Below are 55,673 nucleotides of genomic sequence, written 5' to 3'. Positions count from 1 at the left end.
ATAATGGCATACAATGTAACAATTACGAAAACATGATTCTAATTTCTAAATATCCAAGAATAAAAACACTTAAACACCATTACAAAAAAGCTCTATTTTGAAATGAACAAACAAAGACCAAAGGATAACAACAAACACAAGAAAGTAACTTAGAGAAACTTCAATGAATTCATCCAAATTCCAAAAGCATTGAATTTCAACCTCCTTCTTAACTGTTGAATACTTTGTTCAAGTCCATCTATTTGAACCAAATCAAATAAAACATGAGAAATGATAATAAATAAAAAAATAAAAAAGCTAAGCTACTTTAAAATCTGAAGTCTTAACAACATGACAAAAAAAATCATAACATAATAGAATGTATGCTACTAGATTTCAAATGTACACTATTAGATTTCAGCATTTATTTATTGTTCTCCTTCTTCCCTGGGTCTTTATCAAAGATGTCTTAGTCATGCCTCTCTTTGATTAAGGTTTCCATTTTTCATTTATTGCTTTGTTATTTACATAGCCAAATACTGATCTGATCATTGATAACAGAAAGTTAAAAATCTCTAGTTTCACTCCAACAATAATAAATACTGTGTAAAAAACATTAAATCTTATTTACTAAAATTAAAAAGGTAAAATCGATATATACATGCTCATCCCATCCCCACTCACACACGGGCACAAGCACAAGCACAAGCACAAGCACGCGGACAGGTTTTTCCCCTCAAGCACTAGTGCAAAACAACCAACGACCTCTTGTTTTTTGGGTGGAAACTGGAAAGCAATAAGTGAAGGTTACCAAAAAACAGAAAAAGAAATAAAAGGGAAAGCAATAACTGAACATTTACGTGAACCATTATTGCACTTTGTGATTCGTGTATCACTTTATAAATACATTCTCAAGCTTCCATGAAACATCATCATTCGAGATCCTTTCCCCCCAAAAAGACAAGCCAAAGCAGTAGACTTTCCACCTCGATGGTCTCTCTTGCCTGCTCTCTCGACCTTCGCTTTAAGCTTTTCACAAGAAAGCCAGGAAACACTGATCCAAATTAAGCTGTCCCCCACAATTATAATTCAAAAATAGATCGCAGCTTTGCTTGCCAAGACAAGAAGCGAAGAACCTTCTTCTGCGAAATCTTCTCATGGATTCAAAAATCACAGTTTATGACTGATTATGCCATAAACTGTAACAATACCCATCACCAGGGAGTGATCTACATGAGGTTCTACAACCAAAGTTAATACATCATTTCCCAATGAGACACCCTTGGACGATTGCTTCTGCTTTACCTGAAACTTACCCCAAAAACAAAGCACAAAAATTAACTTCCATATTTATACAATAAAACTAATATTAGTAATTAAACATCATCTGATGATTACCATAGAAACTAACCTCTGCAACAGGCTCTCCTGATTCACTCAATATCCTGTATTCTGATTTGCCTGTAATAAATCCTTCTATCAAGAACTGCATCGGTTGATGATCAGCTTGATCACCATATACAGTTATTTTATAAGGTGACTTCCTCTTTAGAACATTATACAGTTTCTTAACCTGAAACCATGGCTTCTCATTGTTTCTATAACCCTCCCAGCATCCTAAGAGCCGCAGTTTCTGAATTAGATATCAACAGAAAAAGCAAACCCAGATCAGTATATTTTCAGATCAATCTATTGAACTTGGGTCAGAGTGATTCCTTAGAATAAGTCCATTACAATTAAACTTTAATTACCTTTTGACGTATGGTGAGGATGACATTGCCTCTGAAATCCATGAGATCAACTTCATCTCTGCACTTCTCGTTGTAGTTGTCAATCCTGTAAACAATCTCACCACTTGAGTTATAAACCGTGCATCCATTACTGTGCATAACAAGAGATTTCATCCATATTGTGAAACTTTCTCTCTTTGTGGTCAGATAGGAAGAAGAAGAAGAAGAAGAAGCCGGAGAAACAGACCCAGATAACCAAGAAGAAGAAGAAAGGGATCGTTGAGGGTAAACCTTTGCCATGAGACGATAAGGACCAGAACTAAAATTGGATTAAGATGAAAGGCTAGCTAGCTCTGTTCTTTCTCTTGGTTGTTATATAATTATCATGGTGGCTGTCGTACAAATCATAATGCATATACAACCATTATCACGATTAAAGCATGGGGAAATGAAGTTTCATTTGGCCCCCTTTGCGTGTAACGATAATATATAGTTTATTAGTTTTGGAAAATGGAACAGTGAAACCTTATGAAGCCTTTAAGTTGGAGCCTAGTACTTGAAAACTTACTTAATCTTCTTCTCTCTCTCTCTTTTGGCTTTTAGTAATGGCTTTAAAGCATAAACAAGTGTATTCGGGGAACCAAAAGCAGTTTATGGTTCCAAGACATCATCAAACTTGGTTTTAGTTGAAACCAAAGAAATATTTATATGATGTAGATTGCACTGTTTAAGCTTCTTTAATTTTATATCTCTTCAAGCCTTATCCTTCAAATCGTTCCACATCACTGTTTGGTCTCAATGTTTATCTTCAAATGGAAAATCAAAACTGGATAGCAAACCCAAATTAACATACAGGGCGACTGAGATCTCTTGAGGTATTTGAATTATGCCCAACTTATCTTCTAATATAAGCCATCAAATTGGGTATAATCCAATAGTGTAATGGCTTTTTGGGATAATCCAATTAACCGTAAAAATTGTATAGTATTATCTATAAATACAAACTCGAGGTGATTGTCTGAATATTTCGAACTAGATACTCAAGATGTAAAGGTGTAGGCAACTTATGCTTAAACCCTAACCTTTAACAAGATTAAATTTTGTACTGAAAGAACAACCCAAGCTCACCCCTCTAACCCAGCCCATTAAACCTTTCAATTTTGGTTTATAATTGGTTAGAGGTATGTTCAAGAACCTCTTGAAGCTTTAATGTTATAGGTTATTTCTCTTCTAAAACTTCTTTGTAGCTGATTTTGTTTGATTGCTTTTTTTTTTTTTTAATCTTTTGAAGGGGGAGGGGGAGAAATGTATAGTATTGATTAAATTATATATTGGTTTAAGGTTTTGATATAAATATATTACTCTTCTTTCTCTTTATCTGATTTTTGAGAATTGAAATTAATTAATTATTGACAATTGGTTTTCTTCCTTTCTGTGGGTTTCTCATGCAAAATTCTTATTGTGTGTCAGTGTTTAGTTTTTTCATCTTTTATTCCATTGTGTGATTTTTCTAGAATTTCATCATATAAAATGGTAGAACAAGTCCTCGTCAATATTCAAGCATTGGCATGAGAGCACGATGTAACCTTCTACAACTTCTTCGTCTACTCATCTTCACGAAAATCAAATGAATTATATTCCAAATTATTTGGTGACAATTTCAAAAGAGACAACTAAAATAATTTCTTGGAAATTGTTTTTAAAAAACATTAAAATGTGGCAAGAAAAATGTGATAGATAATAAGATGGCAGCCCGATTTGGTATAGATTAGAGGCATAAAATAATTAGATGAAGATTAAAGAAAACAAAAGAGTCTCAACTGCTAATTAATTATACATTAGAAAACAACATTCAAACTGAATTAATGTACGTTCTAGTACTGGAAACCCAACTTGTCTTCCTCTTGATCAGATAAATATATTTATAAATAATTCATGTCTACCTTGAGACCTGATACTTTGATTATTTTAGAAAGAGAATTGATTGACCACTATTTCCAAGTTTATCAATTCGTTCTTAGTTTTAAATTGAAATATGAACCTAGTCTTATGCATGGTTGATGTACCTTTGTGAATGTTTATGAATAATCAACTTTAATTTAGAATTTTGACTACACAAGGTAAAATATTTTATTTCAATCTATTTTTCTTTCACGTAGAGAAAATAGTTTTAAATATATAGCACTAGGAGAAAACTTATGTTTACCTCTCTTTTACACTTTGTGCAAAAATATGAATTTATCTTTTCCATCATAATCCTGCAATTAATTCACATCCCCTAATCCCTCCCAGGTCCCTCAAGAAAATGAATTTTTGCAAGATAACTCGGGTATTTGGAATGGATGACACGTCAAACCGTTTTCTATCGATTTTTGACAACATTAGTTCATGTATGATTTTTCCTAATGTTTTATACATGGCAGTCAATTTTTAAAACTCTTATGCTACGAATCTCAATTCTTTCAATCCATGTAGAAGTGAGGATCTCATTATTTATACAATCAAGACTATAACAAGCCACCATTGTGCTAAAAACATATCTACAAATAATTGCAGATTAAAACTAATACATTAGCATATCTATTTAGCAAGGTTTGCTTTTTAAATGAGATAAACATATGATGATATATATGATGTTTCTGCTTAGCATAGCTACAGTGATTTGTTCTCTTTATCCATAAGATAAGAATGTGATATGCATTATCTAAATGTTGGGATCTAATAACCATGAAACGATCTCAACTAAAACTTCCCTAATCACTATCTACTAACTAATTAAGTCTGAATTAATCAAAATGAATGGTTAAGCTTAACACATTTAATTATAAGTTGACTTCTGCATCTCTTCTTTGATGATTCAATCTTTCATCGAAAAACCGTCACTATGACATATCTTATAAGGAACAAATTGAGGAGGTTTAAAAAGGAAAATTAGGTAAAGCCAAGCGCTAATCGAATCAATTAAAAAAAAGAAAAAAGTAATTTGTCTATATTGGAAGATGACACAAACCATGTCTGAACCACATACGGAATGGAATTAATAATAAACACAAAACAGATCAAAAGTGTAATTAAAAGTATATTATATATTTGCTTCTTTTATTGACTATTTTTTTTTCACAAAGTAATTTTTGTCAATGTAAGATATTTATCAGATTCACATAAAGCTAGATCTCAAACAAACTATTCATTCACAAGTAGAAGTATAGTTATTTTATAGAATTCAACAAAATAAATTATACTTTGATTATATCATATAAAGATAATGTTGCATGCATAACTCAATTGAAGGTAGGATAAATCAGAGGAGATAGAACGAAATATATTTTACCGAAATTTTTTTTTCACTCATGATTTTTAATAAAATGGTGAAATCGATGTTCATTGTCGTTGAAGTGATAATTTGACAGATTTATTTACTGAGACATGATTACTTCAAATTTCAAGAAACTAGTATATAAGATTGGAATGTGCATACTCAAAGATATTTAATGACGTTATCATCAAGGGGAAGAAAATATTTGCTATACTCTTTTTCCTTCAAAAGGATTTTATCTCACTTGATTTTCCTAGTAATGTTTTAATGAGGTAGCTAGTAAGACGTATTATTTAGATATGTATACTCTTTTTCATTTACTAAGATTTTTTTTCCAAGAGTTTTTTCTTAGTAAGGTTTTAACGATGTACATTATACATTGATGAATATCCAATGAGGAGTTTTATAAATAATATTGATTATAGATTATGCCCAAAAGATGTTTCCAAATGAATATCTCAGCCACCTCAATGTGAAATATTGGAGATTCATATTCTCATATTAACTGAAGATTACAATAATACATCATTTCATATCCAGATCATTTTATTATGTGCAAGAATCATATATTGTATTTTCTTATAGACTGATATTTTCATATCAAAGAAAATGTTACTTTTAGAGATAATTATTAATGACCCTTATACTTTGGTTTTATTACTAATCAAACCTCATTCTTTCTGAAATTACTATTGTCCCCTTCACTTCTAACGATGTTAAGTGGCTGTTAACATCAAATATGAAATGTCTATTTTGTTATTCATTAAATTGTTTTTTTAAAAAAAATATGGCATTATCTTCTTTTATTGAAATTATATTGAATGTCAATTATATCTTTAAAGTCTTATATTTTAGAATTAGTTTTGAATTTGACGGGACCATATACTTATGGTTATTGAAATTCTTACATTCTACTTAAATTTTTCATAATCACAATGATAGAAATGTTACAAACAAATTAGCATATAAGATGTTAATTGATAGGAAATTTGGTAACATACATAATGGTCAATATTTATTAGGTAATTTTCAATTTCCAGCTTTGAATTAAATTTGAATTTTTTTAAAATTCTTTTAGTTGGTGATTTTTTTTTTAAAAAGAAAAATTACATCATTCATTTATTTGGTGGTTTCTTTTTAAAAAGAAAAGTAAGATAAGCTGAACTGGAAATCAACATCTAAATCCTGCTCCACGTTAAGGGAGAGCATATATAAGCTCTTCAACTGGGTCGCCTTGTTGGATTTTGATATAAAAGAGCGACCCGTTTATGAGGAATCAATTTTTTTTAATGGGTTATGGATTATAAACAACAATCGTTTGTTTTGATGATAAAAATTGAGTTGATTAACATCATTAACGAACAGGATATAAAACATTTTTTGATATATAAAACATTATAATATAATGAATTTATATAAAATGGATAATGTAACATTATAATATTTCCCTGTTTCGTTCATTTCTAATTTTGCTTTCTACCTAGTGCAATCCAACTTGGAATTTAAGTCGCACGCACCAACCCTTTGCTACTTCTTAGAAGTGGAAGTGTCCCATTTGATGCATGGAAGGTAATAGATGATGTATACCATCAAATAGAAATGCTTAATATTTGACCAATGGGGGTTGGTCCAAGTGGTAAGCAGCTTGGTCCGCTTAAGCAAGGTTCTGGTATTGAAACCTTGTGGATGCAAAAAATCCATGTTGGGAGACTCACCCACCACAGTCAGGTGTGCGACCTGGGTCGAACACTGAATTAGTCAGGGTAAAGCCTTGGAAACCGGGATTGACTTAATGTTTGTACTTTGTACTTTGCTACTTGTTGATTTGGTACTTTATATTATAGTCTTTTTTTTAATAGAATTTTTTCATGTCTCCTTACCCTCAGTTAAAATGACTATTATACCCCTTATTTTGCTCCCTTTCTCGAATCCCTTCATCTAGCTGAAAACCCCACCACCGCCCCTCCCCCTCTCTCTCTCTCTCTCTCTCTCTCTCTCTCTCTCTCTCTCTCGTTTTTAAAATATAAAGTACCAAATCAAGAAAGAAATAGAACAAAAGAAGATGTGGAGGAACAATCATTTTTGATTTCATCACCGCCAAATGTGGCCGGCCAGAAGCTTATGACACAGGACCTATGGTCCGACTTCGACACGTTCTCCGATCTCCTGGGTTTTTTATTTTCGTGAGAAAGACAACTCTGATGAATCTGCAGATAAAAAACCAAACAAAGGTAATTAATTGATTCATTAGGGTTTTCAGTTAGAATCTCTAACATTTTAATCTTTGGGTTGTTGTTGGAATCTTGGCAGCTACAATTATTAAGAAACCCAAAAAGACCAAGTCAGATGCAAGAACTGGGAACAACAAGAGCAAGAAAGGAGGAGTTGCAAGAAAGAATATGTACAGTGGCATCAAGCAAAGGCCATAGGGCAAATGGGCAACCAAGATAAGAGACCCAAGAAAAGGAGTCCATGTTTTGTTGGGCACTTACAACGCTACAAAAGAAGTTGCCAAAGCATATGATGAAGCAACCAAGAAAATCTGAGGCAACAAGGCTAAGCTTAACTTCCCAAAATGGCCCCATTGACACCTATTAATCCCAAACCTGCGAAAATGCCTTGATCCAGAGAGAGACAAGGGGGAGGGAGGGGGTGCGGTGGTCGCCAGTAGGGGAGGTGTTGCCGTTGCCGGCAAGGGAGGGGTAGTGATTGGGTTTCTAGCGAGATGGAGGAAGATGATGGTTGATCTAGGGAGCATAAAAAGAGAGTACAATAGTCATTTTAACTGAGGGGTAATTTGAACCTCACACATAAATGGGTAGAAAGGACATTTTGCACCCCTAGCTTAATGGTCAACAAGCTTGATCGTTAAGGGGGATAACTTGAAATATTTCAACTTGACTGGTGGAGGAATCGTGTAATAAAAGGCACTTAAGGAGGCAGGCCACATTTTGCCATGAAAAAAAACTCTTTTTTCTATATCTAGGGTGTCCATATACTTCGTATATACAATGTGGCAAAGACGCCCAAGTCTATATCATGTACAACTATTTGACTATGTTTTCTATCCCTGGCTATTAGGTATTTGAGTTTAGAGCACCTCCCTATCAGGGGAGAACAATGTAGTCTCATAAAGGTTTTCAACCATATAATAGGATGTGGGCTCATGCAGAATTCACTGAGTTTTAGTTATTATTTTTTAATATTTTATAAAGTCCTGTCACTGTTATGTTTTAAGAATAAGGAGTGAGACCACATTATTATTTCTTATAAGGAGGTGATCTAGACTTTGGTTGGTTTGAGCAATACCTCTCAGTGAAGAGGTTGTGGGGTTCAATTCTACCGATGGTGGCACCCTCATCCCTAATGTATAAAAATCCCTTGTTTCAAAAATATATAGAGTTTTTTTCATATTGTCCACTTAAGTTGGACCCAAATTCTAGATTGCTCACTTACATGGCCCATATTATTTGTTGTCCACACTAAAACTAACGTTGAATTTTTTGTAATATTTCAAATTATTTGTGTGAATAACATGTAATATTCACCACATAAATGAGCAACTTAGAATTTGGGTCACTTAAAAAATTTAAAAAAAAAGGAAAAGAGAGAGAAAGGGGAGAAAGGAAATAAAGAAAGAAAGGGGTAAATAACATAAAAATATAGAAGAGAAAGAAAGAAAAGGTTAAATAATATTTTAGAGCAAAACAACCAACAATCTTTTTATGGTGGAAAGCAGTAAGTGAACATTCACATGAATCATTATTACACTTTGTGATTCGTGTGTCACTTTATAAATACATTCTAAAGCTTTCATGAAGCATCATCATTCGAATCATTACACACGGTTAGCCCCATCTTTCCCCCAAAAAAAGATAAGCCAAATCAGTAAACTTCTGCCTCTCATGCCTGTTTTCTCTCTCTCTCTCGAGAGCTTTGCTTTTCACAAGAAAGCCAGGAAACACTGATTACGTACAAAGCTGTCCCCCACAATTATAGTTCAAAAATGGATCATAGCTTTGCTTGCCAAGCACAATATGTGAAGAACCTTCTTCTGTGATATCTTCTCATGGATTCAAAAATCAAAGTTTATGACTGATTATGCCACAAACAGTAACAATACCCATTATCAGGGAGTGATCTATATGAGGTTCTACCACCAAAGTTAGTACATCATTTCCCAATGAGACACCTTTGCATGATTGCTTCTGCTTTACCTGAAACCCAAAACAAAAACACACAAATTAACTTCCAGATTAATTCATACTAGCGTTTCTAAACATATATAATTTGATGATCACAATAGAAACTAACCTCTGCAATAGGCTCCCCTGATTCGCTCAATATCCTGTATTCTGATTTGCTTGTGATGGATCCTTCTATTAACAACTGCATCGGTTGATCAGCTTGATCACCATGTACAGTAATTTTATAAGGTGACTTCCTCTTTGGAAAATTATACAGTTTCTTAACCTGAAACCATGGCTTCTCATTTTCACTGGAAGCATTGTTTCTATAAGCCTCCCAGCATCCCGAGAGTCGCAGTTTCTGAATCAGATTTCAACAGAAAAAGAAAACCCAGATCAGTAAATTTTCAGATCAATCTATTAGAACTTGGGTAAGACTGATTCCTTAGAATAAGTCCATTACAATTGAACTTTAATTACCTTTTGACGTATGGTGAGGATGACATTGCCTCTGAAATCCATGAGATCAACTTCATCTCTGCACTTCTCGTTGTAGTTGTCAATCCTGTAAACAATCTCACCACTTGAGTTATAAACCGTGCATCCATTACTGTGCATAACAAGAGATTTCATCCATATTGTGAAACTTTCTCTCTTTGTAGTCAGATAGGAAGAAGAAGGAGAAACAGACTCAGATAACCCAGAAGAAGAAGAAGAAAGAGATCGTTGAGGGTAAACCTTTGCCATGAGACGATAAAGATCAGAACTAAAATTGGATATATGAAGTTGAAAGGCTAGCTAGCTCTGTTGTTTGTTATATAATTAACATGGTGAATGTTCTACAAATCATAATGCATATACAACCATTATCACGATTAAAGCATGGGAAAATGAAGTATGATTTGGCCCCCTTTGCGCATAACGATAATAGATAGTTTATTAGTTTAACAAAGTGGAACACTGAAACCTTATGAAGCCTTAAGTTGGAGCCTAGTACTTGAAAACTTAATTAAGCTTCTTCTCTCTCTTTTGGCTTTTAGTAATTGCTTTAAAGCATAAACAAGTGTATTTGGGGAACCAAAAAGAAGTTTATGGTTCCAAGACATCATCAAACTTGGTTTTAGTTGAAACCAAAGAAATATTTATATGATGTAGATTGTACTGTTTAAGCTTCTTTCATTTTATATCTCATCAAACCTTATCCTTCAAATCGTTCCACATCACCGTTTGATCTGAATGTTTATCTTGAAAGTCAAATTGGATAGAAAAGCCAAGCACATAGGGCGGCTGAGATATCAAGGTATTTGAGTTATATTCAAGTTATTTTCTAATATATGCCATCAGATTAGGTACGATCTAGCAGTGTAATAGGCCTTTTGAGAGAATCCAATTAACCGTATAACCTAGTGTTATTTATAAATACAGACTAGAAGCAATGGTCTGAATATTTACGAACTAGTTATTCAAGGTGTAATATTTTACACAATTAACCTTATGCATAAGCCGTAACCTCAAACAAGATTGAACAAAAAAAAAAAAAAAACAAGATTGAACTTAGTACTAAAAGAACAACACAAGCTCACCCCTCTAGTTCAACCCACTAAGCCTTTGAATTTTGGTTTATAATTGGTTAGGGTTTCGTTCAAGAACCTCTTGAAGGTTTAATGTTATATGGTTTCTGTTTTGTAACTTCTTTGTACAATAGTTGTTACCTATGTTTGGCTAATTTTTGTGATTGTGTTGGGGGGGGGGGGGGGGGGGTGAAGTATTGATTAAATTATATATCGGTTTAAGGTTTTGATGTAAATATGTAACTTTCTTTCTCAGTAACTGATTTTTGACAATTGAAATTAATTAATTACTGACCATTGGTTTTCTTCCTTATGAGGGTTTCTTGTGTCAAATTCGTACTGTGTGTATGTGTTTAGTTGTTTTCATATTTTCTTCTATTGTGTGATTTTCTTAGAATTTTATTATACAAAACTGTAGAACAAGTCATTGCCGAAGTTTAAGCATTGGCATGAGAGCACGATGTAATCTTTTACGACTTTTTCGTTTACTCGTTTTCATGAAAATCAAATAAATTATGTTCAAAATTATTTGGTGATATTTTCAAAAGAGACAACTAAAATAATTTCTTAGAAATTGTTCTTTAAAGAACATTAAAAATGTGGCAAGAAATGTGTAATGAAAAATAAGATGGCAGACTGATCAGGTATAGAATAGAGGCATAAAAAATTAGATGAACATTAAAGAAACAAAAGAGTCTCTACTGCTAATTAATTATACATTAGAAAACAATATTCAAATTGAATTAATGTACGTTCTATGGAAACCCAACTTATAGAATTCATGATTTTGTCTACCTTTGACCAGATAAACATATTTATAAATAATTCGTGTCTACCTTGAGACTTGAGACCTAATACCTTTATTATTTTAGAAAGAGAATTGATTAACCACTATTTCCAAGTTTATCATTTCGTTCTTAGTTTTAAATTGAAATATGAACCTAATCTTATGTGATGTACTTTTGTGAATGTTTATAAATAATCTACTTTGGAGTTTTGAAAAAATAAGGGTAAAAGATTTTATTTCAATATTATTTTTTTTGCGTAGAGGAAACAATCTTAATTATATAGCACTAAGAGAAAACTTGTGTCTACCTCTCTTTTATGCTTTGTGCGAAAATATGAATTTGTCTTTTACATTATAATCCTGCAATTAATCCACATCCCCTAATCCCTCTCGGGTCCTCCCAAAAAAATGAATTTTGGCGAGATAACTTGGGTATTTGGAATGGATGACACGTCAAACCGTATTTCATCAATTTATTAGACAAACTATAGATTTTCGACAGTGTTAGTTCATGTATGATTTTTTTCTAGTTTTTTATACATGGTAGTCAATTTTTAAGACCCTTATGCTACGCATCTTAATTCTTTCAATCCATATGGAAGTGTATAATCAAGACTATAACAAGCCACCACTGTGCTAGAAACATATCTACAAATAATTGTAGATTAAAACTAATACAATAACATATCTATTTGGCAAGGTTTGCTTCTTAAATGAGATAAACATATGATGTTTCTGCTTAGCAGAGCTACAGTGATTTTTCCTCTTTATCCATAAGATAAAGAATGTGATATGCATTATCTAAATGTTGGGATCTAATAACCATGAAACGATCTCAACTAAAACTTGCCTAATCACTATCTACTAACTAATTAAGTCTGAATTAATCAAAATGAATGGTTAAGCATAACACATTTAATTATAAGTTGACTTCTGCAACTCTTCTTTTATGATTCAATCTTTCATCCAAAAAAGGTCACTATGATGTATCTTATAGGAAATTAAAGTTAAATAAAATGCTACGAGAAAAAGAGCTCATGTTTTATGAAAATATTTGTTAATTACTGAAAGTGAAAGTGAAGCAGAAAAATCATTAAAACTAGTCATCTCAGTGGCCACTCATTTCATGGTGTAAGGAAAAACAATGTCTATAGTTTGCTTTTCAAGCTTAATTATATTTAATTTATCAATTACAATTCCTTCGTAAATTAAACGAAAAGCTAAAAACTTAATATCATATATCTTCTTGGCACTTGTGAGTTCTGGTGGTACTTTGATCCAAAGAGAAAAGTTTCGAGAAGGTTTTAGTATTATGTTTAGATCATGATCAGTCTTTGTCATTAAAAAGGAATAAATTCATGTACTCCACTCACACAATTACCTCTTTGGCTATTATAATTATGTAAGTCTAACACCTTGCATTCACCTTGAGGCAATGAATAAAATTTATTGTGCCCAACAAAAGACAAGAAAAGAGAAAAAAACAAGAAAAAAAAAAACTCTTTGCACTTATTTAGGGCCTTTTATATCTATTTTACAGACGGGTCCTATATGATATTGACCGATACCTTTTAAAAATCACGTCGCCGATATGATACTCGATACATCATGATATATTTCTTAAAATCGTCTGACCGATATGATACTCTTTTAACCTCCTTCATAAGGATATATAATGAAAGGGGATACGAGTGTTGATATGAATCGTTGATGAAAACTATTGAGTTTGTGATGAAAATCACTTTCATTGTTTGGGTTCAAATTTGAAACTTGGTGGGTCCCACTTAGCTTTAAACATGGGTTAGGTGTTTGGTGTCATTAAGAGGGCCGTGGGAGAGATAAATGGAGTGAGAAAAAAAAATTCTAGTGAGTTCCAAGAGGGGTTTTGAGAAAAAATGAAATTGAGCTTTTGGGGGTCTTGCTCTTCGGCTCTTTTTGGTATCAATTCTCATTCTCTATTATGCCTATTTAAAATAAATAAGTACAAGAATTCATTTTTGGTCAAGAATGAAAAATGGTTTGGTGAATTTTATCGAAAATAAATTATGAAATGGAAAATAAGTTTGGTGTCAAGATAAAAAATTGTTAAAAATGATAGTAAACAAGTGAGAAAAGAAGGAAAAAGTATGGTTGTTATAAAAGAATGTGTATTGACTATTTTACCCTCATCTTACTTATAGAAGTTTAAGTAAACTTACACAAATGAAGATAATGAAATTCTCATCATAATCCATAATGGACAAAAAGTTCATTATGGATTTTGGAGGTTTTTCTATTATTTTAAATAAAAATAAAATTCAGAATAGATGCCAAACAATTTAAAATAATGAAAATTTCTCATAATTGACAATGATAATTGATACCAAAAAGAGCCTTCGTGTGGTTTTGCAAGAAATGATTTTTTTATCTCTTGTTTTCTTCTTCATTGTTACTCTATTGAAGCTTGAGCTTGGATTGATTGATTTTTTTTCAAGAGCTTCAAGATAGAAAGGTGTTTTCAAAGAGGTTTGAAAGGTGGTGTGACCAGTTGAAGTAACACTGTATTATTCTTAAATCTTGTAATATTTTGGAGATTAAAAAGATGGGTGAAGAGATTTTCCTTCACCCATCTGGGGGATTGAGTAAAAAGTAAATGAGAGGGGCATTTTAGTTATTCACATAAATGAGGAGTATTCTTATCCATTAAAAATTAAAATGGTGAGGGCATTTGGGTCTTAAAATATTTTAATTTTTGAAAATTTAACAGTCAAAATATCAAAAACTAACGTTGAGTTATATTCAAAGTTCACTTAGTGTTGGCGACAACCCACAATCTTCTTCTACATGAATCATTATATATTACACTTTGTGATTCGTGTGTCACTCTATAAATACATTCTAAAGCTTCCATGAAACATCATCATTCGAATCATTTCACACGGTTAGCCCCACCTTTCCCCAAAAAAAGACAAACCAAAACAATAAACTTCTGCCTCCCTTGCCTGTTCTCTCTCTCTCTCTCGCTTTGCTTTTCACAAGAAAGCCAGGAAACACTGGTCCAAAGCTTCCAAAGCTGTCCCCCACAGTTATAATTCAAAAATGGATCACAGCTTTGCTTGCCAAGCCAAGAAGCAAAGAACCTTTTTCTGTGAGATCTTCACATGGATTCAAAAATCACAGTTTATGACTGATCATGCCACAAACAGTAACAATACCCATTACCAGGGAGTGATCTACATGAGGTTCTACCATCAAAGTTAGTACATCATTTCCCAATGAGACACCCTTGCATGATTGCTTCTGCTTTACCTGAAACCCAAAACAAAAACACACAAATTAACTTTCGGGTTAATTTATACTAACGTTTCTAAACATATATAGTTTGATGATCGATCACAATATAAACTAACCTCTGCAACAGGCTCCCCTGATTCACTCAATATCCTGTATTCTGATTTGCTTGTGATGGATCCTTCTATTAACAACTGCATCGGTTGATCAGCTTGATCACCATGTACAGTAATTTTATAAGGTGACTTCCTCTTTGGAAAATTATACAGTTTCTTAACCTGAAACCATGGCTTCTCATTGTTTCTATAACCCTCCCAGCATCCTGAGAGTCGCAGTTTCTGAATCAGATTTCAACAGAAAAAGAAAACCCAGATCAGTATATTTTCAGATCAATCTATTAGAACTTGGGTAGGAGTGATTCCTTAGAATAAGTCCATTACAAACTTATCATTACCTTTTGACGTATGGTGAGGATGACATTGCCTCTGAAATCCATAAGATCAACTTCATCTCTGCACTTCTCGTCGTAGTTGTCAATCCTGTAAACAATCTCACCACTTGAGTTATAAACCGTGCATCCATTACTGTGCATAACAAGAGATTTCATCCATATTGTGAAACTTTCTCTCTTTTTGGTCAGATAGGAAGAAGAAGAAGAAGAAGGAGAAACAGACTCAGATAACCCAGAAGAAGAAGAAGAAAGGGATCGTTGAGGGTAAACCTTTGCCATGAGACGATAAAGATCAGAGCTAAAATTGGATGAAGTTGAAAGGCTAGCTAGCTCTGGTGTTTGTTATATAATTAACATGGCGGCTGTTCTACAAATCATAATGCATATACAACCATTATCACGATTAAAGCATGGAAAAATGAAGTTTGAATTGATTTGCCCCCCCCCCCCCTTTGCGTGTAACGATAATATATATTTTATTAGTTTAACAAAGTGGAACACTGGAACCATATGAAACCTTTTAAGTGGAAGCCTAGTACTTGAAAACTAAATTAATCTTTTTCTCACTGTTTTGGCTTTTAGTAACGATTTAGAGCTTAAACAAGTGTATTTGGGGAACCAAAAAGCAGTTTATGGTTCAAAGACTTCATCAAACTTGGCTTTAGTTGAAACCAAAGAAATATTTATATCGCGAGATTGCATTGTTTTAGCTTCTTAATTTCATTTTATATCTCATCAAACCTTATCCTTCAAATCGTTCCACATCACTGTTTGATCTCAATGTTTATTTTCAAATGAAAAATCAAAACTGAATAGAAAACCCAAGCAGGGCGGCTGACATCTGTTGAGGCTTTTGAGTTATACTTAACTTGTATTTTAATATAGGTCATTGGATTGGGTATGATCCAGCAGGATAATGGGCATTATGGGAAAATCTAATCAACCGTAGAAGTTAAAACCTAGTGTTATCTATAAATACAAACTAGAAGCAACGGTATGAGTATTTCAAACTAGATACTTAGGATGTAATGCTTCAAATAACATTATGCGTAAACCCTAACCCCTAAAAGGATCGAGCTTGGTACTGAAAGGACAACCTGAGCTCACCCCTTTGGTTCAACCCACTAAGCCTTTCAATTTTGGTTTATAATTGTTTAGGGTTCCGTTCAAGAGCCTCCTGAAGGTTTAATGTTGTAGGGTTTCACTTTTCTAACTTATTTATACAATAATTGTAATGTATGTGAGCTTGATTTTACGTGATTACCGGGGAGGGGATAGAGATGTATAGTATTGATTAAATTATATATCAATTTAGGGTTTTGATATAAATATGTAATTCTTTTTTCTCTTTAACTAATTCTTTGACAATTGAAATTAATTAATTATGAACGACCATTGGTTTTCTTCATTTTGACAGTTTCCCATGTAAAAATCTTGTGTGTGTCTGTGTTTCGTTTTTCTTCTTTTCTTCCATTGTTTAATTTTCCTATAATGTAATCAAACAAAACTAGAGAACAAGTCATTGCCAATATTCAAGCATTGGCTTGAGAACACAATGTAATCTTCTACAACTTCGTGGTCTGCTCGTCTTCGTGAAAATAAAATGAAGCAAATTATTTGGTGATAATTTCAAGAGAGACAACTAAAATAATTTATTGGGAATTATTTTTAAGAAACATTAAAAATGTGGTTAAGAAAGTATAATGGAAAATAAGATGGCAGACCGGTTAAGTGTAGATTAAAAGCATAAAATAATAAGATATATACATTAAAGAAAATAAAAGAGTGTCAGCTGCTAATTAATTATACATTAGAAAACAACATTCAAACTGAATTATTATAACTTCTACTCGAACCCAACTTATAGAATTCATGATTTTAGCTATCTCCTAACCAGATAAACATATTTATAAATAATTCTTGTCTACATTGAGACAGGCTGCCTTTAGTATTTTATATAGAAAGAGAATTGCTTAAACACTATTTTCGTGTTTATAATCTATTTGTTCTTAGTTTTAAATTGAAATATGAACCTAGTCTTATGCACAGTTGATGTACTTTTCTGACTGTTTATGAACAATCAAATTGGAAGCAGATATGTGAATTGTATCCCAACATACAATGTTTGAAGACATGAAAGCAAAACCACTTACCCTTAAACATTAAACTTATATAATACCTACTATCATTGTTGGCCAATTAATTTTTTCTTATATATAAATGTAATCAACTTTGGAGTTTTGACTAAACAAGGTAAGAGGTTTTATTTCAATCTATTTTTCTTTTACATGGAGGAAGCAGTCTTAATATAGCACTAGGAGAAAAATTGTGTCTACCTCTCTTTTATATCTTATGCAAAAATATCAATTTATGTTTTCCATTATAATCTTGCAATTAATCCACATCCCCTAACCTCTTCCAGGTCCCAAGAAAAAGAATTTGAACAAGATAACTTGTGTATTTGGAATGGATGGCGCACAAAACTATCTTCCATCAATTTGTTAGTTAAACTTATAGGTGTAAATTGATTGGATTTGGATCGAATAGTGGTAATATCATATCCGCATCCTATTATATTTGAACGGAGTTGTATAATATTCTATCGGTTTTTGGACAGATCCAGTCGAATTTGGATAATAATTAGATAATTATTTTCTTAAGTAGATTCTTTTAAATGGACATTAATGCAAATTGAATACAAGTTTTTGACTACCTGTTGACATTTTATTGATGTTTTTACCATTTTATTTGTGAGGCTATATGAAATTTAAGAATTTAACAACTTTGGTAGTTATTTTAGTATAAAATCTAGAAAAATAGTCACATATCTCAAGTACAAAATTATAAAATAAATCAAAATGAGTAACTTAATCGGATAATTTAATTGGACAGATTATAGTAGGTAAGAAAGAGGTATACCATATCTGCATCTTATTAGTAATCGTACGAATTCGGATACCGCAAAACAAATGCAAATGTAAATTCAGAAGCGAATTTTGGTTATCCATTTACACCCCTGACTCAAACTATCGATTTTTGACAATGTTAATTTATATATGATTTTCCCTAGTCTAATATACATGTTAGTCAAATTTTTAGACCCTTATGCTACTTATCCCGATTAGACCATGATCGGACCCATTTTAACTTAATCTCACGATCGTATGAAGGCGCCGCATTATGGTTACAAGCCACGAACGGCCCCCTGAATCCTACGGGAGGCGACATTGACTTTTAGAAAGTAAATATCGTTAAAGCGGAAGGAGAATTGTGCCAGGATGGGAAACCAACCACACCCCCGAATATCTAGGGAAAAACCCTATAATTGGACGGTCATCGGCAAAGATCACAAACTCATTTTACGGTCGAGAATTGGAGGTAAAGTCTATATAAACGAGTGACTTACTAACTCCAGAGGTATCTGAATCATTTTCCTAATACTCGTATTCATATTTATGCTCTGCATCTAGCCAGAGCTTCGTGATCAGTTCAACGACTGACTTAAGCTTCGGAGGTGGCCTCCCAACCGCCACGGTCAGGCCACGTCTAACCATTTTTTGCAGGTCATCTTCATAAATCCGGAGGCTTAACAATTTATGTAAAAATTAAAAATGCGGCAAAGAAAAGTGTAATGGAAAAATAAGTGATCAGGAATAGAATAGAGGCATAAAATAATAAAACAAATGTTAAAGGAAACAAGAGTCTCAGCTGCTACCTTTATTATTATATATAAAAAGTGAATTGATTAACCACTATTTTTCCATGTTTATCTATTTGTTCTTAGTTTTAAATTGAAATATGAACCTAATCTTATGTACGGTTGGTGTATTTTTGTGAATGTTTATCAACAATCAAATTGGAGGCCGGTTTATAAATTGTAAAAACAATTATATTCTAACATTCATTGTTTTGAAGACATGTATGCAAAACCTTTTACTTTTAAACATTCAATTAATGTCTAATATCTAACATCTTTGTTGGTCAATTAATTTTTACTTTTATATATATAAACAAGGTAAAAAGTAACTTGTTTATATTGAAAGATGATACAGAAACTATATCTAAACCACATAACGGAATGGTATTAACAATAAAAACAAAAACAAAAGTTGTAATTAAAGTAAATTATACGTTTGCTTCTTTTGTTGCATTTTCAGGTATTTTATGAATTGCACTAATCATTTTTTATTTTTCCATTAAATTCTATAAAATTAAAGAAAGTTAAAGTGCAACAAGAAAATTAAAGAACTTATGGAAATTAGCCGCCGTGAAAAGAGTTGATAGCTTCGTGCTCTTCTTCTTTTCCTCCATGGTTTGTCAATTCTGTTGGTGATCCCATAGCCTAGAAGGTTGTGGCATTAGTAGATGCAATTATTTGGCCAAATTCCACCTATTCACGGGTTCAAGCTTGTAACCACGATAGACTTTAGTGCTTTAGCTCTTTTGAATGAAAATTTATTTATCAAAAAATTAATAATAATAATAAAAAAGTTGATGGTTTTTTATTAGGGGTGGATATTATTATATATTACCGCAAAGAGAGTTGAATCCATGACCTCCTTAGTAATAGAAGGGATCATGCTATACAAATGTAATTTTTTTTAATTCTTAATTTAATAAAATGACCCTTTAGCAAAAAAAAAAAAAAGATTTGATTAACATTTTTTTTTTCAAAAAATTATAAAGAGTAAAGTAGTAATTAAGATATAGTATAAGTATACACTAGTAATTATTTTGAATAGCAAAATGACCGCTACACATCCAACTTTTGATTTTGCTTGGGAGTAGCATTGCTCCCAATAGTCAACGGCCCAGATGTATTTTGGAGTTTAGAGTAAATCTGGACTGTTGAGTAACGTGTTTATTCAACCGTCCAGATTTTATCCAAACCCTAAATTGAATCTGGACCGTGCTGCTCTAGAGCACAATCCTCTTAAGTCTTAATACCATTAAAAATGATGGGAGAAATACCAATTTCATAAAGAATAGAAGTTACAACACAAGAGGCAATGGTAAGTTGGTAACTATCTTTTTTATTTTTAAAACAAATTTAATTTGACAATGAAAATGAATTGGATTACTGGGCGGTTTATTGTATGTTTTTTCTCCGTCTTTTTGGCGTTCCCGTTTTCTACATTTGATCGCCTTCTACAATAAATGGAGCAAAGATTGAAGTTCCCGGTTTATTTTTTCTGAAATTGATGGGTTCCCGCGCTGAAGCTTTGAGCTCTTCTTCTTCTCGTCTTCTTCAATCGAGTAGTAAGGAATGGGGAGAGAAGGTATCAGATGCAGTTTTATCGGTTTATAATTCTCTCCCCAAGAAAGGAAAACCTCAAGGCCGAGAAACTACCGTTTTGGCTGCATTTCTTCTTTCTTCTCCTTCTCAAGGTATCGCTTCCCCTTCTTCAAAACCCTAATGTTCTTTCTAGGGCTTATTATTCAATCAGTTGTTTTTTTATACATACTATCCTCAATTCGTTAAACTGTACAACTACTCCAGTGGATCATGAATATGCGTTTGAATTTTTGAACTAATTTCGCATTTGTTCCATTATGTCCAATCCATGATGATGGAGGTTACTGTGCTGTGCTTGTGTGTGGTTTTCATGGTCTTTCCCCATTTCTATTCTTTCAGATTTAAAAGTTGTCGCGTTGGGAACGGGAACTAAATGTCTTGGACGATCACGGCTGAGTGCGAAAGGCGATGTGGTAAACGATTCACATGCAGAAATTATTGCACGAAGAGCTCTCCTGAGGTTCAGTATTACCATGCTCGTTGTCAAATCAATTAAATTCTGTTTTAGTTTCTTGGGATTGTCAGAGGATTGCACCTTAAAGGCTTAAAAACTTGATGCAATTGTGACATACCGTGCTTGGTTCACTGTCCCCCCCCCCCCCTCCTCCTCCTTTTGAAATGTGGTATTACTGGGTTAAAGGGGGATTAATCATGTCTGTAGTCAGTAGTCACACAACCCCCTCTAAACCATTCTACCATATGATGATTTAAACACCGTGTCAACTTGAAATATTGAAAACTACCTTTCCCGATTTTAATGTGGACAAATAAGCTTCTTCAAGGATGCACTGGAACCTGAGGGAACGAACAAGTAATATCAGGTAACTTGGGGGAGGGCTGACATGAGCTCCAGAACTTTTTAGTGTGACAGTGGACCTTGTTGCCACCCGTATATGGTGTCTCAATCCGTTTCATTCTCGGGGTCACCTAATGTCTAACTTCAGCTATTTGTTTTGCTTCCATGACATGCTTTTTTTTTTTTTTTTGGATGAATAATAATTTAAATTACTGAAGAACAAGAAAACATACAGAGGGAAAAAAGGGGGAGGGGGAACCCCAGTCAAGAGGGGGGAAGGAAAGAAGCTGAGAGGTTCTAAGAACTAACAATCACCCTATTTCTTGGAGAGTCAGCAACGAGGGGGTGGGGGGAGAGACCGGAGTCTCAAAGAAACATCAAAACAAATGGCATTCCAAATCATATCTCTGGATCTAGATTTGGAGGTCCATCTCCTCAGATTACGCTCCCACCAAAGATGGTGCAAAGTGGCGGCAAAGACAAGTTTGCCCACAAGGTCGCAGATAGTGGAACCGGCATAGCTTCGCAGGATCCAATTCCAATCTTGAGCAAAACGATGAGAACGTCGCGGTCTAGGCCAAATGGAGGCAGTGGCAAGGGACCAAACAGAGCGGGAAATTGGGCAACAGAAAAAAAAGATGGTCAATATCCTCTGAACCATTCCAACAACTGGCGCAGTTTGGGTTGGCGGGGATGTGGCGGGGATGTGGCGGCTGATGAAAAATGCTTGGGTTGGGAGGGCAAGGTTAAGGGCTCTCAAAAGAGTGAGGGCATGGCGAGGGATATGGTTTTTGAACCAAACAATGGGGGGCCAAGGTAAGGGAGGGTAGGGGTCTCTCAGAAGGTTCCAGGCAGAGGCAGTGGTGAAGGGGGTGCATCGGAGGTGGAGCCAAGTAGTGTGGTCGCTTGTGGAGGGGAGGAGGGGGGGGGGAGGGAGGACCAAACCTGTGTGAGACAAGGGTGGGGGGAGGGGGGACCAAATACCATAGGAGATAAAGGTGGAAAGGGGAGTGGTTTTGGGGATACGGGAGTTGTACACGGTTCTGGGGCCAAGGAGATTGTATAAGATACCCATCGGATGCCAGGGGTCCAGCCAGAAAGAGGTGGAGGAGCCAGAAGAGACAAGGATAGAAATGGCAGGGAGGGCACGATCGCGAAGAAGCAGGAGCTTCCTCCAAATCCATGAGGGATTGGGGGGAAGAGAGACAGTCTAGATGGAGTCAGTCTTGAGAAGGAATGAATAGACCCAAGAGACCTAGATGGAATCATGTTTGGAGGCAATTTTCCATATGAGTTTCAGGAGGCAGGCCATATTCATGTCCCGGATTCGACGGAATCCAAGGCCACCTTCAGATTTAGGACGACAAACGGAAATCCAGCTGATCGGGTGGAGGAATCAGGAAGATTCTTGGCCCTTCCAAAGAAAAGCACAGAAAATGGATTCCAGGGAGTGAATGACAGAAACGGGAAGGGAGAAGATGCCACACCAGTAAAGATAGGAAGATGCTTATTTTTACATGCTCAGAACATACTTTTTTCAACATCTTTAGCTTGTGATTTATGTTATATGAATTTCTGAAGTTGTTTTTCTTCTAAACCATGTATCATTCATTTGTCCTCAGCTGCATTCTTTTTTGTATGCGTCCCCCCTCCCCCACCCAAAAAAAACTGTGCGTTGAGCAGTATGTCATCCCATTATGGCAGGTTCTTTTATACAGAAATTGGATATCTCCATTCCATCTGTACCATGGATGGACGTAATAATGGTGGAAAGCAGTTGCAGGGTGATACTTCCATCAACTTCCTTTTCCGTCAGGAGACAGATGGTCCTGGTCAAGGAAAGTACTCAATTCGACCTGATTGGCTGCTACATTTATATATTTCACAGCTGCCCTGTAAGTATTTATCATAGTCATTGTGTCATCAACAGTGGCTCCATAATGTCCTAAGTTTTCAGTCCTCTATATATTATTAGGGGGAAATTGTTTCCATGTTTTGCCCATACTGGTTTCTCTTGTAGGCGGGGATGCCTCATCGCCATTGCCTTTGATAAATGATTCAACCCTAACAGAACAAAGCTCATCAGTATGTATGAATGGACTCATGAGTTCCAGTGATGAAGGTAGTGCTGAATTTCTAAGCTATTATGTTTTTCAATTTCATTCTTTCATAGTTTTTTTTTTTTTTTTTTTTTTTTGGGGGGGGGGGGGATGAAAAGAGCATGGGCCGGCCAAACAAAACCATGAGATTGCTTAATTACAGAGTAGGAAGTCAAAATGCTTAAGCTAGAGTTTTTTAACTCAAACAAAATATGAAACAGATCTGAATCCAGGGAAATTCCATAGCCAAGTTCATCTAACTGACCAGGTTAAGAGAGTCAGTCCGAATGGTTAGACGGCAGAATCCCTTGTTGAGCACCTCAGTGAGACCGTCTAACAATGAAAATCTTCTATCACAGGTTAAGGGGGTGTTACTATAGTGAAAATTCATAAGCAATGATAGTAACAGGGGAGGTCAGGGCAGGGGTAGTGGTGGAGGTTTGTAATGATTGCATCTTTCCTTAATCAAGTAATTGTTTCAAGATTTAGATTTTATTCAGATGAACTCAATGAAGGAGCTGATTAAATGCTTTTGTTAAACACCATGTTTAATTAATTATAAATGTAGCTTTTGAAATAGATAAACTAAAACAATGAATACTTATTTGTTACTTTTGTATTTTGTTCACATGCATGTGCTGACAAATTGAACAATTTACTAACTTAAGTATCTGTTCATAGAATTTTTTGTTTCACTTGAAAAAAGCATGCTTAAGTTACTAGCCTTCTTGTGCATGCATCCTAGGTCAACTTGGGGGGGGGGGGGTGTCAAAGTCTCCTGGTCACTTCCTTCTCTCAATCTGATGACAATACATAAAAAAATCCGAATAAACTTTAGGTTTATTCCTTGATATTCTTTGCTTTGTAAAATTAAATTGTACATAAAAGGTAATTGTTGATTTCTATTGCTTCCATGTGAGTGTATGCTACTTCTTATTTTGGCAGATCTCCTTGAGTATGCCATCCTTCCCTCTATTGCAGGCTTTAAGATGTTGTCTATGTTTCTAAAGATTTCCTCATCACAAGCCTAAAATTTATCCATCTGCTCAATTTTCTGGTCATGGTTTAGCTTCACCAACCTTCAATGAATCCTTTCTAAAGACTTGGATGAACCTTGTCAATCTCTCTTCAGTTTAATGGGACTATTTTTTCTTTCATTTTCTGTAGTCTTCCTTGGTATAATTGGTAAGGATTGTGGGTTTTGATCATTATGTCCCGTACAACTGAGGCCTTAGAAAGCAATTCTACGATTTCATTATTTTCTTTAAATTCTTGGGTCATTACTTTGAATATTCTGTTTTATCTATGCTCCTCTTCTCTTCTGTGATGTGTATACTCCATATCTTTTGACATCGATCTTCCTTAAAATTGTTATAATTAATTTCAGTGGCTTAATGGAATATATATTCATTCATATGTGCTAGATCCATGTCGGTGTACATTTATGCGTTGCATTCTTGATCAGGTGATTGTATACAGGCTGTTGGCATGGTTCAGAGGAAACCTGGTCGTGGTGACACAACATTGTCAGTGAGCTGCTCTGATAAAATTGCCCGATGGAATGTTGTGGGTGTACAAGGTTTTAATTGTTCAATTCTTGCTAGTCTTTAACTGCCTTTAATTGCAAGACTACATCGATTTGGTTGACTAAACTAGTATCTTAATCAGCAGAGATGCTCAATGCTGCTGGTGCTGAAATAATTTCTAAGATGAAAAGTATATTTAACTTCTACCACGTCGATAGCTGGAAGGATTCTCCAATGAATGCTAAGTTTAGACAACTGATTAGTGTCGTATTATTACCTCTTTTTGAGTAATAAAGAGGGATCATGATGTTTATATTCTCATGCCAATTCCATATGACTACCATTGTCTAGGTTTTCATTATATTTCTTTTCCCCTTTCTCTCAGGATCTCTGCTTTCCTGCTTTCTCCAACCTGTCTATGTGTCTTCCATTACTGTTGGACGCTCTCCTCTCAATTGTTCTGAAGACCTTCCCCTAGAGTATCATTTGAAAAGAGCACTTTTTGATCGCATCTTTCCGATATCTAGCAGGCTTACCGCACCATTTCGAGTGAACAAGGTTCAAAATGTCTATTACATATTAACAAATGAGTAAGCCAAGCATATTTATGACATAATATCTATTATCCATTAGCAGCCACTTTTCTGGGAGGCCCCAGTACCACCTAAGGAGTTTCAGCATTCAGATTCTGCTGCAGAAACTTTAACTTGCGGGTGTGTTTTAAATCTCCATTTCTCTCTTTCCTTGGTATACCAAATGTTTAAATATTATTCATGTGTTAAATGTGGTATACTTAATTCTCAGGTATTCAGTTTGCTGGAATAAGTATGGCTTGCATGAAGTTATCCTTGGAACCACTGGCAGAAAGCAAGGCACATCCTCAAAAGGGGCACTTTCCCCGGCTACTGAGTCGTTTTTATGCAAGTATGCAAGATGGATGATATGATAAATCTTACTGGAAGGCGTATATGCCTCTTATTTTCACTTTGCATTTGTTGAACATGTCACAAGCTGTGGTTACAGAAGGATAGAACTATTTTGGATCATGTATTTTGATGTTATGCAGGAAGCGCCTGTTAGATCTCTTTGTGGCATTAAGACATGGATGCGCTGATGAAGTCCCAGCTGATATCATATCTTATCGAGAATTGAAGGTAAGAGATTTGGTTTACTCTACAAATTGATAGAATTATGCCATGTCTTTTAGTTGGATTCCATGCATAGCTTAGGTCTTATATCTAGTATGGCCTTAATAGAGCTGATTGGAAGGCAAGAATCTATGTAGCCAACCCCATTCAGTTGGGACAAGGCTTGTTGTTGTTTTTAGTTGGATTCCACATTTTGGTAAGTCAAAGTTTGACTCTAGTCATTGTCTTTATGAGACGTGCTAGTTTAGTTGAACCCACCTTGTTTGAATTGCCAAATATTTTTCTGCAATGAGTTAAAATTTTGATATTTGTGATCGACAGTATACCTGTAAACAACGTTGAAGTCTTAAAAGTACTCTGCAGGAAAGAGCTGGTGAATACAATTCCACTTTGAAGATTTTTAGAGATCATCTGCCTTTCAGAAATTGGTTTGTGAAACCTGTGGATCTTGCTGTATTCCCTATTTTAAGATAGCAAGGTGAAGTCATGTGCTTACTTCTTCTTCTTCCCTCTTTTCTTTTCTTTCTTTTATTTTTACTTATTTATTTATTAAAAAAAAAAATTTTTGGGGGGGGGGGGGGGGGGGGCTTTATATCAGTAGCATTCACAACTTGGAACTTTAGATTAAAGGTGTCATTCTACAGTCGGATTCAAAGGTATGTGTCTGAAGCCGAACTGGAAAAAGCTGTTTGGTGTAAAGTGTAAAGGGTCGAAAAGAATTCAAACCAAGTTAAAGAAATTAGGTCAAAGACTGAAAGCAGACAAGAATTGAAACTTAAAAGACCTCGTTGCTTTAGTTCTTCAACGTGATTTGGTTCAGTTTTTGCAGGATCCTGTACAGGATCAAAACTGAATCAGTTGACTCCCTTACTTTGGATTCACAAGACTTGTCCTTAAAGACTGAGAGATAAAAGCTTTGCGGTTTAATAAATTAGCTTTCACATAGCTTGTTTCAATCATCTATGTAAACAATGGGGAAGTTGAAACGCTGGCTGGGGATACAGGAATACTGATTTACTTGATATAAAGATGGAAAACAAAACTAAATAGTATCAAAGTGTACAGTTTGAACATTGATGGAGATCACTGGTTATGTACAGATTTCGTCTTTGAGTGTTAAGAATTATTTTAAGTGTAATTAGTCCTGGCAATCTTGTTTATAGTGAACTTCATGGTATGTAAAAGGCCAAGAGTATTGAACAAATGAGCGTTAATGAACATAGCTTCTGATTGCTGGCTTTTGCACATAGATTTTTGTTGATCATCCAAAAATAGTAGTCATCAATTATTGTTCAGACTGTATGCTCATCTATGGTTTCAGAGCTGGGGAAGCTCTAGGACGATGCTTTGTTTGTTGACTAGTCTGGTTCTAGGTGGAAACTAGTATTTCATAGTGGGTGGCACTCTAGTTGGATAGCGTTAGTTGTGGTGTCGAGTGCCATAACATCTTTTATCAGTGAACTGAAAACATACCCAAAAGAAAGAGGGGAGTGTTTGGAATTTGAAACTATCATCATACAGGGCTATATTCTGTTTCTGTTACTGTTCACGGTATGTGTAACTTCAGGTTTTACCTGCAGCAGTTTTCACTGTTAAATGAAAATCAGGTGTCTAGGAATTATTTAATATAAAAATCAGGTATTACAAGTGCTAAGCTTGTGTCATCCATTCTGTTTTTGGTATGCTTCACCTCTGTTCGGGATGCCTGAAAGGGCCATCAACACTACAGTAGAAATGGAGAAACAGGTTTCCCACTTTCAACTGTTTGGCTTCCTAAACTGCTTGTCAATGCTAACAAGGTAATTTGGTTGCTGACCACTAGGTAATACCTCTGTCGCTGCTTCTGTTCCATCCTACTGTTTGATGTCTTTTGCCCAACAGAACAATAAGGATAAGAGTACGGTATGAAGTCGTAATGCCACCTCAAGTTTTTTCCCTGATTTTTTTTCTTTTCTGCATTTGTTTTCCGTCATGATTATGCAAGCAAATGATATTTTGAACTGGTTTGTTGGTTCCTGCTCAGTTTCTCTTTCTTCCAGGGAAGCAAACTGCAAACCAGAGTATCCAAAATCACCATGTTGAGCTTTGTAACCATACATCTATTGGTGGGGGGAGGGTTAAAACAGCTGGAAGCCTAACTTAAAGAATTATTATATTTTCGAAGTGTTCCAGGATTGAGGGTTGGCTGTTGGTGAGAAATGAGAATTGAAACGATGAGGAGCCTAAGGTTGTCTTATAGGCATATCATCAAAGAACTGAATTCAAATTGAAGCAGGCAACTATGAGATATTAATTTAGAAATTGGAGTAAACTGATGTGTATCCTTTGCATCCACGTACAGAATTCCACTAGGCTTATGTTTATGCTGAACCAGTGTTTATGGTGTCTAATCTTCATGATAACCAGTAGGTGGATGTACACCTTTGTGAGTCACTAAAATAAAAGTGAATTAACTTATCTAATTAAAAATTTGATAATGTTCTTTACTATCTTGCCTTACCTAATCAAATTAGCATGGAATCTGAGGCTAACTAATATAAAAGTTGCACTAAGTTTTTCCACCAATTAGAGTTTATATTTATGAGTTCTTATCATTAATGTTGCATTATGTAGGATATCAATATAAAGTTTTTATTTTATTAATGATTGACAAGAAAGTCAAAATATTCCTAAGCACATTGTCGTTATGTCATACTACACTATCTTTTGACTTTTGATGGGGTTTAAATTTATAGATAGCTAGTTCTTAAGGTTTCAACGTTTCATCGTCTCAAAAATATAAGTTGGCTAAGGAGTAAAACAAACCACTAGAATTTCAAGACTGGCGAAGGCATGCGTAGGGTGGTGGGTGGTCAAGCATTAGTTTCTGGAGAGTTTCAGATGTGTTTTTGTTTGGTGTGGTGTCATCTCATGACACTAAATTACTGAATTTAAAATCGTTTGGATTCTAAATTTTTGTTTTATTCTGGTAGTAGTTGGATCTTAATCTTTGTATGGGTAATATTGATTTCTTTTATGAGATATTGTTAATACCCACTGTTTTTATTTCTGGCATGTAAAATCTTAATGTATGTAGATGTAAAATCTCTTTCAATTCAATTAGAAGATCTTCTGGTTTGGGGAGTCATGCACCAAGTAGTAATGTATCAATCGAGGCATTCTTTCTTTTTTAGGTTGTACAGAGCATGTATGGAAAATTGGGTTTTTGACTAGATTGAATTGTCAAGGTTTTGGAATACAGATCAGGTTAAAGTTTTTTTTGAGGGATTGGGTTAAACTCATTAGGAGCACTAGTCAAGATGGATTTAAGTTAGTGTAAGAGTTGATTGTTTGATTTGACTTTGGTTTGACACTTCGTAGGATATTTTGATGAATATAAGGCAATGATATGAAATAATGGATTGTTTTATTGTTTTTTCTGTTTCATGTTTAAAATTGGGCAGGGTTAGGGTTAGTACTTAAACTTGACCAGCCTTGTAAGGCTTGAGTATATAATGTAAGACTCGACCCAGTCTGACTTTCTTGGCTAACTCAAAGACTCATTGGTTTTTATGGCATAAATTCATTTAAATTTATTAATATCTGATCTTTTGATATTTGTTTATTTAAACTTTTTTATACATATGTAATGTATTTGAAAAGAAACAGAAAAAAATCTTATCCTTTTGGTGAAAGAAGACTTAAATCATCTGAATTGACATGTCTAACTCACCAGCCTCTCAAATTGAAGAAGTTGACTTTCAGGGGAAAGGCGGTGGCTTTTAATTTTTGTTTTGGGTGTGATCTGTTTAATTCATTTATTCTTTCTTTCTTTTTCATTTCATTAGAATTTTGCAGCACTTGGGGACCCAGCGTTTCTGTTTGACACAAGCTGACGCGTACTGTTGAAAAAAATCCATGATTTTATTCTTTTGACGCGGAAAGATGATGCTGCACCATTTGTATTTAATGGAACATGTGGCCCTATCTGGATGATGCACCTATTCCCCTGAATGACTATGACTGTATGAAGTTGTTGGTTGCGTCTCGTCTCTTTCCACTCTCTCTGTCTCTCTCTTTCTAATCAGCCTGTGGACAGCCGTAGCTGAAACCAAATTTGAAATGTGAACTAACTGTTGAGAATTGGTTGGTTCAAGCTAATTGGCTTGGTTTGATTTTAATCTGTCGAATTAGTTATGATCTATCATTGGGCTGTTCTAAAACTGAGACTATAGTAATTTGTTAGTTTTGATTCAGATTTGCTTTAAATTTTGCATGCAAGCATAGCCAGAAGGTGTGGCGCTAGTTCTACTTCTGCCATTTATTTGATATGATTTGTCTGCTTTCATCTTGGGTTTTACATGCTAGCCCTGAAGCTGTGAACAGAATGATCTCGTGATCCTTTGTTTTGGCAAATGGTGCCCACTTCTCCACTTTCTGAGATTGACATTGAAAATTTGCAAATGAGATTCTCAGCAGATATTGCTTTCTGACTCCATCTAACCGTATTGAGTGGTGCAATTTTGTACACTACCATACCTTTCGGTTGTGTCGTTCCTTCAATTGATTACTCTTCAGACTTCTTCTTGGTGTAGACCTAATTAGATAACTATGGCCACCCAATTGGATATGAGGACAAAATATCCTCCCAGTCTTAGGATTCTGGTCCATGTATTATTATTATTGTTGAGATTTTAAGGGTTTAATTCAAGAATTCAAGACCCAGATGGGGCCTAGGAATTTGGCTTCATTGATTGAAACTAACATACAGATGTCTTTTTTTAAGAGTTGTTTCATAATTTTCATTATCAAAAATTTGATTGGTTTCCAGTTCTCAGAACAGTTCAGAATGAGTTTTCTTCCTCTTGGCTGTGGTGTTTGGGTCAATACTATTAGTTGTGATGGGTCGATCCATATATGGTGGAGGTGGCAGTCTTAAGGGATATTATAAATCTAATGTGCATTGCATGTTTGCATGGCTGTTTGTTTAATAGTTTCTAATTCTTTTTTTGGCATTGCTTTCTAATTTACAAGTTTTTCCTACATAAACTTGCAGCCACTTCAAAGGAGTTAATGCAAATGAAGTGAATCTACCGTGGACCATCTCCTTTGAAAGGGATTGTTAGGGAGGCGGCTCTTGGTTGTTCCTGAAGGTCACTTTCTGAGCAACATGCCTTCCTGGGTCAAGTATGGGGGGGCGGAGCTACCAGATGCAGGTGATGTAAAGCTTATTTTCTTCACAATTAATAAAATAAGGGCCTACACTATAACCGATGATTGATTATCTGAAGGAACCCTTCCCCAAAAAAATATTTCATATCCTGTTAAAGGATTGAAAATTTAAGGAAATATTGAATTAGTGATCTTCATGTTGGAAAATTTTCATTATTCCAGTAATTATAGGATATAATGAACATCAACTCAGACAATTCTATACATCATAACTATGAAGAAACAAGAAGTTTCTCGAGTGTTTGCTTTACTTTTTCTCTTCCTTCTTTTCTTCTTTCTTCTCAGCCGGGGGAGCTGCTGGTTTCTCCTCTTTCTTTTGTTCTTTCTTCTCTTCCTTCTTTTCTTCTTTAGCTGGCCCAACTGATACGATGTCAATCTTCCCTAATTTCTTCAACTTTTTTGCAATTGCAATTGTGTCCATTTCCCCTATCACTGTCAGCTTCTGATCTTTTATTTCAGCTGCTATTGAATCCACCCCTGTGAATCAGAATCATCAAAAAGTATTAGGAATCCGATCTTTATCTCTTTTGGGTATGAGGCATTGCTCCTCGTTTCAGAGTAGAGGAGGAATTTTCTAGAATTTCAGTGTAAATTATAATCTATGTTCAAAAGGTATTCAGTAAATTCAAGAACAGAGTACAATATTGCAACTACCGTATATATCAGCAACGGCTTCTATTGCTTTCTGCTTCGTTTTATCGTCGGTCATGGTTAGGATCTTCAGAACCACCTTCTGCTAAAGATCCCACCAAACCCCACAAAAAGAAAAGGGAAAAGAGAAGGTATTAGATCTCCTTCTGATACATGAAGGTAACCCAAGAAAAGAAGAAAGAAACTAAGAAATGGGTAGAGAAGGATAGCTTACCTGTGCCATTTGATCTAAGGCTAGAGCAAATTGGAGATCGTAGTGATGAAGCTCAGATTCAGAATGCTTAGTGGATGGTATTTAACACCCGGAAAAGAAAGGTGATTGAGAAAAAAGAATTGTAGAGCTGTCAAAGAATTGTAGAGTTGTCAACAGGTAAAGCTCGCCCGTTCTATCATATTTATGGGCCTTAGGGGTCAGAGAGGAGCAGTCATAGTCAATGGTCACCATCTACCTATCTTGAATAGTTAGCTGAGATTTTAGACCCCCAAAAAAAAAAAGCCTTTGCTGGGTTGGAAGGTTAATGGTGGTGCTTTTTTATTGGTATATTTGGTGGCATTCATGAACTAACCTTTGAATCTTCCATCATAGCCTTTAAAGGTATAACTTTTCTGGGTTATTTAATTGATTTACCTTGTGGTTTGCCGTTTGTGTGATCACTGTAACTCCTTTCAGGTGCAACTTTTCTGGGTTATTTTATTGATTTACCTTGTGGTTTGTGTGATCACTGTAACTCACACATCTAGTCTTCCTTATTGTGCTACAGTCAGTGGGGGCTGTTAATGGTCCCAATCTGACCTGCCTGTGCCATTGATCTGCGTGTTCATACAGAACCAGCTTAATGGTGGTTCGCAAAGATAGTGGTACTATCTATTATTGGCTTGAATATTGAAAAAAGAATAGAACCTTAAGAAAACAGAAGTCTTAGCAGACACGCAATCCTGAATTGGGTTTCAAACCTAACCACGCAATTCACAGGCTTTGTAAAGCGAGAGATGAACAAACCAACACAATCTGATCTGATTTGGGTAAATGTAAACATGCTGGTCGTGTTTCATTATCAATGGAGCTTTAAGATAAATCACTTTTTGAAACAAATGAATTTTAGATCGCTTTGTCTTTCTGCTTTAGGAAATGAGTGCCAGAAAAGAATTTTTAGTTACACATTTACTGTAGCTACCTGGGTTTATGAGCTAGGAAGAGCAAATTCAACCTCGAAGCTTAGGCTTTTGAAATAAATGGCCTCAATGTTCTGGATAGAATTGAATTTGAATATATGGATTGAATAAAAGTCTTGACTGATCAACGGGTTTGACAATGGGGTTGAATGAAAGCTCCATTTTATTCTTAGGTTTTGACATTGATGACAGTGCTAGCCTTCCATGGTTGAACCAGTTTATTGGGCTTAGCTCATGTTAGAAACCCATTCTCTACTCATCCTTTTAAAATTGGAAGAAGCATCTCTTTTTTCAAATGTATTAATATTAAGAGGTGGGAATTTAAGATGGTCGTTAGAATGTATTTATCATTTGAAGATTGAAGAATAATGCAACACATTGTACTACATTGAAATTGGAGAAATAAGACAAAATTGAGGTTAGAACGAATATTGCTTTTTCAGTGCTTCTATAATTTTCGAGAACTGCCAAAAAGATGAAAACAATAAATAAATAAAATAAAGAGACAAGAACACAGTTTCAAACATTGATATGATCACACAATCTGGGCTCGGATTTTTACCACACAAATTGCATTTTATAGACAGTGAAGGAAAATTTTAATGTTACTAAAGAAAGGAAAAATATTATTTGCATCATGTATACTTCCCCCATTGTAATTGGAACCACCAATCAAACATAGAACGGTTTGAGCTTTACCTACACATAGTCAAAGGTACATAATGAAAAAAGAGAAATTCTTTTGAATCTAAGGACTTAAGCTCTTTTTAGTATCAATTCTCATTTTCTATTATGTCTATTTAAAAGAAATAAGTATAAGAATTCATTATTGGTCAAGAATGAAAAATGGTCTGGATAATTTTGTCAAAAATAAATTATGAAATGAAAAATAGATTTGATATATCAAAATAAAAAATTGTTAGAAAATGTAGTGAGCAAGTGAGAAAAGAGAAAAGAAAGAAAAAAGTATGATTATTTATGAAAGAATGTGCATTGAGTATTTTACCCTCATCTTAACTATAAAATCTTAAGTAAATCTTTGCAAAAATGAAGAGAATGAAATTCTCACCATAAAGATAATAGATGTCAAACAGTTTAAAATAATGAAAAATTATCATGACTGAGAATGATAATTGATATCAAAAAGAGCAGATTGGAGTGGGCTTTGCCAAGTTGGAGATCTTATTTTACGATTGAATTGTTCGACCTGGAGGAAACAGAGAAAATGGAATGTATTGATTGGTTTTCGCTGCCGGAGACAAGGGCAGCAAGAACAGGGGGCAGGGCTAGGGTTTAGAACAAACTAATCTCATTTTTTAGTGTATAGGAGAATTTTAACCTCATTTGTTAATTTAAAATCTTATGGGTTTATGTAGAAAAGGGGCTGTTTTCTAAAGGGGTGTAGATGTAAATGTCCAAACATTTTAAAATTAATAAAAAAAAACTGACACCTGTTTGGACAGATATCCGTGCAGCCGAGAACAAAAGTCCCATAGTGAGCCACTCATGCAAGGTTTTTGTTGGGCTTACAAAACAGTATCGTAATTGGGCTTAGAAGGTTTAAGCCCAATTGGAATCATAGCCCAAACTCATTCTCAAGAGGGCTCTGTTCGATACATAAAGAGCAATCAACTTGGTAGCTATTATTTGCTCATTTTTTGAGAATATCTTTTGTTTCATGTACTTAAGAATCATTAATTATGGAGCTCAACAATACTATAAGCAAGAATTGATCTTAATCATCCATTAAAGCCATGACCAATTTCAATACGAATCAATCAATTAAAGCTTAGTTCCTTAGTTGCATTTCAACTAACTCACATATCATTTTGTTGTTGCCAAATTGATTGCGATGGATTGATTCAATGAAATCAGAATAATTATGGTACAAGAGAAAAATAGAAAAATGCTCTGTTTGCAAGAGATAAATTTTCTAACGCACGTGATTGGAATCATAACATGTGTTCAATTTAACAATGAAATCCTATATTTTTTGTGTATAATTTTAATGAAGGTTGCAAAAATCGTTTTATGTCACAGTGTTAGTGTTAGTGCCTGGACAACACCACCAACACAGTGACATGTCGCGATATATTTGGAGGGGTGTCGATGAAAAATCAACCCCTAGTTTTGAAGGGTATTTGAGGTCATTTTAGTTCGAATTTTATTGTGTAGTTTAAATTGAGACCAATAAAAACACTGAGAGGATTATTTTGATGCTAAAACATCACCTAAACTAATGTTTCCAAACAACATATGTTAGCATGTATGCAAGCAAAATTAGAAGTCTTGAAAGCTCACGAATTTGTATAAAATCCCGTTTGATCGACATAAACAATGTAAAAATTGACGATAACTAAACAAGATGTACTCGTAAACATCGAAAATTGGAGCAAAATAAGGTTAAAATGTAAGAAACCCGAGAGAGAAGCGACATTAACGACATATCAGCGACATTTGGTGGCATATCGACTATATATCGTAGATTTATTGTCGGCCACATGTCAGAGGGGAGTGTTGTGTCGCCCTACTCTGACACGATGATATATATCGCCCGGCACTCCGAACCATGATTTTTAATTTGTGACTAATATTTTTAAATAACAATTGTTTTTATGTTATTGGACCACGTGGATTATAAAGGTCAACATCAAAGCGCCTTTTTCGAAACTTGGTGACCTAATTCCTCTAATTCCATCAAACCCGAGTCGATTAGTCGGACAGTCGGTAGGGGCATTAGGCCTGAATTTACTTTCTGCCGAGGCGTGCAAATTCCAGTTTTGACCCCCTTTGTTGCAGTTGTGTCCGTTACCGCCTTAGTTTTGGTAGGGCAGTTTGTCATTTCACTTCTACTCGGATCCTTCTAGTACTTCTCCATCTGCATTTTACATTTCTACCCCTCAAAAAACGGAAGTTTCTTCAGGCTCCAACTCTGTGGGTTGTTTGGTTCTATGGGAGCATTTACTCCTCAAAAGCTTCTTCTGTTCCAAATTCCCAGTAGGATTCCTTTTTCATTTTCTTTTCCTTTTCCTTTTCCCTCAGAATCACAAAAAAAAATCTCCTTTTCTCTCTGCGCAGCTCGCTCACGGGAATGCTTCTCTGTACATTTCATCTCACCTGTAATTACATCTTCACGAGATTTCCTTTTCCATTTTTGAGTTTTTTCTTTTCACATTCATGCTTCATATTTCACCAGGTGAAAGCCAGAGGAAAAATCCAAGCTGAAAGTTGAAATTTTTGTTTTCATTTCGGTGGTCCTGAAATTTGAAACTCTATTCAAAGAGAAGTCTTGTTCAAATGCTTGTGGAGCTGCTGTGATGTGGAAGCTCGCTACAGGAAGAAATTCCTCAAAAGTGTCCGAAAAATGTGGAGATTTCTTTTGATTTGCAGTTTCAGATCGAAGCGGACAAACTTAATTTTGTGAAATTTTAGATGTTCTTGTTCAATACCTGAGCGGTGAAAAGTGGATCGGAGATCGGGAAGCAGAGTATGAGAGAGATCGAGAGAAATCTACCGGGTCAGCCGGAGATGCTCTGTCACGGATCTGGATTTCATAGACATTTTACAGGATTGTTCAGTCGGCCATTAATGAAGGGACATGGAAGAACTACAGTGTTGTTCGTGATCCTCCTTTTCATTGGAGCCATTCTTTCAGTTCGGTGGATCGACCTGGTATGTCTCCTTCTTGCCCTCTTTTAACACCATTAAAAATTTCTTAACTTTCTCAAGGTTCGAGGAAGTTAATGATTTGGTTTCTCCTTTTCCCCTTTCTCGGCGTGAGGAGGGGGAAGAGGAAGATTAAATTATCAATTTCATCAATGTCGAGCACTTGCTTCTTAATAGTTAGTTAATGCTCTCCATATGTTTACCAAAAAAAAAAAAAAATTTGCTTGAACTTTGTAGCAACGTAAAACCTGTTTTGCTTAAACCCTAAAAACCCTGGAAAAGAAGAACTTAGAACCTGTTCTCCCCCAATTTGCGCCGAGAGTTTCGTGATTATGTGGACGTTTTTTACTTTTAAACTCATGGATTCTAATCGAACTAATGCTACCTGTTGTCACTTGTCACTAGACACTAAGCATAAGATGTCAAACCCACATCACATGGTAAATGGTACCAAAGCCAACCACTCCCATGCGTGATGTATCAGGCTTCGCGCCTTGTAGGGCAGCAACCCTACAAGTTACAACTGGCATCTAATGTTTCACCTAGAAAACAAAAAGGACATCTGATGGCTGTCGTGAACTAGTAGTGTAGTGGTCCATTTGTGATCAAATTTGGATCTTCTATTCTGTGGTAGAGGTTTGTGTTTCTCACATCTCTTTATTATGCATTGGGGAGGAACTTATCTTTGGATTCTGATGAGAAAATATATTGGTAGATCTTTTTCCCCCTTAATGGATAATGGAAAAAGTGTGAAAGGAGCACAAATCTTTACCTGACGGATAGAGAATGATCTCTTAATTTTGGGTTTGTCCCTGAAGCTCCGATCTTCTCCACCCAGCCTGCTTGTTAAACCATCTTTTCATACTCACATGAAGTAGTGGAATCTGCATTTATATGAATGGTCTATTTGTATTAGATATGATAATATAAAATTTATATTCATGTGAGTGTAGAAGGATGGTCTGACAAACAGGTTGGATGAAGAAGATTTTTGCTAATGTCCTTACCAAGTGTTTGACATCGGCTCAAAAAAGAGAAGAAAACTGTCGTGACACCCACATATCCTAGCATGCGAATAGGAATGTGTAGTACGACAGTTGTTTGGTGCCTCTTTTGGGAAGGCTTCCATGAGCTTGTATTTGTGACATCCCCTTTGTTTGCAAGAGTCATGAACATGTGGAGGGGCTTAAAGATAACAAAAACTAATGCCCGTTTTATATGTATCTTCCTCTTCATATTCAAAAAAAAAAAAAATGAATAGAGAGGAAACATAAATGTTTCGAGGGAAAAAGAAGCTCATCGTGGAGCATAGATCCTACTTGTGCCCTTCTCATGACTTGTATTCCTTTGGGAGATAAAATCCCATTAAGAACATGACTTTTATGATGGGATAGAATCAAATGACATTTTGGGGAACATGATTCTTAGATCAGATGTAGGGGCAAGGGAAATGACCATTGTGCCTTGTTTGGACTTCCTTTGGCTGAAGTGTTGGCAAAAATACAGGGGCTAAGTTTTAAAGTAGCCTATGTTTTTTCTTAAAAAAAAAACGGTAAGCTTAATTTTCGGAGAAAAAAAAGGAAGAGAATGAGAGAAACGGGGTGGAGATGTGGAAGAAAGTTAATGATCCCATTTTCTTGGTAGAAAAAAATGGTAGTTGGGTGGGAGTGGTAGTGAGTTGGGATCAGCTCCCCGTCGTCGGAACACAAAGAGCTCCTCGTTGGTTTTCCAACCACAAAATCCAATGGGTCTCATTGGTTAAAATACACATTTTGAAAGAAAAATTTACTTTTCACTTGTGGGACTCACTGGTTTTTGTGGTTGGGAAGCCTTCGGAAAGCTCCCCTGACAGGAAGATGATCATGATTCGTGGTAGGTTGCCTTTAATAATAGACTGACTTCTTTCCCTTCTTTGGAGTAAGAGTATGAAATGATCATCACACTCGTATAGGGAATTGTAAAAATTCAGTGGTATGTGAGAGGGGAATAAATTATCCTTCTTATGCCTAATATGTTTGAGACATAATTATATGATCATGCCACGTATATTATCATATGGCATATAAATGTCATCTTATATAGTATATATATTTGTATCTATATTATTATCGTTTTGAAGTCAAAAGACTTTTTATTATGAACTGACAAAAATGTCTAATAATAATATGGATACAATTATATGTATTGTACAAGATGACATGTGTATGTTATATATTAATATATGTTGCATGATCATATGATTGTTTCAACGTAATCTAGTTTGTATGTCTAGGCATTGAGATTGTCCTATTATTTAGAAATGATTGTTCTATCATTGTGAAGTTTTTATTTACATAAAGGCAAGGGGTTCATTTTTAGGTAGCATGACAATTTACATGTTTAGATGTGAGAGTTACGTTAGGAGCGTGGTTTACAAATGTTTCTTTGTGGGGTTAAATGATGATGTCATTAATATATATATCAAATATCCATTTTACCTTTTTTTTTTTCTTCTTTTGGTCCACTATATAGGACAAATTACATATAGACCCGCAAATTTTGAATTAATTACATTTACTATTCTTAAAAAAAATAATTGCAAATGTTTTTATTTTTTTGTTAAATTACAAATGTTCCTTTGTCATTAAGTATTTGGGTTAAATGATAATGTATTATGCTAACTTAGAAGAAGTTTAGTACTTTTTAAAACATTATAAAGTGGGCAATTTCAAGGGTAATAGATGTAATTGATTTGAATTTGAAAGGATTTATATATTATCTTTTTTTTTTAAAAGGCACTAAAAGAAAGAAGGGTAAAATGAGTATTTAATTTATTTGTTAATCGATGACATCATCATTTAACCCAAATACTTAGGGGAGGGGGTGATGGTAATTGATTTTTTTCAGAATAAGTAATTGATTCATAATTCTTTAAAAAAAAAAAATGTAATTTGTCATTCTTTTAACTTATCTTTTACCTAGAAAAATTTTCCCCCGAAAGTGAAAAAATCTATCAATATAGATTCCCATATCTTCTATTGTTATTGACTTCTCCGTTGGTGCAAGGGGGTACATGACTAATAGTTAAATGAAATTGCCAAGATGAGAAGCATATCATATGCTATTGCGTCTTTATATCTGTCTTAGCTTCCTTCATAAAATGGTATTTTATTATGAAGGGGAGAGATTTTACGCACGCTGAAGTACTAATGTTATCATGGTTTGAATTATTATTTTTGGCCGTCGGATGATAATCGTTCTAAATATGGTCGAGTTTGATGTTAAAAGCTTTCTCTCATGGCTTCATGTCTACGCATATAAGCCAAAAGAAAGGACACCGTTAGATTTTCATTACGGCATCACTGTCCATAGATACTAATCGAACACTTCTGAGACGGTAATATACCTTTTTATTTGCAGTCTAGAGGCGCTTCAAAACAAAAATTGTTGGTGGAAAGCTCGAAACGAGTCCATACGCTCCGCTCAGTTGAAATCCCACTCAACTGTTCTGCCGGAGACCAGACTCAAACCTGTCCTGCAAGAAGCTTAGCAGCTGCATTAGACGATGACAACACATTGTGCCCTGATTATTTCCGCTGGATACATGAAGATCTGAAGCCATGGAAGCAAACAGGGATCACGAAAGAGATGGTGGAGAGAGCAAAGAAGACTGCTAATTTCAGACTGGTGATATTGAACGGGAAAGCTTACTTGGAAACCTTCCTGAAATCGTTTCAGACGAGGGACGTATACACCTTGTGGGGTATCTTACAGTTGTTGAACAGGTACCCTGGAAAATTGCCTGATCTTGAGTTCATGTTCGATTGTGTCGACTGGCCAGTCGTCCATGCACAGGACTACCAAGGGCATAACGTCTCTGCCCCTCCACCTTTATTTCGTTACTGTGGTGATGAATCTACTCTGGATATCGTTTTCCCTGATTGGTCTTTCTGGGGTTGGTAAGCTTTCTGGGTTTTTCTTCCTTTCTTTCTTAGTTTCTTTGTTTCTTGTAATGCGACTATTGCTTAATGTTTTGGCTTCTGTTTCAGGCCAGAGGTCCACATGAAGCCTTGGGAGAATCTACTGGAAAAGTTGAAAGAGGGCAATGAGAGAACCAAATGGATCAGTAGGCAACCTTATGCTTACTGGAAAGGAAACCCAGATGTGGCTGCGACAAGGCAAGATCTCATGAAATGCAATGTTTCCGAGAAACAAGATTGGAATGCTCGCCTCTATAGGCAGGTAATGCCTTCCTTCTGTTATTTCAGTTACTGTAACTAGTGAGGTCATTACTTTGTTTTCCTTGTAAGAAGTGACAATTCTCATTAAGTGTAATGTACAGTATATTAGTGGATGTATATATACAATAGATAAGATGTCACGCGGCACTATACATAGGATAGCCCAATACCCCCCCCCCCCCCCAAAAAAAAAAAAAAAAAAAAAAAAATGGTTGCGGGACAAGACCAGGTTTGGAACAAAGACCCACAAACTTTCTTTGAGGCAAGGGTTTTGTGAATGAATCTGCAATCTGATGATGAGAAGAAATGTAGCAGGTGACAAGATGTTCTAGAGCCATCTTTTCCCATAGGAAGTGGTATTCAAGCTCTATTTGGTTAGTCCTGGCATGAAAGACTGGGTTGATCATCATATGAAGAGCACTAACATTATCACAGTATATGATGGTAGGGTTTGGCTGAGAATCCCTATATCTCAATGTGAGAAACTCAACTTAGTAAGCTCCTCCATGGTTTTAGAAGCCATAGCACTATACTCTGCTTCAATACTGGATCTAGAGACTGTAGGCTGCTTCTTAGCAGTCGAGGAAATACAATTGGTGCCTAAGAAAATGCAAAAGCCATTCGTAGAAAGAATGAGTAGTGGGATACCCCTCAATACTCCTGACTTCTCATTGCACGTAGGGCTCATAGAATCTCCATATTTGCAGGATTGGGTCCGTGAATCTCAAGATGGCTTCAAACAATCAGACTTGTCACGGCAGTGCACCCACAGGTACACTAATTTTACGATCTAGTTGCTCTGTTGTTCGTTATTTGGCTTTCAAGGATTGAGACAACAAAAACCAACACAGGTACAAGATCTACATTGAGGGATCCGCATGGTCGGTCAGTCAGAAATATATTCTAGCTTGTGACTCTGTCACTTTGCTGGTGAAGCCTCATTATTACGATTTCTTTTCAAGGGGTCTACAACCAGTTCACCACTACTGGCCTATAAGGGAGGATGATAAGTGTAGATCAATCAAGTTTGCTGTTGATTGGGGCAATAGTCACAAACAAAAGGTGGGAATGATAAATCATAAATGCAGTTCTCTCGTATTGGTTTTTTTGTGTGTTTTGTTTGGAGTTTTTCGTTATTTTGAAAGCTTTGAGGACATGGCAGGCACAGGCAATAGGAAAAACAGCTAGCAAATTCATACAAGAGGAGCTGAAGATGGATTATGTGTATGATTACATGTTTCATCTGCTAAATGAATACGGAAAGCTTTTCAAATATAAGCCCACCATACCTGAACAAGCTAGCGAGCTTTGTCCGGAGACAATGGCTTGCCCTGCACAAGGGTTAGAAAAGGAGTTAATGATGGATTCCAGAGTGAATGCTACAAAGGTCACAAGCCCATGTACAATGCCACGACCCTTCACTCCTGCATCTCACCAAGCCTTCCTGAAGAGAAAAGCGAATTCAATACGACAGGTGGAATTATGGGAGAAACAATATTGGGACAATATGAATATGGAACAGTAGAGATTAGAGCTTTTTTTATTTTTTTTAAATTTTTTTATGCTGACAATTGTCTAACGACCCTTATGTTGGGGTTTTTTTTTTGTTTTTCTCTTGTTTTATTCTTAACATCCTAATTGACATCACGTATAAAATTCAAATTCATAGATGCACAGTGCAAGCATCCCTATGAGGTAGAGTTAAACCAGCTAGGGCGGAAAAAATTGATTATGAAAAAGAATACAATATATGAATTGGAACTTTAACGACGGAGTGAATAAGGGTTATGGGGTGCTTATTTTGAGTGAATTAGGTCTCACACAAAGCATGAAGTAGCTACTGAAAATCCGGATTGAAATGTAAATGTAAACAGACAATCACAAGAATTGGCATGTAACTGTAGTGTGATTCTTGTGAAGTCATACCCAAAAAACCGATTGGCTTTCCAGTCCTTAGCAGATACATGCGCTCACAAATTTCCATAGATAGCACCAAATCCTTTTATTTATTAGTTCCTTGGCCACTGAGATGATTCTTAGCTAAAGTTAACCATCTTCACTTCATTGAACCTGGGTTCAAGAATTTCTGCATAAAAATTGTGTCAAGAGAGAGGTGAGTTCACTAAACTAATTTTCATTCCAATGAATTGTAGTTTGTTTTTTTTGTTCTTTGTGGGTTCTTCTTTGATGGCTGTTCTTTGATTGGTTGGAGTTCCGTGCAGAGAAAAACATTTAAGAAAAGAAGATGAAAGACCAAACACAGAGATATCTGAGTTTGTTCCGTGAGGGAATTCTGCTTCGTCCCCTTTCGTTGTACATAGATAAGGCCCATAGGTCAATATCAACAGCCCTACTCTTCGTCTTCATCGTTGTCTCCATTGGGGTCTGTAGCATTGGTCTCTGGATCGATACTGTGAGTTTTCTATTACAAGTTATGAACTCTTCAAAGAGTGAAGTTCTTTGGCAGATTAGGAAGTTTAAGCACTATGAAGATCTAAGAACACCTGGACTCTGGATCACCTCCGCGTTAGGGGAGAGGTATGTGTTCCCTTAGACTTTTCCACCACATAACCGGGTGGGATTTACGCTGGATCCACTTGGGGTCCTACCTCTGGTTCATTTTGTACATACTCAAGAGGTAGGCTCCATCTTGGGGTGTAAATGGCTCGGATTTGGATCGGATAGTGGTAATATCATATCCGCATCCTAATATATTCGGATAGATTCGGATAATATTAAATCGGTTTTTTGACGAATTCAGTCGAATTCGGATGATAATCGGATAGTTATTTTCTTAAGTAAATTCTTTTAAACAGGCATGAATACAAATTAGATACAAGTTTTCCACTATGTGTTGATATCTTTACCATTTTATTTGTGAATGCTAGATTCAAATTTAAGAATTTAACAACTTGGGTAGTTATTTTAGTAGAAAATTTATAAAATCCGCATCCTAATAGTAATCGGACAGATTCAAATATTGTTAAATGAATGCGGATTTCAGTTATCCATTTACACCCTTAGCTCTATCCCTATTATGCGGTGGAAATGTGTAAGGGGAACACGTACATCTCTCTTGATGGGAAGATGATTCAGATCACCTTCCGGAGGGGGAGCCTGAAGGCTCTGAACTGCTTTGCTAACACTTCTTCGCCATAAAATTGGTCACTTGGACTTCCCCCGAGTTCCTATCATCTAGTGCTACCCTGATACTTTTTCACTATACATATTGTGTGGAACCTGTGAGACCCACTGCACATCCAGCACCTTTTTTTCTCATTAGTGATTCTCATCAGCCATTGAATCGATTCATCTTCTATGATTTGTGTTAGTATGACACAGGTGGTTCCAGTTTCATGATTAAGGCGATGAAAGCACTGCACCATGGGACTGAAAATGAACTTCCGGCACTCAACTGCTCCACCGGAAACATGACTCGGACCTGTCCTGCAACTTTGCCTGTGACATTTCAAGCCATCAAAGACGATCACAATGTAGGAAATTCTGTGTGTCCCGAATATTTCAGATGGATACATGAGGATTTAAAGCCATGGAAGGAACAGGGTATATCAAAGGAGATGGTGGAGAAAGCAGGGAAGATTGCAACATTTAGGTTGGTGATAGTGAATGGAAAGGCTTATGTAGAGAAATACAGGAAAGCCATAGACACCAGAGATGTGATTACATTATGGGGAGTTCTACAGCTCTTGAGAAGGTATCCAGGAAAGTTGCCGGATTTGGATCTTATGTTCGATTGCTTTGATCGGCCAGTGATAGAAGTTCTCCATTACAGAGAAAAGGGTCCTAATGCACCAGCTCCACCTCCACTCTTTCGTTATTGTGGGAGTCAAGAAACACTCGATATTGTCTTCCCTGATTGGTCCTTTTGGGGCTGGTAAGGAAATGCTTCTTCTGATCTGATAAATCACTGTTTTGAACACTGAAACACCATGTTTCTGGTACAGGCACGAGATCAACATAAAACCATGGGAAGCAAATTTGAAGCAACTGAGAGAAGGAAATAAAAAGACCAAATGGATTGACAGAGAACCTTATGCATATTGGAAAGGGAACCCATTTGTGGCTCCAACGAGAAAAGACCTCATGAAATGCAATGTAACCCAGAAAAAGGACTGGAATGCTCGACTCTATATCCAGGTAGAAGCGACTCTTTCAGTAATAATAACAAGCAGGTGATATGCCCTTCTACTTGATACTGCAAAACCAGTTCTAACACATGGTAAAATTTTGCAGGATTGGAAAGTTGAATCTCAAAAAGGATACAAGCAGTCAGATTTATCCAAGCAATGCACTCACAGGTTGATATGTTAGAATTATCATTCCATTTCTTTCTCCTCCAAGCTTCTTAATTTGATATTTTTCTTGTTTCTTTCCTAAATTTCTTGTTGGGATATCACATAGGTATAAGATTTACATTGAAGGATGGGCTTGGTCTGTTAGCGAGAAATACATCTTAGCTTGCGATTCTCTTACTCTGATGATAAAACCCAATTTCCACACATTCTTCTCAAGAGGCATGCTTCCTATGCGTCATTACTGGCCGATAAAGGACGATGACAAATGCAGATCCCTTAAGTTCGCCGTGGAATGGGGAAACAATAACACTGAAGAGGTGATTTTCTCTCCTTCTCTGTTTCTGGGTGACCTTTTTCTTCTACCTTCCTCTCTCTTAAACCCTGTAATTTTTACCAGGCAGAAGCCATTGGGAAGGCAGCAAGCAACTTCATACAAGAGGAGATGAAGATGGATTATGTGTATGATTACATGTTTCATCTATTAAATGAATATGCAAAGCTCTTGAGATACAAACCCAGTATACCAGAAAAGGCCATGGAATTTTGTTCAGAGAATATGGCATGCCCTGCAACTGGAAGAGAGAAGGAATTCATGATGGAATCCATGGTGAAGTTTCCTGGAGCAGAAACAAGTCCCTGCACTATTTTGCCTCCTTTTGCTCCTCAAGAGCTAGAAGACTACTTTAAGACAAAGTCCAATTCAACAAATACAGTGGAGAAATGGGAGAAAACCTACTGGGAAGAATCAAAATAAACAACCAAAGCCTTCCATGTGAAGAGCACTGGATCTTGGGAACTAATTGAAATTGGATGTATCCATTTATATATTATTATGTATACTGCAAAATTGTATGACGCGATTTTGGTTTTGGTATTCATTTTTCTTTTACCGTATTGCTTGACATCTTTAGTCTTTGTCAAATTACGATTGAGTAGACCTGTAAGTGAATTGGATACTCCAGTATCCAAATCTGAATCCGAATAGTTAAATCTCTATTCGAATCAGAATATAGCAGAAATTTAGAGAAGATATCTGAATTTTAATCCGGAACTTTATTGGATATCCAATAATAATCCAATCTGATAAACTATTGATTATTCATTGATGATTGTCATTTGTTTTTTTTTTGACTTCCGATTTACAATTTCAGGTTACTGATTACCGGATTCCGAATCCAATTATCAGCCCTTTTTTCGGAGAAAAATGTTTAATACTTTACTCTAACAGGATAATTATCGATTTTCAATTATCCAGTTACCGATTACTGGTTTTCGAATTCAATTATCTTCCATTTTCGAAGAAAAAAATGTTAAATACTTTACTCTATTCAGAAATTATTCGATCATATAAGCAATTATCCAAATCTGAATCCAGTTGCTTAGCGGACTGATATAGATATTTTTTTGTAACAAAAATGGGGATACAAACAAACCCTTTAAATGAATACGAATGTGTTTGGGGCTTCGGTTATCCATTTACATGTTTACGATTCAAGGGTTGACCTCTCGACCTAACCTGACCCATTCCTGGCACCCTTTCTAATAAATGTAATACAATAATATGGGATTTATGAATTATTTTAGAACTAAATTTGAGTCACTATCAGGAACATGTTTTAAAAGACCGTTGAAAAAATAATAATAATAAATAAATAAAGACCGGTCCAATCCCTGATAGAACCCACATGAATCTTTCCATTTATTGGTCGACATATGATGTTTTACTATAATATCTCTAAAAATTGAAATCCTTATTTTATTTTTTATAGACGGTAGTGGAGACAATATATAACATAATAACAACAAGATGAGCATATGCTATAGAAGTACATAAACTATTAATAAAAAAATAATATTTTATTTATTTCATATATGGATCATTTAAACAAAATATTTTCATGCGTACCCTATAAGGAATCCTTTCTTGAAATACATGAGGAAATATAAAAGAGTTATTTTTATTGTATATATTTTGTATGAAGATATACGAAGAGTTGAAAAATATTTTGGTGATGATTATAAAATATTTATATAGATGACATTGGCCTAAAATTAGATCAATGCACATGAAAGGTTTTATATTGTTTTAATGACTTTGACAGATTAAACAAAGGTATAAAAAGTCATAAATATCTATAAAGATTGATTCTGCTTTTTTGTATGACTTTGGCCGGAAACCAAATCAATGCTTTAATTTTTGGTTTTGTAGGTGAAAATTGTAACCAGAGCTGATGAGCACTGAACTTCCAAATAGGGTTGGTGAGATGTTATTAAAAATGCTCTTATTCATTATCCATATTATTTAGTTTGAAATTCTTGGTAGAATGAGAGGAATCTTTTTAGATAATCATTATAGCATTACTTACAAGGTCAATATTTTTTATAAGATGAAGTCTATGTAGAAGAGGTCGTATCCATTTTAGTCATGTCAGGCACGATGCGAAGCATGCTGCCGATTGGATGGCTAAGGTGTTGCTACATCCTGCGACTCTTTGAAATTTCTTTCAAGACATTTTCTAGGATTTAGAGGATGTCTTATGGACGGACCAAGATCTTCTCTATAGCTAATTTGTCTATGTGCTCTTGGGTCATCATCCCCCTTTGGTGTACCCAAAAAAAACAAAACAAAAAAAGATCAAATCTCGGTTGAATTGCATACAACGATAAATAAATTTGAGAGAGGTAGAAGGAGCCAAAGGAGGATAATTTGACACGTAACACTAAAGAACTTGAACCACAATTTCTTCACAGACGTGAACCCGTTACCAAATTTAGCAAGTGGAACGATGGACACACCTGTGTATAATGGTATTGCATTAGGCTTGTTAGTGCTGCGTAGTGTATTGAATAAGTCCATCAAAACTTGGGGTGTCAATCAAACCTTGTTAGCTAGAACCAGCCCAAAGCTACCCAAAGTTCAGCTCGAGTCTTGCTTGACAAGTCGAGTAGGGTCTAAGTTTAACCCTTGGGCCAACTTGGCGTTGCCCTACCTAACCCTATAGATTCAACTAATTAAATTAGAATTACATATAAATTGTGTCTAAATCATTAGACAACCAAGTAGCCCACTAACCCTAGAGACCTATAAGCATTCCCACTTCAATAACCATATCAATCGCTTTGACTCTATCCTTCCAAGTGTTGTCGAAGAGAATCCAAGTCGATTCTCTTCAAGAGTTCAAATGCGCCTTTGAAGATAATTAGGAGACCTCAGATCTTCACTTTCACAATCAACATTCAAGATTTTAAGGTTGTAATAATGTAATCTAGTTCAATAACATTCAAGATTTCAAGATTGTAATATTGTAATCCAGTTAAACTAAAGGAGATCAGCCAAGATTTCTTTTGATGACTCGCACTAAGTTTATAGAAAATCAAGAGAATTTAGGAAGAAAAAAGAAAAAAGATTGAAAGGTTGAATTTGAATGCCAAACAATTTATTGGGTACTCTAATAAGAATTTTGGAACCTATTTTGAACAAGCCTAGGGTAAGTCATAAATCAATAATGCATGAAGGGTAGAAAGACTTGACCAAAGAAATAAACAAATAAAAATGAGAAGAACAAAAAAACTCTCAACACTGGCGGCATGGAAACAGATCACATGTAAGTGATGAAGAAATATGAAAACCAGAAACATAAAACGGTTAGTCCCCGGAAAATTAAACTGTAATTTTCTAGAAAGTCGATAAAACTAACAATTTTATTTTATTAAAGCATGTTATTATCCTGTTGTGAAGTTTTATGTGTATAGTATGGGTCAACCTGCCTTTCCTCGAAGACTTCATGAAGTAAGTCTATAACAGTTCCCAGAAATCCCATCCAAAGTGATTCATGAGATGTTTTTGAACGCTAGAAACTTGTTTATTTCCTAATTCTATACACGCTAGAAATTTCTTCTTCCACTTGTGATATTCTTGAAATTCTGTTTTCTTTTTTGGTAGAGTATATTCTTGAATTCCTTTGTACTTTCACAGCCTTAAAATCAATCGAACTGGTATGAATTGACAAAATTTGTTCTGTGCAGATCTTAGCTTCTCTTAACAATCCTGCTGGAAGAGGGAGAAGTGAGAAAAGTTTTCAATTCTTGAGCTGGGTTGTCTGTTTATGAAGCTAGTTCTCGGTTAATACAGCTCTGTCGAGGCAACTGGAGAAAGAACTGAAACAGAGGAGCTTCAGTACTTTCAGAGAGTTCGAATTGGAAATTAGTTGGAAGATATGGGAGAGAACAGTGACAAGAGATGGATGAATCTTTTCTCAGTCATCCCTGACGCTTACAAGCACTTCTCAGAGACGATATGGCCAATCTTCAAGAAGGGTAGTGTAAAATCCATTGTTATCTTCCTTCTCTTCCTCGTCGCCGCCCTTGTTACTATTCGCTGGACAAATACTGTAAGTCTCTTTCTGTTTCTGAATCTGTAGAAAGAACGAAAAAGAAAGAAAAGGGTAGTTAATTTCTCCCCTGAATTCTCCGGGGAGATTAGTCGCCGGCAGCATAATTATCTGCCGTTCCTGACCCACAAGTGTCAATCAATCATATGTGTTCAGACTCTAAAATTCGTTATCATCAGAGACTTTACAAAAAAAAAGACAAACCCATCTTTTCAACTTCGGGAATGGCACCTGTATCAAATTCCACGGTCAGAAAACCAATAAGAAAAATCTTCTTTACCCAGTTAACTTGTGAGAACCGGCACTGGGAATTTGTTTCCTGAGAATTCTGATCATGGTTTTATCATCTTTTTACAGTCAATTTCGGATGTTTGGAGTCTTACATCATTTCTGCCGTCCGAGACCGTGAAGCAATCTAAAGAAAGAGTTGAATTTCCCTTCAACTGCTCTGTTTTGAACAGAACAAAATCTTGCTCTGCAATTTTATCAGCAAATTCTGGGTCGACCCACCAGAATTACGGTGGTTCTGATTCAAAATTAGGATCAGCTGAAGAATGCCCACATTATTTTAAGTGGATTCATGAGAATCTACGGCCATGGAAGGAGAAAGGAGGGATAACAAAAGCGATGGTGGAGAGAGGAAGACAGACGGCTAATTTCAGGTTATTGATAGTGAATGGAACGGTGTATATAGAACGATACAGCCCTGCATTTCAGACCAGAGACGTGTTCACTTGGTGGGGTATTCTTCAATTGATGAAGTTGTATCCAGGAAAGCTTCCAGATTTGGATTTGATGTTCGATTGTGATGATATACCGTTGATCAAAGCTGACCATTACAAAGGTCTTCTTGCACCTACCCCACCACCATTGTTTCGTTACTGTGCTGATGACACCACACTGGAAATTATCTTCCCTGATTGGTCCTTCTGGGGCTGGTACGTTCTGTTTTCTTTCTTTCTTCTTCTTCTTCAGAAGAGACAAGACACGGCATAGAACAACAGAGTCTTTTTCTTCCTTTATAGCTCATCCCCACCCCCACATGCACCGGCTTCTTTGAGGGTGGAAGGCATTAATATGAGGTGTCCTTATGTTGTTGCTCAATTCTCGTACCCGACTTCGAAGATAAACCCGCATCAATATATATTTTCGGTGACCACTTAAATGACCCGATTAAGAAGGTAGGTGATGGAAGTAGAGGGCTTGGGTGGTAGGTAGATCCGACCCAATTGATCGACCTTTGCCTAATTATAATCTACGATCATGTACCCATGTTCCCTAACGAGGTTATTGTGAGATTTGGGATTAGAGTTTTAGCAGACTTCTTTTACATGGTGGAAAGTTCTTCGAGTATACAGCATTAATGTCTTGAATGACTGTTCTTTTCAATTGTTTCTGTTTCCATTAGCGAGTTCTTGGAGTTTATACTGACAATAATTAATGTTTGGGCTGGTTTTACAGGCCAGAGGTGAACATAAAGCCATGGGATCCACTGAAGAAGCAATTGAGAGAAGCCAACAGGAAAATGAACTGGAACAAGAGGCAACCTTATGCTTTCTGGAAAGGGAATCCTTATACTTCTGCAAACAGGCAAGAGCTCATGAAATGCAATCCATCCCAACATCAAGACTGGAATGTTCGTGCCTATTCACAGGTTTTTCTTCTACATTAATTAACTTCTTCCATGAATTCATCTCTTTGAACCAGTTTTATATTCCTGCTGCTTGAGATTCATGTTTATTTCATTTGCAGGATTGGGGGAAGGAATCTCGAGAAGGTTACAAGAACTCTGATTTAGCAAAACAATGCACGCATAGGTGAACTTAATAAATTAGCCTTTCATTTTGGTTATGGAATTCATGGTTTTCCACAATCATCTAATTAATTAATTCCTTTATTGAATTTGATTCAATAGGTATAAGGTTTATGTAGAAGGAAGAGGTTGGTCAGTAAGCCAAAAATATATCTTAGCCTGCAACTCAATGGCTTTGGTAGTGAAGCCTAGATTCTATGATTTCTTCTCCAGAAGTTTAATGCCATTAAAACACTTCTGGCCTGTTAAAGAACACCAAGAAATCTGCAAATCTACTAAGTTCGCTGTGGATTGGGGAAATAACCACAAAAAAGAGGTATATCATTTGAATTCCCCTACTATACTTGCAGGAATTTATGTTTTTTTTTTCCTTCTTTCTTTCTTTCCATTAATGGGTTTTTTTGTTTGTTTCTTTTGCAGGCACAAGAAATTGGAAATGCAGGAAGTGAATTTGTACTAGAGGGGTTGAAGATGGAAAATGTGTATGATTACATGTTTCATCTTCTGAATGAGTATGCAAAGCTGTTGAAATATAAACCAACCATACCTGAAAAAGCAGTGGCGTTCTGTTCAGAGGTAATGGCTTGCCCTGCTTCTGGGTTAGTGAGGAAATACATGATGGAGACGGCTGTGGAGGGTCCCAGAAATACAGAACCCTGCACCATGCCACCACCATTCAACACCACATCTCTCAAAGCTTTTTTTAGTGAAAAAGAAAATTCCATCAAACAGGTAGAAACTTGGGAGCATCAGAAGCATTAGAGCACTTAAAGTTTGGAGATTCCTTGTGCACAAAAGTAAGAGTGGGAATAGGTATCTGTTTTGTAATAGTTGGTTCTATTCCATATTTTTTATTTTTCATACTCAGAAAATATAATGTTGAAGGTATCTGCAGGAGTTCCTATGATTCTTGAACCCAATTTTGTGGTCACTTGTGTTGCATATTTGTTTTTAGAATATAACATAAGCAGCTAGTGTTCGGTAATAGGAAGTGTGTCACGTAAATTAAAATTGCTTGGGTGCTGTGCAATTAATGCACCTACAACGAACGTTTGAGATCGAGCAAAATCTGTTTTTTGGTTTGGTGTATCACCTGGAGGACAGAATACACAACAACCAGAGAGTGGACCGTTGCCAAACAGCCATACACAGAATAGACCTGGCCCTCCAAACCAGAGAGTCTGTTACACAATTAGACTCCCTTGAAACATGATTAAAAACACAAAGATCCAACGATACAATAACATGCTTTACATGAACTAAATGTCGCACATCTAGTGGAATGTAATCCTGAGTATAATTGTGGTTCGGCTAATCTTTTTATAGGTACCAAAGTGTTGTTTTATATATAGGTAATAGAAATATTATATATACATAGGAGATCCCACTGTGTGTCTCAAATCATTCAACTGATATAGTGCCTGAGGTTCTCAAAGACGTTAGATTGGCATCTTTACTATAACTACTACCTCTTGAATTATCTTTTAAAATTAATGTTACTCTTTAATTTATTATATTTATTAAATAATTTTTTTATAAGAAAAAAATATATCAGTGATACCTTCTGTTATTAGAAAATTAAAATTAAGCACTGATGTAATCAAGTTAAACTATTCAAAAAGACAAAAATACCTTCAATTGAAAAACTCTACGTTCAATCTTGTCTTGGTCTTTCTCTACAGTCACTCCTTTTTCTCTGATCTTACATTTTCATGTTTTCTATTCTCACATGAATATTATTTTTTTATTTTCTTGTCTTTTATCTTTTTTTTTTCTTAAAATATAAATATAATATTGAAAATAGATATATCAAAACTATATGAGACTAGTGGTGTAAGCAATAAGGGGTGTCTCTATCAAAATGAAATAAAATAGTAACATATATGATTGATAAATTGAAAAAGTTAGAAGCTAACATAAATATAAATCAAGGAACAATGCTTAGAATTTTCAAATAAATAATGATTAAGAGAAACTACTAAGGGCCTGTTTGGTTACATGAATCCAGAGATTTGAAACTGGATTCACAATGGGAGATTTATACCCGTTTGGTTGTGTGAATCTCTGGATTCATGAAATCTAGAGATTCACATTTTTACATTAAAAACGTGAATTTGTAGATTTATGGGTATAAAATGAAATCCAAAGATTTCATCTCTACTATAAAAGTGTTAAACATTTGAACCATGACTTTATAAATGTTTTTTTAAGATGAATCTATAGATTTTATTCCAAAGATTCAAACTAACCAAACAGTTAATTTTATGAATCATGACTCCATAGATTTGAAATCTTCATGCTCTAAGTAACAAAATAGGCCTAAAACAATTAATCAAATATTAACACGTGAATTTCTTTTGTGCAAAAAAATATATTTACACGTGAATTTAACATGATTCAACGTGAATATATCCTTTACGCCAAAAAAAAAAACGTGAATATATCCATTCATATTAATCATTTTTTTTAAAAAATTTTGATTTCAGAAAACCCTCTCAAATTCAACCTCACAAAGGATATAAGGAAAGTTTAAATTGTCCCAAACAATTGCACTCAAAAACCAAGAATAAATTCTCATCTACAATAAACAACCTCCATTAAGGCTCTTTTTGGTATCAATTGTCATTATCTATTATGCCTATTTAAAATAAATAAGTACAAGAATTCATTATTGGTCAAGAATGAAAAATGGTTTGGTGAATTTTATTGAAAATAAATTATGAAATGGAAAATAAGTTTGGTGGCAAGATAAAAAATTATTAAAAATGATAGTAAACAAGTGAGAAAAGAAGGAAAAAGTATGGTTGTTATAAAAGAATGTGTATTGACTATTTTACCCTCATCTTACTTATAGAACTTTAAGTAAACTTACACAAATGAAGATAATGAAATTCTCATCATAATCCATAATGGACAAAAAGTTCATTATGGATTTTGGAGGTTTTTCTATTATTTTAAATAAAAATAAAATTCAGGATAGATGCCAAACAATTTAAAATAATGAAAATTTCTCATAATTGACAATGATAATTGATACCAAAAAGAGCCTAAGTAAGAAGGGACCGAGACTCAACTCCAACACTTAACAACCCCTATTAAGAAGTAGGGACCCTTTTAGTAATATAAAATCTTCAACTCAAGGGGTTGGTTTAGGTGATAGAGATATCAATGCTTGACACAACACTTAGGGAAGCCTAGATTTCTTGTCTAAAGCCACCGACACAACACTTAGAGAAGGAATCCGTAGACATATGCTGGAGATGCCCAAGTAAAGGATGGTTTAAATGTAATACAGATGTAGTAGTTAATTTAAAGGGAAAGTATGCTCAACTAGCAGGTATTATTCAGAATCACGACGGTAATTTTCGAGGGGGCTTTGCCCAACGGATTTACATATGCCAAGTGATGGAAGCATAACTAGTAGCTATTAGAGAAGGGGTGAGATTTGATTTAAATTTGGGAGCATGGCCATTGCAATTAGAATCTGATTCTAAAAGTCGATCTTGATGCTAGAATCTAATGTTCAGAACTTGGTTAACTTTGAAAGTCTAGTTAGCGAGATACTCTGTTTGTTTGTATCGCGTGGATATGTGGGAAGAAATTTCAACAGGGCAACAAATTGGCTCACAAAGATACCGATTAATGCAGGAGATGGGCTGATAATCTTTATTGAAGCTCCTTTAGAATTGAGAGATTTTAACGGAGGACCTCCAGGGAGGTGTCTCATAGTCTTCTTCTTTTCCTTTTTGCTTTTGGGTCTTTTTTGGACCCCTTTATGTACCCAAAAAGAAGAAGAAAAAAGAGATATTAATGCTTTAATATGAAGTCAAAAGTTCAAATGTTCAAAAGCCCAAAAGGTCTTTGATCATCACAACAACTTTGGTTGAACCCATTGATAAAGAAACTTCCTCCTAATTACAATCCCCCCCCCCCCCCCCCCACTTTTATTTGGAGTCTGTAGCGGAGGGGAAAGAAAAGTCCTAGTCGAATCTAGATCATCTATTCATATCATGGAGAGAGAATCCTTCAAATGACACGGTTAGATTCATGACATGTATTCAATAAAAAAACAAAAT

General features: G+C 35.3%; 8 protein-coding genes across 13 annotated transcripts; 4 read left to right on the top strand and 4 right to left on the bottom strand.

Annotated features, from left to right (window-relative positions):
- Positions 1 to 720: 720 nt before the first annotated feature.
- Positions 721 to 2,044, bottom strand: LOC149030047 (protein LURP-one-related 4-like). The gene is made up of 3 exons (XM_089142373.1): positions 1,731 to 2,044; positions 1,391 to 1,612; positions 721 to 1,284 (listed from the first exon to the last, which is right to left on the bottom strand). Exons 1-3 carry the CDS (start codon positions 2,007 to 2,009, stop codon positions 1,150 to 1,152), a joined length of 636 nt encoding a protein of 211 aa, XP_088998499.1. The 5' UTR covers positions 2,010 to 2,044; the 3' UTR covers positions 721 to 1,149.
- A 6,629-nt stretch (positions 2,045 to 8,673) lies between these two features.
- Positions 8,674 to 10,199, bottom strand: LOC149030046 (protein LURP-one-related 4-like). Its single transcript, XM_089142372.1, has 3 exons — positions 9,693 to 10,199; positions 9,340 to 9,573; positions 8,674 to 9,242 (listed from the first exon to the last, which is right to left on the bottom strand). The coding sequence occupies exons 1-3, from the start codon at positions 9,957 to 9,959 to the stop codon at positions 9,108 to 9,110; spliced, it is 636 nt and encodes a 211-aa protein (XP_088998498.1). The 5' UTR covers positions 9,960 to 10,199; the 3' UTR covers positions 8,674 to 9,107.
- A 4,166-nt stretch (positions 10,200 to 14,365) lies between these two features.
- Positions 14,366 to 15,694, bottom strand: LOC149030045 (protein LURP-one-related 11-like). The gene is made up of 3 exons (XM_089142371.1): positions 15,295 to 15,694; positions 14,960 to 15,178; positions 14,366 to 14,858 (listed from the first exon to the last, which is right to left on the bottom strand). The coding sequence occupies exons 1-3, from the start codon at positions 15,568 to 15,570 to the stop codon at positions 14,724 to 14,726; spliced, it is 630 nt and encodes a 209-aa protein (XP_088998497.1). The 5' UTR covers positions 15,571 to 15,694; the 3' UTR covers positions 14,366 to 14,723.
- Positions 15,695 to 20,492: 4,798 nt separating this feature from the next.
- Positions 20,493 to 31,276, top strand: LOC149030044 (denosine deaminases acting on tRNA). 2 transcript variants are annotated; one of them, XR_016171222.1, is made up of 12 exons: positions 20,493 to 20,679; positions 20,927 to 21,047; positions 23,088 to 23,278; positions 23,404 to 23,505; positions 24,948 to 25,061; positions 25,394 to 25,566; positions 25,645 to 25,721; positions 25,813 to 25,932; positions 26,075 to 26,162; positions 26,520 to 26,634; positions 27,979 to 29,000; positions 31,192 to 31,273. XR_016171222.1 is itself a non-coding variant. In XM_089142368.1 (11 exons), exons 1-10 carry the CDS (start codon positions 20,493 to 20,495, stop codon positions 26,628 to 26,630), a joined length of 1,284 nt encoding a protein of 427 aa, XP_088998494.1. In that variant the 3' UTR covers positions 26,631 to 26,634; positions 31,192 to 31,276. The 2 variants fall into 2 exon arrangements, 1 of the variants encoding a protein (XP_088998494.1); XM_089142368.1 differs by lacking the exon at positions 27,979 to 29,000 and having other exon boundaries at positions 31,192 to 31,276.
- A 327-nt stretch (positions 31,277 to 31,603) lies between these two features.
- LOC149030043 (Copper transport protein family) lies at positions 31,604 to 32,393 on the bottom strand. 2 transcript variants are annotated; one of them, XM_089142369.1, is made up of 3 exons: positions 32,233 to 32,393; positions 32,022 to 32,103; positions 31,604 to 31,844 (listed from the first exon to the last, which is right to left on the bottom strand). In XM_089142369.1, exons 1-3 carry the CDS (start codon positions 32,239 to 32,241, stop codon positions 31,615 to 31,617), a joined length of 321 nt encoding a protein of 106 aa, XP_088998495.1. In that variant the 5' UTR covers positions 32,242 to 32,393; the 3' UTR covers positions 31,604 to 31,614. The 2 variants fall into 2 exon arrangements, with proteins under 2 accessions (XP_088998495.1, XP_088998496.1); XM_089142370.1 differs by having other exon boundaries at positions 32,022 to 32,100.
- Positions 32,394 to 36,119: 3,726 nt separating this feature from the next.
- Positions 36,120 to 43,053, top strand: LOC149030042 (uncharacterized). Of its 3 annotated transcripts, none has more exons than XM_089142367.1 (7): positions 36,120 to 36,188; positions 36,388 to 36,863; positions 40,257 to 40,795; positions 40,886 to 41,078; positions 41,785 to 41,849; positions 41,929 to 42,139; positions 42,240 to 43,053. In XM_089142367.1, exons 2-7 carry the CDS (start codon positions 36,681 to 36,683, stop codon positions 42,600 to 42,602), a joined length of 1,554 nt encoding a protein of 517 aa, XP_088998493.1. In that variant the 5' UTR covers positions 36,120 to 36,188; positions 36,388 to 36,680; the 3' UTR covers positions 42,603 to 43,053. The 3 variants fall into 3 exon arrangements, with proteins under 3 accessions (XP_088998493.1, XP_088998492.1, XP_088998491.1); XM_089142366.1 differs by lacking the exon at positions 36,120 to 36,188 and adding an exon at positions 36,203 to 36,310; XM_089142365.1 differs by lacking the exon at positions 36,120 to 36,188 and having other exon boundaries at positions 36,203 to 36,863.
- A 1,220-nt stretch (positions 43,054 to 44,273) lies between these two features.
- LOC149030041 (uncharacterized) lies at positions 44,274 to 46,212 on the top strand. The gene is made up of 5 exons (XM_089142364.1): positions 44,274 to 44,972; positions 45,043 to 45,235; positions 45,332 to 45,396; positions 45,500 to 45,710; positions 45,791 to 46,212. Exons 1-5 carry the CDS (start codon positions 44,434 to 44,436, stop codon positions 46,145 to 46,147), a joined length of 1,365 nt encoding a protein of 454 aa, XP_088998490.1. The 5' UTR covers positions 44,274 to 44,433; the 3' UTR covers positions 46,148 to 46,212.
- A 2,909-nt stretch (positions 46,213 to 49,121) lies between these two features.
- Positions 49,122 to 52,866, top strand: LOC149030040 (uncharacterized). 2 transcript variants are annotated; one of them, XM_089142363.1, is made up of 7 exons: positions 49,122 to 49,183; positions 49,420 to 49,784; positions 50,142 to 50,722; positions 51,246 to 51,438; positions 51,537 to 51,601; positions 51,700 to 51,913; positions 52,018 to 52,866. In XM_089142363.1, the coding sequence occupies exons 2-7, from the start codon at positions 49,611 to 49,613 to the stop codon at positions 52,357 to 52,359; spliced, it is 1,569 nt and encodes a 522-aa protein (XP_088998489.1). In that variant the 5' UTR covers positions 49,122 to 49,183; positions 49,420 to 49,610; the 3' UTR covers positions 52,360 to 52,866. The 2 variants fall into 2 exon arrangements, with proteins under 2 accessions (XP_088998489.1, XP_088998488.1); XM_089142362.1 differs by lacking the exon at positions 49,122 to 49,183 and adding an exon at positions 49,190 to 49,332.
- The last annotated feature ends 2,807 nt before the right edge of the window (positions 52,867 to 55,673 follow it).

This window comes from Hakea prostrata, chromosome 1 (genome assembly GCF_041222555.1).
Source record: "Hakea prostrata isolate BN-2017 chromosome 1, UWA_Hpros_2, whole genome shotgun sequence".
Taxonomy (NCBI): domain Eukaryota; kingdom Viridiplantae; phylum Streptophyta; class Magnoliopsida; order Proteales; family Proteaceae; genus Hakea; species Hakea prostrata.
The sequence above is the reverse complement of the archived record's forward strand: the minus strand, read 5'-3'. Positions and strand labels throughout refer to the sequence as shown.

Excerpts from the sequence above, each read along its gene's own strand:
- LOC149030043 (XM_089142369.1), bottom strand. Across the intron at positions 31,845-32,021 it reads AGCCGTTGCTGATATATACG|GGGTGGATTCAATAGCAGCT; the intron begins GTAGTTGCAATA and ends TCTGATTCACAG.
- LOC149030046 (XM_089142372.1), bottom strand. The coding sequence starts at position 9,959 with ATGGCAAAGGTTTACCCTCAACGATCTCTTTCTTCTTCTTCTTCTGGG. Across the intron at positions 9,574-9,692 it reads TCCTCACCATACGTCAAAAG|AAACTGCGACTCTCGGGATG; the intron begins GTAATTAAAGTT and ends AATCTGATTCAG. Across the intron at positions 9,243-9,339 it reads CAGGGGAGCCTATTGCAGAG|GTAAAGCAGAAGCAATCATG; the intron begins GTTAGTTTCTAT and ends TTTGGGTTTCAG.
- LOC149030042 (XM_089142367.1), top strand. The coding sequence starts at position 36,681 with ATGAGAGAGATCGAGAGAAATCTACCGGGTCAGCCGGAGATGCTCTGT. Across the intron at positions 36,864-40,256 it reads CAGTTCGGTGGATCGACCTG|TCTAGAGGCGCTTCAAAACA; the intron begins GTATGTCTCCTT and ends TTTTATTTGCAG. Across the intron at positions 41,850-41,928 it reads TCACGGCAGTGCACCCACAG|GTACAAGATCTACATTGAGG; the intron begins GTACACTAATTT and ends AAACCAACACAG.
- LOC149030047 (XM_089142373.1), bottom strand. The coding sequence starts at position 2,009 with ATGGCAAAGGTTTACCCTCAACGATCCCTTTCTTCTTCTTCTTGGTTA. Across the intron at positions 1,613-1,730 it reads TCCTCACCATACGTCAAAAG|AAACTGCGGCTCTTAGGATG; the intron begins GTAATTAAAGTT and ends TATCTAATTCAG. Across the intron at positions 1,285-1,390 it reads CAGGAGAGCCTGTTGCAGAG|GTAAAGCAGAAGCAATCGTC; the intron begins GTTAGTTTCTAT and ends GGTAAGTTTCAG.
- LOC149030041 (XM_089142364.1), top strand. The coding sequence starts at position 44,434 with ATGATTAAGGCGATGAAAGCACTGCACCATGGGACTGAAAATGAACTT. Across the intron at positions 45,236-45,331 it reads ATGCTCGACTCTATATCCAG|GATTGGAAAGTTGAATCTCA; the intron begins GTAGAAGCGACT and ends AAAATTTTGCAG. Across the intron at positions 45,711-45,790 it reads GAAACAATAACACTGAAGAG|GCAGAAGCCATTGGGAAGGC; the intron begins GTGATTTTCTCT and ends AATTTTTACCAG.
- LOC149030045 (XM_089142371.1), bottom strand. The coding sequence starts at position 15,570 with ATGGCAAAGGTTTACCCTCAACGATCCCTTTCTTCTTCTTCTTCTGGG. Across the intron at positions 15,179-15,294 it reads TCCTCACCATACGTCAAAAG|AAACTGCGACTCTCAGGATG; the intron begins GTAATGATAAGT and ends AATCTGATTCAG. Across the intron at positions 14,859-14,959 it reads CAGGGGAGCCTGTTGCAGAG|GTAAAGCAGAAGCAATCATG; the intron begins GTTAGTTTATAT and ends TTTGGGTTTCAG.
- LOC149030040 (XM_089142363.1), top strand. The coding sequence starts at position 49,611 with ATGGGAGAGAACAGTGACAAGAGATGGATGAATCTTTTCTCAGTCATC. Across the intron at positions 51,602-51,699 it reads GCAAAACAATGCACGCATAG|GTATAAGGTTTATGTAGAAG; the intron begins GTGAACTTAATA and ends TTGATTCAATAG. Across the intron at positions 51,914-52,017 it reads GAAATAACCACAAAAAAGAG|GCACAAGAAATTGGAAATGC; the intron begins GTATATCATTTG and ends TTTCTTTTGCAG.
- LOC149030044 (XM_089142368.1), top strand. The coding sequence starts at position 20,493 with ATGGGTTCCCGCGCTGAAGCTTTGAGCTCTTCTTCTTCTCGTCTTCTT. Across the intron at positions 25,567-25,644 it reads CACCATTTCGAGTGAACAAG|CCACTTTTCTGGGAGGCCCC; the intron begins GTTCAAAATGTC and ends ATCCATTAGCAG. Across the intron at positions 25,933-26,074 it reads ACTGAGTCGTTTTTATGCAA|GAAGCGCCTGTTAGATCTCT; the intron begins GTATGCAAGATG and ends GATGTTATGCAG.